The sequence below is a fragment of the Adiantum capillus-veneris genome, chromosome 10 (genome assembly GCF_014529385.1).
Source record: "Adiantum capillus-veneris isolate H3 chromosome 10, ASM1452938v2, whole genome shotgun sequence".
NCBI lineage: Eukaryota > Viridiplantae > Streptophyta > Polypodiopsida > Polypodiales > Pteridaceae > Adiantum > Adiantum capillus-veneris.
The window spans coordinates 10,137,204-10,209,292 of record NC_140940.1 but is presented as its reverse complement, the minus strand read 5'-3'; the positions used below and the strand labels follow the sequence as shown (position 1 = coordinate 10,209,292).

Sequence of the window (72,089 nt, the reverse complement as noted above, 5' to 3'; positions counted from 1 at the left end):
GCAAATACTTGATCCAATCTCTCAAAGCATTTCTCCTCTCTCTAATTTGTGAAGGCTTTGTCTAGCTTGAAAAGATAGCATACAAACTTTGCCCGTTTTTTGCACGGCTACGACGGAATCTAGTTGGGATGTTGCAACTTTAGTCGATTAAGAAGACACTAAACCTTGGTTTTTATTTTCTTTGGTGGAAGAATCTTGGAGCAATCTTGCTTTGGTCATTGTGAGAGAATGAGCAATGTGTAGAAGTAGCATGTGAGGGCAAGAAACATGAGCACCGCGTGGAGGAAGGAGCATGTGAGGGCAAGAAACATGTGTAGCAAGGAAGCGGCATGATACACCAGCTAGTATAAATATAGTCTATGCTTAGTGCGAAATGGGTTGGTAGTAAAGAGGAAATTAAAAACCTTATCAGTAGTAGGTGTGTTAAGTTTTAGAAATTGGGCTTATCTAAACTAACATAATATGGTGGAAGGGGGAGAGTCCTTTACATGTCAAAATTTGCGACATGAAGGGTAAACTCCAAAACTAAGAGAAGCCTCTGTGCACGCGATAAAGGAAGGAGAGAGAGAGAGAGAGAGAGAGAGAGAGAGAGAGAGGCATGAGTACTCTGCATGGTTTGCAAAACTCCACTATGCATCATGTTAGTATCAACCACTATGACTGACAATCCTTGCTATTGCAGACGTTCCCACTGTAGCTGTTAGGTCGGGCCTCAACATTAGTAGGTCGTATATGAGATGCTTGAACGTTATCAAAATTTGCTCGAACTTGGCTTTTCTAGCCTCCCCTATGATATCTGCATATACTGCATCATCAAGACTACGTATCGCGAATAGATGTGTCAACACCAACATTGGGATGGCTACGTCCCTCTCACCCATAGGTGGAACTATGCGTCCTGGCATCAACTCATCAGTCTCTAGCATGAGTATATCAAAGAACTCCATGTCTGTCATCTCTACCTGTGTCTCTAGGGGTCAGACATGCTCTACCTTTGCCTACACAGACTTTGACAACATGATGTGTCTCACTAGAGCATTACCGCTCTATTTCTATCTCTACAAAGTCTACTGGCATGTCTTGTATAGCTAAATACTTTATCTCATGAGCATGGTGGAACTCACCCATGAAGGAGACATGTCTCGTCTCTCACTCAAAGCATTCCAACAACAAAACCGAGACCATGTCATCTCGAACTTGAACCAAGCCACTTTATGGGCTCCTCTAAAAATTACTAATGAACCCCAATGCATCTGGAAAGATTGCTCTCTAAGTAGATTCTGACATCCACAATTTGCTAACTGTTTTATTGAGATCAAGCTCTCTCTCAGTTGAGGGACATATCGCACATGTCGTAGCATGTATGATTCACCACTGGATAATAACAAGCAAGCATCTCCTACACCTGCAATGTCAAACGCCAGACCATCAGCCAAGTGTAGACAACCAAAGCTCCCACTAGAGAAGGTGTTAAACCAGTCTCACGATGTGGTGTGATGTGGAAAATTGCATCTTTGTCTAGAAACCAACGTCGTGGGGAGAAGTTTCACCTCTCAAAGACATGTAATTAGGAGGAACGCTAAAGGCAAATGTGACATCATCTTCACTTGCATATGAAGCCACCACTCTAGTGTGCGTCAAAACCTCATCTACATCTCCCAGAACTCTATGATGTTGTCTCATATGTCTAAAACAACGGTGCCTTATGTGCCCTATGTGACCACCATGCCAAACTGGCAACAAAGTGGAAGATCACTCACCACTACACAATCATGGAAATCATGATCAATTGCATCAAAGTCGATGCTCACGTATGCATAAAATTAACTCCACAATTTGCAAACTACAAGCGCACAATGTGGCACAAACAACTCAATTGAGCATAAAGCGCATAACCATATACGCAAGTAGTGAGCAAATTAGCTCAAAATGGATCCCACAAGAGATTGCCTGCAAAAATCTGCCAAAACTTGTGAAACTTGTGACTGGCAAAGTCTGTAGCCAAACGAGTATATGCAATCCTCACTCTTGGGAGAGTGGGTACAAGAACACTAAACTGTGTCCAAACTGACAAAACTTGTCAAAGTGAGTGAACACTCGATCACTGTCAAAGTGGGAGTCAAACACGACCTCTAAACCATTACAGAGTAAAACTGTAGACACGCATAAAACATGGCAAGAAACTGGAAAAAATTTGGCGGAGCTTTCCTTGAAAACTGAATGAAAACTAAAAAAATCTCACCAACACCGTATAACAAATCCACAAATAGTATACATGCAGTGCCAGAAGCTTGGCAAACTGGCCCACTCTTAACGAGTGGCTCTTATGGACCTGTACCTGTCCAAACATGCTGTAAACTTGTGAACTTGGTACCTACAAGCTATACCTAGCTCAAGCTGTGTTTGCAAATGCATACATAGCATAAGATTGCACAAAACTGTGCTAAAACCACTCTTTGGATTGGCCCACACAATCATACATAGTCTGCATTGCAAGAAAGCACAAACTACGAGTAAAAATTTGTTGAGAAATTGGTGCACCCTATGTCGTCGACCAATAAGTAGGTCAGTTGGAAACCAAGCGCAAAGCACAACCAGTTGCATGTGGTCAAAATCGTCGTTCGAGAGCCACCCTTGTGGGAAAAATTGCTTCAAATGGGCCGTCGGAGCCGCTATCATATTGGTATGTGCTGTCGAAGCTGGAAGCTAGAAAACCGTCAAAGTCAAAACGTCATGGAGACTATGTCAGAGCCGGGCCACTCTGAATGGGGACTAGAGGAGAGATGATGCTACTCTCTCTTGTTTGTCTCCTGTGCTGTGTCTAGGTTGGAAAACCGGGGTACTTGGGAAGTCTGTTGGAGCCAAAACGGCTTCAGAATGAGCACGTGGGAGGGGCGTCACTAGCGAATCTACACGAGAGGAGGGCCAGGCCATCCTCTCCCACTCTCGCTATGTCAAACCCGAGAAAAGAAAGTTGATGTTGCCTTCTACAGTCGAACGAAAGCGCTCACCAAGGTCGTAGCTGTTGATGCCGAGTCGCCAATGCCGATAAGAACGTCGAAGCCAAAAAACCACCCAATCAGTGTCGAAACCGATCTAGATCCAAACTCTAAGAGCTGATGTGTTAGTCGCCCAATCAATGCCGATAAAAAATGCTGAAGTTTGGCCAATGTTGGGTGATGCCCGGGCTTATTCGTCGAAGCTCGCAAACGCTTGTGTATGTATATGTGTGCACCGACTGCATGCACTCTCTCCTCTCTCCGCGACCAAGAGAGTCAAAAATCTCTCTCTCTCATTCACTTCCTTTTTGCTTTCTACTATCGTTGCCGCTCTTCCATCTCTTTCGCTAACAAGTGTGTGAACACACCCTTAAAGAGAATATAAAAAGAATTTCCACTCTGTTTTGTTGTCTGCTTCAAAGTCGACTCTGTGTGTATGTATGTGTACAGAACACACAATTTCCCCTGCTTCAGGCTCTCAAGCTTAGTCTCTGTCTTGCTGCCCCTTGCTCTACAATCTGTAGCTGTCGACTCTCCCCAGTGTGAACGAATGGTGCATAATTTGGTGGTTGAATTCAGTGCCCCTACTTGCTCAATGCTCTTCTTGACTCTCCTCGATTCACCTTCTTCTCAAGCTCGATGTGCTCAATTTCCTGCAGATTAGCGCTGTCGATTTTCAGCCCTCTTCAAGTTCGATTTTTCTACTTGAACGTGTGTACCCTGTGTGTGTGTGTGTGTGTGTGTGTGTGTATACACACATGTGCCTTTGGTTGTCCAAGCCAAAACAAATGCATAGCGTTGCTCGATTTTACGAGCTCTTGAACTCCTTGGTTCAGCTTGATTATGGCAAGCCTTGCTTTTGACTACAATAGTGGTTGCGTTGCCCAATTGCTTGCTTGCCCACAATTTCCCCCTTGCTCTGCCGAGCTCGGCTATTTGATTTCTGCACTGCTCACTCTCTTTGCAAATTTACTCAAGCTCTACCCTGGTTTTGCAAAGCTTCTAAAGTCTCAAGCATCTATAGACCTCGAGTGCTCCATTTCTGCAGAGATGCCAATGAGACCTCTCAAGATTCTATCTCCCGCTTGGGAGGGCTGCACACGCCAGGGCTCCGATCTTGCCGGTTCACTCTGATCCGCCTTGATCCGGTTCCACCTCCAGTCCGGATCTACTCAACGAAGCTACGTCAAGCTTCCATAGCCTCTAAGCTCAAGCCGATCTCTGATGCTATCGTCTCTCGCCAAGAAGCCGTCGCATTCGCCGATCACTATCGTAGCTCTGATACTAGTTGAAGAGTGCTTGTGCACGGTGTCGTTGCCGTGTGTGCGTGCAAGAAGGGGAGAGGGAGAGAGTGGGTGGAGTAGGGCTCAAATGAGCTACTCCTTATTGTTTTATATATGTACACACTATAAGGTGAGAAGTGGGTGGGCGCCCATGGCTTGGACGGTTGGGCAAGGCACAAACGCCTTTAACCCAACACGACATACATCAAATTTTTTAACAATGTTCCATACACCCTTGGAAACAAATACATGCTACATCATGCAAGATCAGAATGGATAGTTGTCTCTATCCAGTTTGCCATCAGCACACAACATCTTGAAACCATCATTGCTCTTAGCCATAGTGAAAAACTAAACCTGACATAGAAAATGTGTTAGGAAATAAGACGTAGCTAAATAGATAATTGAGTAGATTACTTAATGGAGAGAGACAGATTTATATACACGAGATTATAGAGTAGAGAGAGAGAGAGAGAGAGAGAGAGAGAGAGAGAGAGAGAGAGAGAGAGAGAGAGTACACACGATATACGTGGTTCACCCAATGTGGGCTACGTCCACGGGAAAGCAGCCACTCAATGGCTTTAGTACTTCAAAACAAGAAGTAGTTTACAAAGGGATTATACCCTTAATGGAGCTCCCGCCTTGCTTCACTCTCACCACCTCACACTCACCTTGTTGCATCAACTTCACACTATGAAATGTGTGTAGAAATGACCTCCTTTTATAGGCCAAAAGGGCTGCCCTCTCTTATGAGAGACAGCCATGTGTAGCCGCCCTTGTGCGAATAAGTCCAAATCGGACCCTCCAATCCGCCCATGTGTGGCCGTCCTTGAGAAGACAAGTCCGCTTTTGAATTCAGCCACCGGCCATTGACTTCCGACCACCAGCCACCGGCCATTGACTTCCGACCACCGACCACCGGCCATTGACTTCCGACCACCGGCCATTGACTTCCGACCACCGACCATCGGCCATTGACTACCGGCCACCGGCCAACCGACTGGTTGTTTTCCGACCACTTTCCGGCCGCCGTCCGGACATAATATTCCGGCGAAAAAAAAAGTCTCGGGGGCCTCCGCCCTCGAGGCCTTTAAAGTTGCCTCTGATTCTTGTCCGTGAAAATTTTGGTTTTCGGTGAGTGATTTTCCTTCACGCACGATGGCTTCTCCTCATAATGGGGGCCTTACAAATGTGCGCTTTTACCACAGAAAATTACAAGGGTAAATCAGGCTCCATACTTAACAATCTCCCACTTGGAGACTGATCTCCAAACCAAACCTGTGACTGCTTTCCATTCTGGCTTCTTATCCTTGAATGCCGATTGAAGATGAGCAAAAGCTCAACTTCTCCTTGTTGACCACCTTTGTAAACATGTCTGCAGGATTTTCACTTGTATGCACCTTTCCTAGCTTTAGTTGTCCCTCTTCCAAAAGAGTGCGTATGAAGTGATATCTCACCTTAATGTGCTTTGTCCTTGAATGAAAGGCTGAGTTCTTCGCAAGATAGATAGCGCTTTGGCTATCACTGTACAAGACACAATTGTCTTGTTTGAATCCAAGCTCTTCTAAGAATGTGTGAAGCCACATAATTTCTTTGCTTGCCTCCATCATTGCTACATACTCTGCTTCCGTGGTAGAAAGTGAAACCACTTTCTGCAGCTTTGAAGCCCAGCTTACTGCTGTGCCTCCAACCGTGAACACATAGCCAGTAGTGCTCCTTCGAGTATCTTTGTCACCTGCCATATCTGCATCAGCATACCCTTCTAGAAAAATATCAGTTCCTGCAAAATACAAAGCTTTTGTTGTTGTCCCTTTTAGATACCTAAGTATCCACTTCACAGCTTGCCAATGCTCTTTACCTGGGTTGTCCATGAATCTACTCACAACTCCCACTGCATGTGCAATGTCTGGCCTTGTCCAGACCATAGCATACATTAGAGAACCTACCGCTGTAGCATATGGAACTTTAGACATATAGGCTATCTTCTCTTGTGTCTTTGGACACATATCCTTCATTAGTTTAAAATGACCAGCCAAAGGTGTAGAAACTGGTTTTGCATTTTGCATTGCAAACCTTTCTAGTACCTTCTTGATGTAATCTTCTTGAGATAGCTTTATTGTCTTCTTCGTCCTGTCCCTTGATATTTTCATACCAAGTATCCTCTTTGCAGCACCTAAATCTTTCATTGAAAAAGATTTGGACAGTTCCTCTTTTAGGTCTTTGATGTCCTGCATGTTAGCACTTGCAATCAACATGTCATCAACATACAACATTAGGATGATGAATTTCCCATCTCCCAAATTCTCCGTGTAGACGCAGTGATCCGAGTTGCATCTTGTGAATCCATGATCCAACATCCATCGATGAAACTTCAAGTACCATTGTCTTGATGCTTGCTTTAAACCATACAAGCTCTTCTTTAATCTGCAAACCATTTTCTCCTTACCTTTTACTTCATACCCCTTTGGTTGAAGCATGTAGATTTCCTCCTCTAAGTCGCCGTGAGGGAATGCCGTATTTACATCCATTTGCTCGAGATTTAGATCATGAGCAGCCACAAGGCTTAAGACAAGCCTAATTGAGTTCATTTTTACAACAGGAGAAAATATTTCATTGAAGTCAATACCTTTCTTTTTGAGAAAAACCTTTTACCACAAGCTTAGACTTGTACCTTTTCTTCCCACCTTCTTGTTCCTTTAGCTTGTACACCCATTTGTTTTGAAGTGCCCTCTTACCTTTAGGCAACTCAACCAACTCCCATGTTTGGTTGCGATGTAGTGAGTCCATCTCCACTTGCATGCTCTTCGTCCATTCTTCTTTGGATTCATGTTGCATAGCTTCTTCATATGATTCCGGCTCTCCAGAATCTGAGATCAAGAGATGGTTGAAGGAAGGAACAAACCTTTCTGGAGGTCTACTTGCTCTTGTAGATCTTCGGGGAATAGGTTGAGGCTCCTCATTTGGTTGACGTTGTTGCACATTGTCACCGTTTGCAGTCCTTAAGTCTTCACCGTCCTCAAGCTCCATGTACTCATCACCTGTTTCTTTTGTTTGTTTTCTTTCCAAGTAATCTTTGTACATATTTTGTTCGTTAAAAATTACATCCCTACTCCTTAAGATTTTACCATCTTCAGGATTCCATAGGCGATACCCAAAGTCTCCTTCTCCATAGCCAATGAAGAAACACTTTTTGGACTTTGCATCTAACTTTGATCTTAGGCTTCTATCTATGTGCATGAAAGCCTCACACCCAAACACTGTTGAGAAATGCATAATTCACCGGTTTACCTGTCCATGCCTCTTCTAGAACTCCCCCATCCAATGCCGTTGAGGGTGACCGATTGATTAAGTACACATACGTACTTACAGCTTCCGCCCAAAGCTCAAGCGGTAGGCCTGCATGTAGCCACATGCTTCGTGCTCGTTCCATGATTGTCCTGTTCATCCTTTCCAAAATCCCATTTTGTTGAGGTGTCCTTGGGGTTGTCCTTTGCCTCCGAATGCCATTGCTAGCACAAAAGCTTTCAAAAGCTTGGCTGCAATATTCGCCTCCATTGTCAGATCTGAGGCATTTAACCTTGGTACCTGTTTCATTCTCCACAAAGGCTTTCCACCTTTGAAATATGGAAAATACATCGGATTTATTCTTCATGACATAAACCCATGTTTTTCTAGTCGCATCGTCTATGAATGTTACATAGTACAATGAGCCACCAAGTGATGGTGTACTTGCAGGACCCCAAACATCAGAATGAACCAACTCAAGTTTTTTATTTTTTCTTTCATTTCCTGATTTTTGAAATTTTACCCTCTTTTGTTTACCATAAACACAATCTTCACAGAACTCTAAGTCCACTTCTTTCAAACCTGGTAGAAGCTTCTTTGTTTGAAGGATTTGCATTCCTTTGACACTCATATGCCCAAGTCGGTAGTGCCACACCGCACTGTCAACTTCTGTAGTTGCTGCACAAGCTGAAGGTTGCGTGCTAACAGTACACAAGTAAAGTGTACCGACTTTTTCACCCTTGGCAACCACCAAAGATCCCTTTGAGATCTTCCACCGTTTGTTTCCGAATGCAATGTTGTGACCTTCATCGTCCAATTGTCCTGTAGAGATCAAATTTTTGCGAAGAGAAGGAACATGCCTAACATCTTTAAGCTTCCATTCATTTCCGTTAGCAGTTTTGACAGAAACTGTACCTTTGCCGACAATCTCAAAAGCTTCATCATCTCCCAAGTATACATACCCAAAATTACCTTTGGTGTAGTCTTGGAAATGTTTCTTGTGTGGTGTCGCATGGAATGAAGCCCCGGAATCTACTATCCAAGAATTAGACACATTGTCTAATGAGAGAATTAGAGCATCTTGCTCTCCTTTACCTGCCACATTGGCCTCCGATGTTGGCTTGTTGTCTTGAGACTCTGTCTCCTTCTTCTTCTTGGACCAGCAATCCTTCTTGACGTGGCCCTTCTTGCCGCAGTTCCAACATTCAAGAACTGACTTTGTGCGTGACTTGCTCCGCCTTGAGCGATCACGACCCTTTTGGTTTTTGAACCTCTCCTTAAGCCTTCCTCTTGTTTCCACTGATAGTGCAGCACTTGATGATTCTCCTGTGCTTCTCCTTCGCATTTCCTCGCTTAGGAGAACACCCACAACATCATCAAACTTAAGAGTATTTGTGCCAGAGATAGAATTACTTACAACCATCACAAGGCTGTCCCAACTATCCGGTAGAGATGATAGTATAAGGAGAGCTCGCACTTCGTCATCGAAATTGATTTTCAATGATCGAAGTTGACTTATGTTTGTGTTAAAGTCATTTAGGTGTTTTTCAAGTGAACCATTCTCTGCCATCTTTAGATTGAACAAACGCTTCATAAGAAATACCTTATTGGATGCCGATGGTTTCTCGTAGAAGTCGTCAAGTGACTTCATCAAGTCCTCCGTGGTCTTCATCTCCGAAACATTGAAGGCCACCGTTGACGCCAAGCTTAACCGGATTGTTCCCAGTGCCTTTCGATCAAGGACAATCCATGCTTCATCTGCCATTGTTGCGGGCTTCTTCGCAAGACCGCCTAGTGGCAAATAGAGGTCCTTCTAGTAGAGATAGTCTTCAATCTGCATCTTCCAATGTTGGTAGTTTTTTCCGTTGAACTTCTCAATCTTGAGCTTCCCTTCCTCCGCCATAACTCCCACTCAATTCAAGGAATCCTTTCCTTGAGATAATTTAGCTACGAGCAAACCTTGCTCTGATACCAGTTGTTAGGAAATAAGACGTAGCTAAATAGATAATTGAGTAGATTACTTAATGGAGAGAGACATATTTATATACACGAGATTATAGAGTAGAGAGTGAGAGAGAGAGAGTACACACGATATACGTGGTTCACCCAATGTGGGCTACATCCACGAGAAAGCAGCCACTCAATGGCTTTAGTACTTCAAAACAAGAAGTAGTTTACAAAGGGATTATACCCTTAATGGAGCTCCCGCCTTGCTTCACTCTCACCACCTCACACTCACCTTGTTGCATCAACTTCACACTATGAAATGTGTGTAGAAATGGCCTCCTTTTATAGGCCAAAAGGGCTGCCCTCTCTTATGAGAGACAGCCATGTGTAGCCGCCCTTGTGGGAATAAGTCCAAATCGGACCCTCCAATCCGCCCATGTGTGGCCGCCCTTGAGAAGACAAGTCCGCTTTTGAATTTGGCCACCGAACATTGAATTCGGCCACCGGCCACCGGCCATTGACTTCCGACCACCGGCCACCGGCCATTGACTTCCGACCACCGACCATCGGCCATTGACTACCGGCCATCGGCCAACCGACCGGTTGTTTTCCGACCACTTCCCGGCCTCCGTCCGGCCGTAATATTCCGGGCCTTTAAAGTTGCCCCTGATTCTTGTCCGTGAAAATTTTGGTTTCTGGTGAGTGATTTTCCTTCACGCACGATGACTTCTCCTCATAATGGGGGCCTTACAAATGTGCGCTTTTACCACAGAAAATTACAAGGGTAAATCAGGCTCCATACTTAACAAAATGCTCAAATTGAGGATGAAGTAAGCTAGCCCCCGTGTGCACAAGGGGGTGAACCATGCTCCCCCACTACCACTGCATACAATCAAGGGCCTGGTTGTTCAAACCCCATACCTTCTACTTCTCATTTAGAAAGATGCGGTGTAGCATCGGTTGGTGGTCAACAGGCGCATAGTGGTTTTGCTTTGCATCAAGCATTTGACAAGCAATTGAGCTACATCTCAAGTGGACCCAAGCTTTTGTTGCATGCAGAATCCCCTTTGATGTAATCCATAATCCTAGATTTAAAGATTCTTTGATGAGCACAACGTTATTCAAACCCAATTATGAAGGTGGAATCAGTAGCCCAAAAAATTTCCAAGGTTTTTTCAAGTCATAAGCTGATTTGTGGATATAGATCACTTTAGAATCTCCTTCACATCTCAAGCAATAATTCTAGGAAGTTGCTAAGATAAAAGGACAAAAAAGTTTTTGGTTACCAATCTAGTGTTAATAAAAATTGGTACAAAGGAGGTATAAATGGATACGGGAGGATTGCTCTACAGACATAATACCAATATTATACCACTAGGATAATCTATCCATTTGGTATGCATCCTTGACTCATTGAATATCACATTAAAATTTTTGATAATTTTACAAGATTTGAAGTGCCATGGACAATAACCCATCTCACCATTAGCACCATAACCAACAAAGACGCATTTATGTGATTTTGAATCAAGCTTTGAACTAAGCGCTTTTTGGCACATGAGCACATGCCTTGGAACCAAAGACAAGTAAGAGATCATAATGTGGACATATGTACTACCGTCAAAACTGCCTCTACCCAAAAGCCTTGTGTAAATTTCACCATAGAAATCATAGCAAGAACACATTCTTGTATAGTGTGGTTTACCTATTATGCAACACGATTTTGGGATAGTATGTATGGCACATTAAACTGTTGCTTAATTCCTCTCTTTGCTTAGAAGTCAACCATGCTCCTTGAGAGATACTCCCTATCAATATCAATTCTTAAGCCTTTAAGATTTTTTCCCGATTAGTTCTCAAACTAGGATAAGGAACTTCGGGATAGTAGAGAAAACATCATCCTTACTTACACCTTCCTTGTAGAGTACAAATTTCGTACCATTCAAGAGTACCTATTACATGCCTTGGGGGGTTCACTAATACAATAGCATGTGAGTTGAATAGAAGGGGTTTATTTCTCTTATGAAGGTACATAAAATATATATACATAAGGGTATTTTCAATTGAAAAAGTGAAAAATTTGGTACATCATTGGGAGAAATATGGACTTTGCATGGGTCTTATAAGGAATTTTAATTTTTAGGGATTAAGGTTAATGTTGTGTAGGGTTAAGAGGACAAGGGTATTCAAGAAGGTAGTTTCGAGTAGGCTTTTCTAGCATTTTTTTAGATAAATGAGGATGTGGACCTAAGAGGTTATTTTCTCTCTCTAGCTTTTTGAAAGTGAAGGGAGTAAAGGGGTGTGGCCACGTCAACAAAAGCAAAAACGTGGGTTACTAAGAGCCAAAATTTGACTTTTTTTCAAAAAACTCATTTTTACTTATTTTTGACTTAAACCCCCCCCCCCCCCCCCCCCCCCCCCCCCCTCCAAACATATATACATATCCAGAAATCATTTTTTGACCCTTTTGTTACCTGCAAGCTTTGAAAGTCTATTTTTTCAAAATCTTTCTCCAAAAAAAAAACACTTTGCTCTCTCCTCCTCCTCTCTCCCTCTCTCTCCTGCCTCCCTACCCCTACCTTCCTCCTCCTCTCCTCTCTCTCCCTCTTCCCCCCTGTCCCCTTCTCTGCTCACATCTTCCTCCCTCTCCCTCCCCCTCTCTCTTTTCATTCTTTGCTTCCTCACGCAACAACTTCCATGGCGCTTACGGACATCACAAATCGTTCGCTTCCACCATCACGTACTCCGCACACCAAAAGCGTACATATTTGCTTGCCCACGACGTTTGCATCGAAGGCCGCATGTGAGGGTGATCAAAGGTCATCACAAGAACGTTGTGTTGTTGGTGAGACTAATGTTGACGTTTGGGTGGACAACCATTTGTACCCTTACGATCCTATAAGCCGCTTCCATCCATCCTTTAATATGCTTTCGACATTTCTTCAATAGCTATTGCAAGCGGTTGTGTATGGGTGCATGTGCTTCTTTGCATTCATGGATGCATGAATGTCAAGCTCTTTAGCTCAAGATGGTGTCATTACAAGAAAGTATTGCCTCTTCGAAGAGCGAGGTTGAAACTCTTCAACAACAAATGCAGGAAAAGGATGCCCACATTATGAAGCTTGCCAACACCATCACATATTTGAAAAAAACACCCCTTGGTGCAAGGGAGCACAAATGCACGTATGTATTCATCCATTAAAACCCTTGCACCTTCGGGTTGAGTATGCAAATGATGAGTGATAGGTTTCACTAAGGTCTTCACCCTTTCTTGGGGTGAAAATAACATCACACATTACATGGTAAGCCATGTTACTAAGTGAAATTATTACAAGAGATTGTTTTTATTGAATAATGTGCATCGTTTTCTCATGTGAACAACATATCTTGTTTGCGCATGGTGCATTTTTTATGCACAAATATGGTTCGCTTGAGATTTTTAACACTCAAGGCATGGAGAAGTCCCATTATCGAGCAAGGGGGGTGTACTTCAAAAATACTCGACATGGTGATGGAATGGTGCAATCCAATTATTTGGAGGAGATGTTCAACTGGTTTTTTTGCACAACATTTTCTCGTAAGCTCACAATGGAGCGTGCGCAACAATCCAAGATTGCTAGGGAAGTGCGCAAATTGAGTTGTCAAGAGCACAACAACAAGTGACGAATGTCACAAGGCCCCGCCAAGCATGATGCATGGCACCAATAGAGAGTGCGACAAGTGTCAAAGTGGATTCCGCGCGAGTGACTACACGTACATATTTTTTAAATAAAGTTTGCTGTATCCTTTTAAAAAATAATAGTTTTTTGCAAAAATTAGTGTAAACACGGCCCTTTCAAAACGGGCCCTTATAAATATTGGATCCTCTCATAAACCACATATTTTTTAAGCACATGTGAGCTCTTACCATACCCAATGGCACGCACCAAACAAACCTCCAAAGAGCATCCGCATGCGAATTGAAACACCCTCCATTGATGTGAGAAGCCGGCGTGGCTTGAAGGCACAAGAAAACGGCTACGAACACCTGGCCGTTCTAGGCACTAGCCTAGGAGTCATTGAGGGCAGAAGATTCTTCACGTGTACAACAACAAACACCTCCACATAGAGTGAAGGAACGCACCCAGTGCTGGCAAGAAGAGGAGGGCCAACAAACATTAGAGTCTGACAGGGAGGAGCCACCGCGCCACCAATCACAAGAAGGACTATCTAGAGCTTGGGTGGTCCATACAGATACTAAATCAGAGACAGAGCCACCATGGCAATGAGCTCAGATACCGCGCACACACAGAGTCCAAGTAGGGGGAAGACACTGTCCTGTGGCTAGGGAGCTCTCCCCACAACACAAGATTGGGAGGCAAGGAAGGAGGATGACGCGGAAGAGGTGGCAGATCCAATGCCAAAGCATGTAAACATGCACAAATCTAAGTTTTTCAAGAAGCCCAAATGCCACCCACCAACAAATGTGAAAGTGCCCCCTAGACAACCTCAGCGGTGTTGTAAAATAGCATGGGCATTTGCAAAAATACGGCACTACCAAAAGACTACCGAGCTTTTAATTCGACGAGCCCCCTTCGCTCGCACGGTAAAGGAGGTGCTTCAAAGCTATGGAAATCAATATAGGAAGCAAGCAATGGCACTGGTGGCTATTCAAGAAGCTGCAGAGGCCCACATCATTTTGGTGTTGGAAGATACCAACATATGCACCATACATGCAAAGAAAGTGACAATACAGCCAAAGGACATGCAGCTTGCACACCAATTGCGGCGGCAAGACTTCGAGCATTAGCCAAAGTTACACCTCCCTTTTTGTATTACACACCCTTCCTTTTGTACTCAAATGACTTTGCAATGACAAATGATTGAGAGTTTTGTGTTAACTGTCTCCAATTTCATTTGCCTTTTTTGCTTCTTCATGTCTTTAAGTTAAGTGATTTTGTGCATGAACAGTTAAATTTAAACCAAATTTTAACATTTTTTAGTATCTTGGGGGGCATACAAGGCCAAAGAATCCCAAAAAGGGGGAGGCCACAAGGGTGTGCAGATGGCCCAGACAGAAGTCCTGGACAACGCATCTGTGCACCCTTGTGACCACCCCATTTTTGGCAATTTCTAGCCTTGTATGCAGTTACCAGAAAATGTTAATATCTAGTGAAACCAGATGTTTATGCAACATGACAGTATAAATTCCACTTCTCTTCACTCAGATGATTTTTATACTGTCTCCAAAATGATTTGACCTTTTGGTTTCTTTATGTATTAAGTTAAGTTGAAGGGAGTGATCATGTGTATTAAAAGTTAAAATCTAAGGTTAATCTCACCATATTTAGGGTCCTGGAGTGCAAAAAAGGTCAAAAAATGCCAAAAAGGGGGTGGCCACAAGGGCACGCAGATGAGCCATCCCCTTTTTGGCATTTTCTAGCCTTGTATGCCCCCCAAGATACCATAAAATGTTAATATCTAGTGAAACCAGATGTTTATTCAACATGACAGTATAAATTCCACTTCTCTTCACTCGGATGATTTTTATACTGTCCCGAAAATGATTTGACCTTTTGGTTTCTTTATGTATTAAGTTAAGTTGAAGGGAGTGATCATGTGTATTAAAAGTTAAATTAAAGGTTAATCTCACCCTTTTTAGGGTCCTGGAGTGCAAAAAAGGCCAAAAAATACCAAAAAGGGGGTGGCCACAACGGCACGCAAATAAGCCAACTAGGACTCTTGTCTAGGCCATCTGCGCGCCCTTGTGGCCACCCCCTTTTTGGCATTTTCTGGCCTTGTTTGCCCTCTAGGATACCAAAAAATTTTAATATTTAGTGAAAGCATATGTTTATGCAACATGACATTGTAAATTCCACTTCTTTTCACTCAGATTATTTTTATACTGTCCCTAGAATGATTTTCCTTTTTGGGTTTTTAACGTATTAAGCTAAGTTGCATGGAGTGATCATGTGCATCTTTCTTATGCTGAGTTGTTGCTTTAAGCAAAAAGGACACCGCTCATTAAAACACATCACCAATTTCAGTAATTTACAAGATTGAGAGATCACACTGAAAAGAATGTACAAGATAGAGAGGCAATTCAAAATATGTTTTATTATGTTTGAAAAGTTGAATTTACATCATACATCTGAGGACCTCATAATTTTCTTTTCGATTTCCTGGTGCCTCTCTTGCGTGTAAGGCAACTCCCCGGCTAGGAGGGAGTGCGCTATCTCCCGAGGGTCAGTTGAGCCAACGAAAGCGTGTATCCCTATCTGGGCAAGCACTTTGCCACGGAAGCCAGTGCCAAATGTTGTGCATACAAGGGATCTATGCACTAGGAACACACAAAGTTTGAGCAATGGTGGACAAACACAAAACCTTGCTTAGAGCTTTCAACGACCATGTCATGAAATGGCTTTGGGGAGTAGATTCATTATGTACAATGGCAACATCGCCAAGGGGGAGTTGTCCTATGTAATGTGCAAGAACTGAGGTCCAAAGGCCATCTGTCGCCTGCCACCTGTCCTTGCTGCAAACGCATCAACCTCCAGGACGTCTGTCATAAACCAGTCAAGGGTAAGAAAAAAGACAATGAAGGGCATAAAAAACAACATGGAAATTAGGATAGAGTTTACCTCTTACTCCTTGTTTTCCTCCTCCCTATTGCCCTTTCCACGCAAGTCGACACTTGATTTCATTGCACCTACGAGCTTTGGATCATCAAGGGGGGGTTCTACAGTGGAGTAGGCATCCTAGCGGCCACAACCTTGCCTTGAGTGGCTTGTTATTCTTCCTCATCCACGTGAAATTGCTTTGTTGCCAGGACCTCCGCACACACAACTGCAATAGTGCCAGTTACAGAGTCCCCAAGTGGCAAGAGCTTGCTTTCAAGGGCATCTGACGCACTCTCTAAGGGAAATTGGGCGTTGGTGCATAGCACGCTCAAGCATTCATCCATGTGCAGACCAAATGATTTCTCAAAGTCATGCATAAAGACATACTCCTCCCCATCCACTACCACTGAGGAGAAGTGACTAATTTCTACCTCTGGGACAGTCTCATCCGTCAGTGGTGCATCCACTAGAGTGTCACCAGGGCCAACCACCTCCTCAAACCCTCTAGGGTACTCGAGCAGAAGTACCTGTCCTTTCGTTGCAAAATTCATGGGGACACCCTCCTGCTCCTTGGCGTCCTTGATAAAGGACCCAACCTGAAGGTGCGGTAGGCGGAGCTCCTCGAAATCAGGTTCCTTGCTCACAAAGAATATGAATGTTGCCATCCAAGAAAGGTACTCCACCCCAACTTGCCCTTCTTGAGCGCTAACACCCCTTGGGCTTGCTCATCCAAGAAATGGCCTACGTCACCGGAAATTTCTTGGAACTGTCTCAACTACTTGGAGAATGGGCAATCACCTTTGTGTATGGAGCACAAGAGATTGCAAGGCACCCAGATCCTTGCATGTGGGGAGATAGATACAAAATATTTTATGATGTCCTCCTCCATGAACGTTGAAATCTTGGCAAATGCATCCATGTGAAGGGAAATTGTGGCGTCAAGGTCGGGGAGATGAGTAAAGAAGGTGCGAAGGTCCAACTTCCCTTTGTAGTTGGTGTCCTCGAGGAAGAGGGTGAAGCGTGACAAAGGGGTGGATGTGGGTGCAAATGCAGAGGCTGTGGAGGCGATATCTAGCCCGGGGTGCAAGCAGAGAGTGGAGAAGCTCAAGGGTTGCAAAAGTGAAAGGTTTGAATGAGTTATGCAGCCCCCTTTTATAATGGTCCCTTTTTTAAAGAAGACGCTTTTTCCAATTAAAAAAAGGCACGTTCACTAACAATGAACTTTCACCTCAATGTGAAAAATTATATTCAAAGTCTTAAATTTGCCGAAGCAAATCATATTGATTACATAGGGGATTATTTCCAAAACTGCAAGAGTTACAAAGCTATAAGAGTGATAGCATAGTTCCATCCATGACCCAATTCTCCTGGACCTTCAATTTGTCTTCCATTCTCTTCCCAATCTGCAGACATTCATTACAATAAATAGCCAATGATAGTCAAACTATGATGGAGTGAAAATGTGGTGGAAGGATTCTCACCTTTTGACCTTGTAAACAAAATTTCTGTTGTTGAAAGTCCTCAAAACCCATAGTAGCCAAATGTTCTCGCACATTACTGAGAGTCCAATGCTTGTTCACGTGGACAACATCCAAAGCATCGTTGGGCATCCTCACTCCAATGTCAAAACTTGCAATAGCGTCATCTACACTCTGTAAGGGAGTCCACACTTCAAGCTTGCACATCCAACGATCATAGTGAAATTGTATGTACAAGGAGGTGCAAAATTTTAAATACCTAAAGCTCCAACCTTACAATGGTACCTATCCCTATTGTGCATGCCCTCCATCAAACCCCAGTCCTCTTCTAAAAGCCTCCCTAAATCCTCATAATGCACATCTTTACATACAAGCATTGTGGTAGTCTCCACAAATCCAAACTCTTTAAACATAAGCACGAAACAATGAATAGGAAAACACCAAATCAAGCCCACATACCTAGAAGCTTTAGAATATTTGAAAGAGTTTTGGACATCTATTAACATCTTTTGCTTGAAAGATGCTACTGACCACAAATCTGGCTATGGCCACCGCATAACTTAATAAGGAAGATACTTTGATGGGTTCAAGCTTTCCAAACCTTTGTGTAGAAGTAGGCACAATATATGAGTGATAATAGAAGAAAATACTTCTTTGAACCAGTTTGGTTGGGCAAAGATGTGCGAAAATTGTTGCTCCAATATTCGCATGTATAAAATTGAATGTCCCGAAGAGACTATGTAGTGGCTGCTTCTCCACCAATATGGATGGAAATATGACTATAAATGTATGGTAAATCTTAAATATGAATCCATAAAAACATTCCAATGTGATTTCACTCCTAGCTTGATATTGAGAAAACATATTGCAATGTGTTGGAAATCGAGCTGGTTGCTGCAATCGCATCTTGACATTGAGAAAATATATTGCACAATGGCTACAGTCTCCTTATCTTTGTGATTCCTGAAGCCAAGGAGCTTTCCTTTCCAATGATGATCCAAGTTTGCATGATTTTGCACATGGTGATGGCCAATAGCAGATGGGTGCATGTATACCCAAGCATCGTTGGTGAACTCTTGTGGCACCCAATCATCATCTATACCTCTTGTGTTGTGGCATGCAAGTACTGTGACCTCATCCTTTGGCCGCCTTTGCGGAGTAGAGCTGGCCATGGGTGAACAAAGAAAATTAGGAAGAGGAGGAGGACCTTGCTTGTTGCTACAATGTAGGTGGGAGAAAGTGAATGTAGGTGATAGCATAGTTCCATCCATGACCCAATTCTCCTGGACCTTCAATTTGTCTTCCATTCTCTTCCCAATCTGCAGACATTCATTACAATAAATAGCCAATGATAGTCAAACTATGATGGAGTGAAAATGTGGTGGAAGGATTCTCACCTTTTGACCTTGTAAACAAAATTTCTGTTGTTGAAAGTCCTCAAAACCCATAGTAGCCAAATGTTCTCGCACATTACTGAGAGTCCAATGCTTGTTCACGTGGACAACATCCAAAGCATCGTTGGGCATCCTCACTCCAATGTCAAAACTTGCAATAGCGTCATCTACACTCTGTAAGGGAGTCCACACTTCAAGCTTGCACATCCAACGATCATAGTGAAATTGTATGTACAAGGAGGTGCAAAATTTTAAATACCTAAAGCTCCAACCTTACAATGGTACCTATCCCTATTGTGCATGCCCTCCATCAAACCCCAGTCCTCTTCTAAAAGCCTCCCTAAATCCTCATAATGCACATCTTTACATACAAGCATTGTGGTAGTCTCCACAAATCCAAACTCTTTAAACATAAGCACGAAACAATGAATAGGAAAACACCAAATCAAGCCCACATACCTAGAAGCTTTAGAATATTTGAAAGAGTTTTGGACATCTATTAACATCTTTTGCTTGAAAGATGCTACTGACCACAAATCTGGCTATGGCCACCGCATAACTTAATAAGGAAGATACTTTGATGGGTTCAAGCTTTCCAAACCTTTGTGTAGAAGTAGGCACAATATATGAGTGATAATAGAAGAAAATACTTCTTTGAACCAGTTTGGTTGGGCAAAGATGTGCGAAAATTGTTGCTCCAATATTCGCATGTATAAAATTGAATGTCCCGAAGAGACTATGTAGTGGCTGCTTCTCCACCAATATGGATGGAAATATGACTATAAATGTATGGTAAATCTTAAATATGAATCCATAAAAACATTCCAATGTGATTTCACTCCTAGCTTGATATTGAGAAAACATATTGCAATGTGTTGGAAATCGAGCTGGTTGCTGCAATCGCATCTTGACATTGAGAAAATATATTGCACAATGGCTACAGTCTCCTTATCTTTGTGATTCCTGAAGCCAAGGAGCTTTCCTTTCCAATGATGATCCAAGTTTGCATGATTTTGCACATGGTGATGGCCAATAGCAGATGGGTGCATGTATACCCAAGCATCGTTGGTGAACTCTTGTGGCACCCAATCATCATCTATACCTCTTGTGTTGTGGCATGCAAGTACTGTGACCTCATCCTTTGGCCGCCTTTGCGGAGTAGAGCTGGCCATGGGTGAACAAAGAAAATTAGGAAGAGGAGGAGGACCTTGCTTGTTGCTACAATGTAGGTGGGAGAAAGTGAATGACTTTGCTTGATGTGCCAATGGGAGGTGGTAGTGAAGGGAGGGGGGGGGGGGGGGGGGGGGGGGACGTGGCGGCAATCGAGATAGGAGAAGGTGGATAACCCTTGATTGGTGTGGCAATGGGAGGTTGGAGGGGAGGAGAGAGGAGCTTCCTTGCTACAGCAATGGAGATGGTGTAAAGAGAGAGTGTGTTGGAGTAGAGGGTGAGTGTGATGGTTGCAACCAAGGAGGGGTTGGAAAAGGGGTTCTAGAGAGAGAAAATCAATTTTTGACTGAGGAATAATTTTGGGGGGACTTTGGATAGTAAAAAATGATGTTTCAAAAGTTTTTGATTTTTTTTCATCCACAAACAATGAGCATTCCCAAGTGGTATACATGTCTTAACACTTACAATATACATTTCCATATAGTGTAGGCATCAATCCGACAAAACTCTTATATGTTATACATGTTGCAAATTCTAATATCAAGCATCTAGAACATGCCAAGCCCCAAATCTAGACTCTTTTATCATATCTATGCAAGTTTGTATGAGAGCAATGTGCCAGAAGTTTCATTTTGATATCCGAAAATAGAGAATTGACCTACTGACAAAAAATAATCGGTGTAGAATTTCAAAACTTTGATTGCACCCAGCATGTCCAAATATTTTAAAACCCTAGGAATAGGACCTTGAATCACATACATCCGAGTCACACACACACACACACACACACACACACACACACACAGAGAGAGAGAGAGAGAGAGAGAGAGAGAGAGAGAGAGAGAGAGAGAGAGAGAGAGAGAGAGAGAGAGAGAGAGAGAGAGAGAGAGAGAGAGAGAGAGAGAGAGATGATAAAAATTGTGTTTTGAAGCAAGCGATGCATTGCGCAATCCTTCCATTTTTATTGGATAGAACCTCAAGGCCAAGGTACTTGAAGTTATCTAACACTTCAAGTTGCTCATTGTTGTATACAATGCATGGATTTTCGTCATTGAGGGTCTTCACAAGCATAACCTTGGTTTTGGATCCATTCACGATCAGCCGGTTGTGTAGGCAAAAGCGTTTCAAGACACTTATAAGCTTTTGTGCATCTTCTAAAGTATATGCCAAGAGCACTACATTATCAGCATAAAGCAAAAGCATGATCACCACATTTCCAATCTTAACCTCTTCTATGCCTTCTTGCTGCATAAAATCAAGAACCATGCATTCCAATTCATCAATGAGTAGCCCAAAGAGGGTTGGGGAAGGTGGGCATCCTTGTTTGACACCAATGGTGCTTGCAAAAAATTCTAAAATTCCATCTCCCATACGTAGTCGACATATCACTTTTTGTTTGATGAGAAAGACTGCATGCATAAATTCTCTCGGTACTGGAAGGATTTGCATACGTTGAAGAGGGGGAATGGGGGAACACGCCCGGCACCAACACAAGGGCCTCTCTATAGCTCGGGGTATTCACAACACCCTATTGTCTCGGAAAACACCTTCAAAGAAACACTTTACACTAACAGACCACCGCCTGCTCAATTTTCACTGCTCACACACTCCGCAAATCCACCACACAACGCACACCTACTGCCACGGCATGTCTCCACCCTTATATACGCTCACAACCGCTCAATCTCATTCTCTCACACAAAACACCGTCGGTCTAGGGGGGCACACACATCCACACATCCGGCACCTAGGGGAAACATGAAAGCAAAAGAAAGAGAAGGGGGGAAGGGGAAACAACAGCAAGATGAGGCAACAGTGGCTTGATTGCATTTCAAAAGGTATGTACATTGGCTTGCACTGCCATCACTATGGCCATTTTCAAGAAAACGTTACAAAGGGGTTGATCTATCAGAGGACTTCGCTTTGCAGGCTTCAAACGGCACAAAAAAGCCCCTAATTTGATCCAATTTTTACTTTTATAGGGGGGCCCTTTAATTTTGGAATTTACACTTTACTTGGACTATCTGGCATCTCGATTTGGCATTTTTTTGGAAGCGGGAAACCGCTTTACTCCATCTGCTCTCTTCCTCTCTCTTTTGCTCTTTGGGGGGGGGGGGGGGGGGGGGGGGGGGGCATTAGCGATGTCGCTATTGGCCCCTAGGCATTTTTTTAAAATTTTCCCTCATTATTTTTACCCCTTTGGGAATGCCCACTTTGCATTGCTCCTTTGGCTCATTTTTCCGGCTCACACTTGCTTCCTCTGTTTCTCTATTTCCCTAACCTCCTTCACCCTTTTTTTGGTCCGGCCTTACTGTTGCTCTACCTTGGCCTTTGCTTTGCCTGGACGGCCCTTGAAATGGGCTCCTTGCCGCCCTGGGGCTCTCTCTCTCTTTCTATGCTCACTGTCTCGCTGTGGGACCCTCCCCTTGCAGGCTACCTTGCTACTTCCCTTTCAGCCGTGTGGGACACACCCCTCTCATGCAAGGGGGAGGGGGGAATTAGCAATGTCGCTAATGCCTCCTCTCTCCCTTTCCAAAATTTTGCCACGGGAACGACCCCCTCATCGGGGCCTACCACGTCATCAATGGACATCGCCGGCCTCTTTCCTCACGTGGACGTGCGCCACCACGCCGCCCCGCCTGGCCAAAATCTGCCAGACGTAGCGCTGCGCAGAGCCGGAGCTCCGCCCTGTAGGGCCGCGCGCTGTTCCGCCTCAAGGGACACCATAACCACCTTTTCAAGAGAGTCCTCACCCTCTCACACATACCTAATGGAGCTTCATGGGCTAGGCTAAATCTCTCGCCATCCGGACCTTATATCCGCCATGTGAGACTACCCCCTCTACCATGTGGCAGTTGCTGGGGTATTCGCTCTTAGGATGGTATCCAAGGCCCCAAATTTTAGCTTAAAAAACTCCTTTTTTTGCCTTCCTTCTCCCGGTCCCCATATCCTGCTCAATGGTCGGAAGTTTGAGCTGCTAAGCCGCGCTGAATCTTTGCCGTGCCGATCTCGGACCATCGGTCTCGGACCATAAGAATCTCACCACTTTCGGATCCTTTTGAGTGCGCTATCCGAGGCCGCAAGAAAGGCAGAAAACACCTATCAATCTCTTCATTAACACTAGCTCCCAATTTAGTCTTGCTATATCTCGTTGACCCAGAACCCGATTAACGTGCCGTCGATTTTTGCTAGCTCTGCATGATGCACACCACCACCGATAACCTTGGCGAGGCCAAAACGATGCCAGATGGTGCATTCTCCAATGCGGTCAAGTGGGCTCAGAGCCGGCCCCCGAAAAAATTTCAATTGACCATATCTTTCTAACCAGAGCTCCGATTCGCAATCCAAGAAGACATGCATGCTCCGTAACACGAGCGCTACACATGTATCCACTGACACCTTCTTGGGCCACCTGTCCCCAGCTTCCCTATCCGTCGTGGATCTGCTACACACTCTACCTTTAAACTTTAGTATCTTGCACATCGGGGCTCCGTTTGACGGGCTGTCTGGACCGGCTTCTAGAGCACGCTGAACACTACATTCCAGATCACTGACTTGGCATTTCAGACACCTTCATCTACCATCCCATCTCGACCATCCCACAACACTTTTGGCCTAAAAAGCCGCTTTAAACATACTTCTCCGCTACCCTTTGGCTACCCAGGTCCTTGGCACCTTCCCTAGCCTTCTGCACTGCACTTGCCTACTACCTCTGCCTGGCATAGACCATTTCCTAGCTTAGACCAACTTTGGATGCACCATCATTGCCCAACCCCCTCGTCGAACATTTATGTTCGACCAAAAGCATATGTAAAGAACTATAAAACTGGCACACCAAATTGACGATTAAAAGCACTCGCAAAACCATAACTGTATATACAAGCTATGTACAAAAGCTTCATCTCCTTTCTCTCGCACACTGCATGTTTTAGATGGGTTGCCCACCCCCGTTGACTACAATTTGCTGCACCTCAGGCACTAAATCCCTCTCGAAATACAGTTTGAGCCGTGCACCATTCACCTTGTTTCTAAGAAGCTTGCCATTTGCTCTTACCAGCTGATAGGTCCCATTCGAAAAGGCCTTCCGCACTTTATACATATCTGTCCACTTCTTCTTGAACTTCTTTTGGAATGTGAAATCCAGGTAGCTTTCGTACTTCATGACTAGGTCTCCTTCCTCTATCTTCTTGTCCGCCGATAGGTTCTGATTGAACTTGGCAACCCGCTTCTCCCTCTGCTTCACATAGTAGTTTGCCGTATCCTCTCTGTCCATGTGTAAAGCCTCTAAATTGGCTATCCGATCCTGTAGAGCTCCTTATTGAGTGGCATTGACACACCACATACCCTTCAAAGCACCTGACTGCGCATGCACTGGCAACACAGCCTCCTTATCGTAGACTAGCTCAAATGGAGTGAAATTTGTAGCTACTTTATAGGACGTCCTATATGCCCAGAGACACTTCTCTAGATTTGTCTCCCACTCAGCTTCCTGCTTGTATACGTACTTCTTTAACATCTTCCGGTGGATCAATTCCACCAGGGGGAGTTATGGGAGTCAAGTTCCACTAGGAGGAAGTGCAAGAAGTTGAGTACCACCAGAATCAGGAATCAGATAAGTTTGCAGAATCATAATTCAAATCAAAATGACTGTTGCAGAGTTTTAAGTCAAATTGCGGAATTTGGAATTAGAATTGTTGCAAATGTGGAAGTTAGAAAGCAGCCAAATTTCAAATCAAAGTTCTAGCGGATAAGCGCCATAGAGAGTCAAAAGAAGAAGAGAAAGAAATGCAAGGTATGCATGAGTCAGAAGCATGAAGTGGAGGATTGCCCGTGTGCAGTTGATGAGTGTTCAGAGGGAGATTCATGTTCAGAGGGAGATGCATGTAGGAAGTGGTGTATGGTGGATTTGTGTTCAAAACTGCAAAAATTTAGTCGAAGAATGCATAAAGCATCAGTTGATGGGACACAGGTAGCATGGGATAAGTTGGAAGATTCTGAGGATGACTTAGAGAGGGCATATGAGTGGTTGACTAATCATAAAGGAAAGAGGAGGACATCATGTTCCAGCAGAAAGGAGGTGAGTTAATTGCAGGAAGCATGTGAGAGATTGAGGGATGCATATGCGGCTGAGTTCGAAGATGAATTAAGTGATGATGATGATGGATGGGTTGGCTTGGAGACGGACATCCATCATGTGGGGATACCAAATGTGGAGGAGAAGGAGGTGCAAAAGGAGGTTGGCCAAGAGAGCCTAATACTGCCCCTAGATACCCCTACCCTACCACTGGAGTGTGCTCATAGAGTGGAGACGGAATATCCATTGCTGAAATTGATGTCGGTGTTGTCACTTGTCAATGAGATTTATTATTCAAAGGAGAAGCAAATCATACATATTGAAAATCTTGTTCACGGAAATCAAAGACCATTTGAAGAGGCGGATAATGTGAGGAATGGACAGGTGGATAGTCTGATGAACGGAGAGGTGATGGATAGAGAGAGGAATGAAGAAGAAGAGGTGATTGATTTATTTTTGGGTTCAATTGAGAATGTATGTAGGATTACAAATGAAGAGTGAAAGCAGGAAGAAGTTTCAAAAATCATATGTACTCAGGAGGAATTTGCAGCAACAACAATGAACAACTCAGTTTCGGAGGAATTGTCACCACGAAGATCCACTAATGGAAACATGCAGTTATCAAATCTTCTGGAAATTGTATCCCAACAATGTACACAACAGTTTCGATCAGAAAATCAATGGGTGGTATCTCAACAAATGCAAGTGGGAAGTCGAAAAGAAGACCATGTGTAGGATCAACAATATCAGCAGGATAAAAGGCAGCAAGGTAAGGAGGAGCAACATGAGGTCAGGGAACAGAGCCGGGCAGAAACCCTGGTTACCTCTATCCTACCATGGAAGTGTGTCCATGAAGCACATGAGGATTATTCCTTTTTGACTGATCGAAGTGTAGTGCTCATTGGGAATTCACATACATTTGAAGAGGACAATTGTCAGCAGCAAATGGAGGATGTGCATGCTAATGCGGATATCATGGCAGAATTTTGTCATTTCAAGCGGACTTCAAAGCAAATGTCAAAAGAGGATGTCAAAAGAGCCAAGCAACAATTGCAGCAGCAAGGACCAGAAGATGACAGCAGTATAATGGAGGAGATTGAGGATGATGATATTCATATTGGAAGTTGGAGGTGGCATTCTATATTGCAGCAGTTTCATATAGATGGATATGAAGAGATATTGAGGGAAAATTTTCAGTTGTTGATAAAGCAAGTCAAATTTTGGAAGATGCCGAATGTGATTCAGACTCAAATTCAAATTTCAATTCAGATTTAGTCTTAATTTTGGATTTGGATTCAACTGCACTTTTGGATGCAAAGACCAATTCATATGCAAATTTTAATGGAAGCCGTGGAAAGCTTGATGAAGAGGTATGACAATTAGTGTCACAAGGAGGATGACATCGATACTCAGTGGGGATTAACAACATCATTTTCTTCATGGATTGGACAAAATCAGAACAAATATGTAGGAGTTGATAGGGCACTATTGTATAAGGGACATGAACAGGAGTATCCCAAGTGTTAGATTTTGGTTCAGATTCATATTCTGAGTGAGATTCAGATTCAAATTTAGATTCATATTGGAATTCAGATTCAGGCGAAAATGCAGACGCAAATTTAGATATTAAAAGTTCTTGAAATTTCACAGTGGATGTTGCGGAAGGCTAAAGATATTGCAGCAAATGATGAAGTCATCTTTGGAAATGCAGATGGAGCTGAATTTTATCATGGCGATTGTCAAGCCATTTGTCAATTTGGGAGTCAAGCAGATGATGTAAATGTGGAAGTAGAGGATGTTCAGCAGAATGCAGATTTAATGTCAAAGTATGTTCAACCTGTAAAGGGATCTGGAATTCAGAATTCGAATGGCGGACTGGATATTGGAATTCAGACTGTGGGATTGGAAGTCCAGAAAGAGGAAATTCAAAGGAATGGAATTGGGCAAAAGGGTCAAGGGGACTCATTAGTGGGGGTACTCACTTTAAGGCTAAAAACTCGCTTAGTGCTGATGTGACTCATTTAAGGACGAATATTTTTTGGGCGAATCTTGCATGGTGTGCCCGAATCGAGGTGAAAATTCATCATTATAAGATTAAGGTGGTGAGAGGTGTTGGAGATCACATCCAAGTGTGCGAACGTCGCAGTTCATTGACTGTTAAGGAGAAGACGGGCAAAATGTTTTTTGAAAATGTTAAGGGAAAGCTGATGGCGGGGATGACAGGTCTCTTAGTAGCTGATTTGGATGCGGATGCCTTGAAGCAAGAAGTGCTAGAATACGCGCAGGAGATGTGGAATACAACAACTAGGCTTTGGAGGGAACATATGGAAGTGTCGACGGACCACTTCAAGAATTGGTTTCAACAAGCTGAAAAGGAGAGCATTAGGAGGGAGAATGAGGCATTGAAGATGGAGAATGAGAGGCTGGTTGCAGAGATGGAGGAGTTGAAGAATAAAAGCAAGGGAATTGAATTAAGTGCATGGGGTATGAGTAAGTGGAAGGCGGAGTTGAGCAGTGGCTTTTTTGAACCAGATCAGAATTTGGTAGGTGGAGTGGAATCGAAAGTGGAAAAGCAGGCGAAATCGGAAGTGGAAATCAAACGGGGAATCAGATGTGGAAAAGAAAGCGGATCCGAGTTTTGTGGCAGAAAAGGCTGTGGAGACAGATGTAGAAGGAGTTGCTGGGGAGCAGATCACTTGATCAAGGGATTGTGGGTCCAGGTTAGCCTATGGATCTAGCCACCGGACTGCGCCAGGTGTTAAGCCTAGGGAATTTTGGATGTTTTACCTTAGTGGAATTCGGAATATCAACTTTTGTATTTTTGGGATTCCAAGGGGTGTTCTTGGGAAAGGGCGTTGCCCATTAGTATTCTCCAACTATGTAATTGTCGATCAATATCTTCTTGGGAATGTGAAGGCAGAAGTTATGGAGGATTTAGTTTGTTGTCAATTTTTGTGTTCTGTTCTAGTTCCAGTTTCATTCTAATTTTTGTGCTTTGTCTATTCTGAATGTCTATGCCTTAAACACTCTTCTTTGTACATCACCCTTCTAATCACTCCATTGTGCCCATAGTTCATGAGATCCTCACCTATCAGTGTGAACTTGTGGGCCTATCTCTTTTGCAACTTGGACAAACTCTCCAAAAATTGCCCTGTACTAAAAAACCCTTCAATCTCCTTTAGAGTCTCCCTACTTGCTTAAGTGACTCGGGCCACATATAGACCTGCAACATGCACTTGCACTTTGCTACTTGCTAACTGATCCGCCTCTTGGTTCTTCTCTCTTCTCACATGCTTGAACTAGACCTCCTCAAAAGACTTTAGCATCTTCTTGATGGAAAAGAACCAATGCTTCAAAGAATTGCATTTTACCTGCCATTGGCCTAACAGTTGCTTGATGACTAGCAACGCATCTCCCTTCAGTACCAACCTTGAAATGCCAAACTCTATACACTGCTTTAGACCCAAATGCAGAGTGAGATACTCCGCCTCATTATTGGTGTGGACATTCTCTAGATCATACGCCTTCAAAAATATAGCTTTGCCGTGTGGATCGTGTATCACCACACCTCCTCATACTTTCTGTACTACCCTTGGATACGCTCCGTCAAACTACATTGTAAAAGCATCCTCCAAGTCAGATTTCTCCTTAGCTTCATGTCGTACCACTCTTGGATAGGACGACAAATCGACAGCCTTGTTGACAAGAATGTCCGCCAAGTGAGACCGACTCGTGTGATCTACCTTGAACTCGAACTCGAACTCTTGCAGCTCCAACACCCACTTCATAATCCTCCTTCCTAGCTTCAAATGTGGCACTACCTCTGGCAATAGATTATTAGCTGTCAACACAAAAAACTTGTGCACAATTAGATGCACCTTGAATTTCTTGCAAGCGAAGACCAGAGCCAGCACCCATTGCTCTGCCTCGGTGTAGGTAACCTCTCCTGGGCTAATCACCCTGCTCTTGAAGTATATCGGCTTGTTGCTTCTTCCTACCTTTTGCAATAGAATCACTCCAATAGCAATTGTGCCCACTGTCATAGAAACATAGAAGTCATCCTCTCGATTGGGAGGACATACCGCTGGCAACTGACACAAAATCTCCTTGACCCTATCAAAGGCCTCTTGAGCTTCTCCATCCCACTCATAACCATGCGCTTGTTGAGCCCTCTTTTGAAGAGGATGCACATATTGTGATAGCATCTAGAAGAAACGTGATAGATACTTTAGATTATGAACAAACGAAGCCAAACCTTGAGCATCTGATGGTGGCTCCATCAGCACCAACGTCTTCACCTTCTCAATATCAGCCTCTATACCGTTTTGCGACACCACATGACCTAACAGCTGCGCTTGAGGCTGTGCTAGCTTGCACTTCTTGGGGTTTAGCTGACCTCCTTTTTCATCAATCCATTGAAAGCATAACTGCAGCTTCGATAGGTGCTCCAATCTTGAACTGTAGCATTTATATCATCCATAAAGACCTTGATAAATCGGCCCAAGTATGGACTAAATACCCTGTTCATCCAATCTTGGAGGTGGCATATGCATTCACCAATCCAAATGGCATCCTGCGGGTAAGCGAAACAACCCCCTGGAGATATGAACGTGGTCTTCAACTGGTCTTAAAGTACAATCCCTAAGGATCTCGTCTTGAAACGGCAATGGATAGTGATTCCTATTGGTTGCAGCATTCAGGGGCTTGTAGTTGACACACACTCTCCATTTCCCATTCTTCTTAGGGGTTATGACCACTGGAGAGACCCACTCTGACTCTTTCACAAGGAATACGATGCCAGCATCCAGCAGCTTATTGATCTCCTACAAAAGGGCCTGCTTTTGGATTTCCTCTAGTCTTCTTAGCTTCTGTGCTTTAGGCCTATGCCCCTCCTTAAGAACAATCTTGTGCTCAACCCCTTTTGTACCTCGCAAATGCTTGTACTCCGTCGCAAATAGATTTGGATAGGACTCACACAGTTGAACGTAACCTTCCTTTTCACCTTTGGTTAAATCTTCACTCAACATGCTTGGAACCTCCTCTATGCTTAAACCATGAGCTTGAGGCTTCATACCTTCTTCTTTAGGTGGGGAATTGTCTATGGTGACCCCGAATAAGTCTGCATCTATCTTCAGCATGTCATTCTTGCTCTCCTCTTCCTCTATGCTAGTATAGCCTTCATCATAGCCCATCTCTGTCTCGTATGTTAGGAAATAAGGCGTAGCTAAATAGATTTTTGAGTAGATTACTTAATGGAGAGAGATAGATTTCACACACAAGAGATTATAGAGTAGAGAGAGAGAGAGAGAGAGAGAGAGAGAGAGAGAGAGAGAGACAGTACACACGATATACGTGGTTCACCCAATGTGGGCTACGTCCACGGGAAAGCAGCCACTCAATGGCTTTAGCACTTCAAAAGAAGAAGTAGTTTACAAAGGGATTAAACCCTTAATATAGCTCCCGCCTTGCTTCACTCTCACCACCTCACACTCACCTTGTTGCATCAACTTCACACTATGAAATGTGTGTAGAAATGGCCTCCTTTTATAGGCCAAAAGGGCTGCCCTCTCTTATGAGAGACAGCCATGTGTAGCCGCCGTTGTGCGAATAAGTCCAAATCGGACCCTCCAATCCGTCCATGTGTGGCCGCTCTTGAGAAGACAAGTCCGCTTTTGAATTCGGCCACTGGCCACCGGCCATTGACTTTCGACCATCGGCCACCAGCCATTGACTTCCGACCACTGGCCATCGGCCATTGACTACCGGCCACCGGCCAACCGACCGGTTGTTTTCCGACCACTTTCCGACCGCCGTCCGGCCATAATATTCCGACGGAAAAAAAAGTCTCGGGGGCCTCCACCCCCGAGGCCTCTAAAGTTGCCCTTGATTCTTGTTTGTGAAAATTTTGGTTTCCGGTGAGTGATTTTCCTTCACGCATGATGGCTTCTCCTCATAATGGGGGCCTTACAAATGTGCGCTTTTACCACAGAAAATTACAAGGGTAAATAAGGCTCCATACTTAACATCGTACTCGTAGCTCGTCATGTCACCCTCATCTCTAACTGCCATAGGAAGAAAATTGCTCTCCTTGGTCTTCAAATCAAGCACAATTTGTCTGTCTTTTTCTTTGTCAGGCAAGGTGAACACTTTGCTCTCCCAATCTTGCTTAGCTCCTATTGCCAAAAGCCATGGCCTACGCAAAATGATTGGATAAGCATTATCTCCTGCCTTCATCACAAAGAAGTCTATCAGGCACTCTATGCCCATCACCTTGACCTTCACATCCTGAGCCACACCCAAACATTTGGCCTTAGTATGGTTGCCCATCATCATGTGCACATTCGATTTGACTACTGCCTTGACCCCTGTCTCTTTCATGGCTGCATCTGTCATAACACAAACGTGCACTCCACCGTCTATCTAGGCTTGGACCTGCATCCTCTGTTCTATAATTGCATCCACAAGCGGAAGAATATCAGTGGGGCTACCTACCCTCAAAGCCATGTTTTGCACTGCTTGCACATTTTCGTTAGCTCTCGGCAGCCTGGTGCTGACACTTGTGGACCACTGCCTTCTTAACTTTGGATTTAAAGCTAACAACTGACCAAAAGTAATGTTTTCTTTTTGATTTGGAACATCACTTACTAGATTGTACTCGGGACAGCCACACCCTAGTTGGAAATCCGCTTGCTTGATTTTGCAACACCTCCTTCTTTTGCTAGGCTTGGGCTGCTCTCTACCTTCATACACCTTCTCTTTGCCTTTCCGAGCTCTGGTTTCCTGCTCTTTTTCTGTCTCTCTCTCAGCTCTTGCTCTCTTATTAGCCAAAACTTTGACATCCTGCTTATCCACCCCGACAATGTTCACTCTTGGGACCTTAGTCCGTTTGGAGGAGCTGGTTGCACAGGATTCTCCATCGCTTGCTCTCTTGGACCATTGAATTGACCTTGACCTTGACCTCTACCAAAAAGCGGGTAGATGCCTCCTCTTTCTCTCTGTGGTTGAGGACAATCGGGTGCATAGTGCCCCTCTTCCATGCAATTGTAACACCTACCTGGCAGCGTCCTTGCCTTGCCCCTTGCTCCTCTTGGCTGTCCTCTATCCATCACACTGAGCCACAAATCTTGCATTTGCTCAGAAAATCTTGCACCGTGGGCACCCAATTTTGCGGTACAACAGCTACACCTTGATTTCCATGATTTTCTTCTTGTACAACCTCTCTCGGACTCTGCGGTTGAAGATGGGCCATCATCTCATAGCCTGACACACCCTGCTCTATCTTCTTCTTTATCTTTCTGCTCTTTGATCGCGCGATCGCTACCGCACCATTGTAATTCTTTGGGCTCTTGAAATTGACTTTTTCTCTCACCTTGGGGTGCAGACAGGCCATAAACTTGTCTAGCTTGAAGTAGTCTCCATTAGCCAACTGCATGGTTGTCGCTAGCTCTGCTCAACGCTCTTTGAAATGACCCAAAAACAGATTGAACTCTTCGCTTACATCTTGCTTAAGCACCTTCAGCCTCGCATCCTTCTCTACTGGGGATGCCTCCTTGCAAAATTCATGAAGAAACCTTGCCTGTAGAGCCGGCCATGCTCACTTCGGCTCGCCTTCCAACGCTTCGTACCATGCTTTAGCTTTACCACGCATCACTAAAGGAAAAGTCTGCATTTTGCTATCCTCGTTTGACATACGCAACGATAGCATATACAGATCGAAATCCGACATCCACTCATTAGGGCTCTCTTCACTTGTGACAATCAATCCATAGCTTCTAGTTGCCATGACTTCCAACGCAAAAAAATGCTTCTTTTCGATTAGCTGGGAGCAATCAACGTGCTCCTCCATGGGGGCACTAGAAAATGGAGAGGGGGAACACGCCCGACACCAACACAAGGGCCTCTCTATAGCTCAAGGTATCCACATCACCCCTATCCTCTCGAAAAACGCCTTCAAAGAAACACTTTACACTAACAGACCATTGCCTGCTCATTTTCACTACTCACACACTCCGCAAATCCACCACACAACGCACACCTACTGCCACGGCCTGTCTCCACCCTTATACACGTTCACAGCCGCTCAATCTCACTCTCTCACACAAAACACCATCGCACACACATCCACACATCCGGCATCGAGGAGAAACATGAAAGCAGAAGAAAGAGAAGGGGGGAAGGGGAAACAACATCAAGATGAGGCAATAGTGGCTTGATTGCATTTCAAAAGGCATGTACACTGGCTTGCACTGCCATCACTATGGCCATTTTCAAGAAAAAGTTACAAAGGGGTTGATCTATCAGAGGACTCCACTTTGCAAGCTTCAAACGGCACAAAAAAAGCCCCTAATTTGATCCAATTTTGACTTTTAGAGGGGGGCCCTTTAATTTTGGAATTTACACTTTAATTGGACAATCTCGCATCTCGATTTGGCATTTTTTTGGAAGGGGGAAACTGCTTTACTCCATCTGCTCTCTTCCTCTCTCTTTTGCTCTTTGGGGGGGGGGGCATTAGCGATGTCGCTATTGCCCCCTAGGAAATTTTCATTTTTTATTTTTTCCCTCATTATTTTTACCCCTTTGGGAATGCCCACTTTGCATTGCTCCTTTGGCTCATTTTTCCGACTCACACCTTCTTCCTCTCTTTCTCTATTTCCCTTATCTCCTTCACCCTTTTTTTGGTCCGGCCTTACCATTGCTCTGCCTTGGCCTTTGCTTTGCCCGGACGGCCCTTGAAATGGGCTCCTTTCCACCCTCAGGCTCTCTCTCTCTCTTTCTATGCTCACTGTCTCGCTGCAGGACCCTCCCCTTGCAGGCTACCTTGCTACTTCCCTTTCAGCCCTATGGGACACACCCCTCTCATGCAAGGGGGAGGGGCGCATTAGCGATGTTGCTAATGCCTCCTCTCTCCCTTTCCAAAATTTTGCCGTGGGAACGACCCCCTCATCGGGGCCTGCCACATCATCAATGGATATCGTCGGCCTCTTTCCTCACACGGGCGCGCGCCACCGTGCCGTCCCTCCTGGCCAGACTCTACTAGATGCAGCACGGCGCAGAGCCGGAGCTCCACCCTGCAGGGACGCACGCCTCAAGGCACACCATAACCACCTTTTCAAGAGAGTCCTCACCCTCTCACACATACCTAATGAAGCTTCACGGGCTAGGCTTAATCTCCCGCTGTGAGCGGGATGAAAACACACACAGCGCCTCTATAACGACCCGACACACACTCTTGGGAAGATACACACACACACACACACACTATGGGGCACCACTCGGCGTACACAACACACCTGGCCGAGACAGGGAACACACCTCTGGAGTGAGAGGAGAGAGACTATCCACTTGCCCACTCCACACAGACACACACACACACACACACACACACACACACACACACACACACACACACAAAAACTCAGCTCAAAAGAGGAGAACTTCTGATGTTTAGATACAAATGAGCTTGGGCCAACACCAATGGGGCAAACAGCTCACACAATATGGGTAAAAGATACCATATACAATCACAAATCGGAGAAGAAGCTTCACTTACCGGAGAAGATTACACAGAAAAACAACAGAAAAAGAGTGAGGAATTTGGCAAAATGGACAGCGCCATCGCGTCCGGAACGGCCCAAAACCCCAGTCTACAATGTCAAAGTGCTCAAATCCGACCTCGGATGAGCAGTTTACGGCCAAAACAGGCTCCAAAATGAGCAAAAACACACCTGCGGCTGTTCCTCCTCTCTTCTCCACGTTTTTTCTGGTCTTCTCTCAGTTTTTTCAGTGCCCACACTTAGCTTTTTTAGTTGGGCACTCTTGGCCTTTTAGATGACCTCAAACGGACCCCGAACAGGCCAAAAACTTACCTCGCAGTGCATAGTTGTCACCTTTTTGCATCATCCGCACACCTGGCACTCAACTTTTTTTCAATAATGCATCTCTCCACCACGTGAAGTGGCCCCAAAAAGTGGTCCTAATGATGACCTTTCTGCGTAACTCTCACAAGAAAACACCCACGTTGTGTCCGTCCTCATCTGCGTGCAAATATTGACCTCGTTCGCCCTCCTGACGCCACTAGATGCCATCTGACGCACCTGCTGACCGCATGTCGTCGGCCCGCGGATAGCTTCCTCGAGAAGTTTTACACGCTATAAACTCCTCATTATTGTAGAAAAACACAGTGGTACTGGTAATAGTGAAAATCGATGCACTATGTACACCCTGTCCTACTTGTACACATGTGGGCCCCACATAACCACCTGGCTAAGGAAAATGGGCAATCCTTTATTTGATGCACCATGCATGTATATGTACATATGCGCAATCCCTTGCTCCAAAAAACTCTTGACACCGCCATCCGGACCTTGTACCCCCCATATGGGACTACCCCCTTTGCCATGTGGCAGTTGCTGGGGCATTCCCTCTTAGGAAGGCATCCAAGGCCCAAAATTTTAGCTTAAAAAACTCCCTTTTTTGCCTTCCTTCTCCCGGTCCCCATATCCTGCTCAATGGTCGGAAGTTCGAGCCGCTAAGCCTTTTGCTGAACCTTTGTCGTGCCAGTCTTGGACCATAAGAATCTTGCCACTTTCGGATCCTTTCGAGTGCGCTATCCGAGGCTGCAAAAAAGGCAGAAAACACCTGTCAATCTCTTCATTTACACTAGCGCCCAATTTAGTCCTACTATATCTTGCTGACCCAGAACCCGATTAACGTGCCGTCGATTTGTCCTAGCTCCGCATGATGCACACTACCAGCGAGAACATTGCCGAGGCCAAAACGATGTCAAATGGCGCATCCTCCAATGCGGTCAACTTTTCAACTGACCATATCTTGCTAACTAGAGCTCCGATTTGCAATCCGCGAAGACAAGCATTCTTCGTAACTCGAGCTCTACACATGTATCCACTGACACCTGTCTGGGCCACCTGTCCCCAGCTACCCTGTCCATCGGGGATTTGCTACACAGTCCGCCTTTAAACTTCAGTATCTTGCACACCGAGGCTCTGTTTGACGGGCCGTCTGGATCGGCTTCTAGAGCACGCTGCACACTACATTCTAGAGCACTGACTTGGGCATTTTAGACACCTTTATCTACCATCCCATCCGGACCATCCCGCAACACTTTTGGCCTAAAGACACACTTTAGACATACTTCTCCGCTACCCTTTGGCTGCCCAGGTCCTTGGCACCTGCCCTAGCCTTCTGCATTGCACTTGCATATTGCCTCTGCCTGGCATAGACCATTTCCTAGCTTAGATCGACTTTGGCTGCACCAACGTCTCCAAAGATTTCCTCGCGGTACCATGTCAAAAGCTTTCTTGAAATCTACAAAGCAACAATAATTTTATTTTCCTTTCAATCGAGACGCTTCCATAAGAACTTGAGGAGTGACAAGGTGATCAATAGTGCTATGATGATTTCAAAAACCTGCTTGACCAAGCACAGGTTTTCCATTCTTTTCAGCCCATTCACTTGACTTCATCTCCATGATACATCCAAATAACTTTGCCATCAAAGAACCAACCATTATAGTGCGATAGTTGTTCACATTGTTTACATATCCTCCTTTGTGAAAAAGTTTGATCCAATTTGTACTCCAATCATGAGGCATGCCGTGCTGAAGTTCAAGGTTAAACCTATCACGTATCCAGTATCGTGTTTTTTCGCTTGTCCAATTAATATTTTCAGCCTTGACACCTTGAAGGTCCCCTGCGCAAGTTTCTCAAGAGCGCGACATACATATTTAATGGTAAAGAAGGGAGGCATAAACGGAAGGGAGCTACAACACTCCATCTTATCAACATTGGGTTGCTCATAGAGGTTCTTGCAATGCGTATACATATCCTCAAGAGTCAAGTCACGAAAGCTCTCAACACGCTTGCCTTTTAGATTTTGCCAAAACTTGCCACATGCATGTGCTTTCTCTTGTGCTAAAATATGTTGTTTTTTGACTTCCCACCTTCTCCTCTTTTTTTGAACAAGGGCTTTGTATGTGTGTGAAAGTTCCAAGTAAACTTCCTTATCTTTGCTTACATCCAAACTTAGCAAGTGGTTTCGGGCTTGACTACATTCCATGTCAAACCATTTCTTCTTGGTGCTACCCTTCTTAGACCTTTTGCAAGACATGTGTTTCACCAAAAAGCATTCCTTCGCACAAGAGAAAATTACTTCTTTGAAAACTTTCCACTTGCATTCTAATGTTGGGCTCTCTTGATGCTCTATCATGCTTAACATTTGGTCCAACATATTAGCATATATAAGTGCTTGTTTGAAGTCTAGACATAGGTGAATGATTCACATCATAATTGGAGGCTACAGGTTCGGGTCTTTTACCACACTTGAGGTCAATACATAACTTCCTATGATCCAATTCCGGATTCCATTCACCAAGTGTAAAGCTTTGTATGCATTCTAGAGTGGCTTCCAAAAACAACATATAGTCAATCACACTATCACCATTGTGCTTTCTACATGTAAAGTCGTTGGTGCCTTGCCATAAAGACACACCATTTGCAATGAGCATTCTGGTATTATTGCACATATGTGGAAGTGACTTTCTATAGTGGTCCAATTCTTTTGCATCATTAAAACTTTGATTATACATTTATGAGTCATCCATTCTTCTTGAGACATGCGGCATGTCGACTTGTTGTGTTTTGTGTTGTAACGTATTTGCGCAAGCATTCATGTCTCCAAAGATAATGACTTCACCCTGGTCTTTGTAATGAGAAATGTCTTCCTCTAGTTCAACAAAGGGCTGCTCTCTATCCATATCCAAGCGAGCATAAAAGTTGGAGTCATAGTGAGGAATGTAACAACCAGCCACAAACATGAGTTGACCATTTGATGGGCTGATTTTTAGCCACAAGTAGCATTTATACTTATCTTCTTTGACAATGGAAACATCTTTCAAACCCTTTAATCATACATGCTACACCTCCTTGACCTCTACGCTGCTTTGCATTTTTTGCCCACATCAAAGAATGCACATCATATTTGTCAAATCCAAGAATTTGTTAAGCATCATGCTCCCATGTTTTGACAAGAAGTATCACATAGGAGTCATTGGTAAGGTCATCAATGCCAATTCCCGCATTCCATGGATAGCCATTACAATTCCAAAAGCTTATTCACAAGCGTGAGTTGGTCTCATAGATCATGATTCCCTATTGGTATCTGTTGGGTGGACTTGCATCCTCCTCAAGTGACTTTTCTTCTTGAGATGACACCTCAACATTCCTGCTTCTTTCCTCATATGCTTTGTGATGTGCATTTTGTTGCATAAGAGTGCAATACTCATATACATTACAACCCGTTCCTTTGAGATAGATCCAACTATTTTCAAGGATGACCTTTCTCTTTACCTCATCAGCCATGGTACATACAATATGTCTTTCTTCCGAGCAAGGGACATCTTGTGGAGCACAAGTACAACAATCATGCATCTACTTATTCTCTATTATACACAAATTATATTGTATATTGAGTTAGTGAGGGGTCTTAGTAAGGGGATGGGCAGCTGACCATGTTTAACCACCCACCCATAGTGGCCTATATTTCAATAATCACACAAAATAAAAATCCCTCCCCTCAAACAATGAATGAACTAGAAACATGCTATCCTAAAAAATATTGCATTAAGGAGGCCAAGTATCACCCATATCCTCTACAAGTTGTCAGTGTCCCTTCATCGCCTTTTGATTTGCTGCAACACTTTCCCTGCTCCTTTTGTTTATCCTCATTTTTCGTCAAGCTTGTATAGGATAGAAGCTCCACCTTCTTCTTCTCCTTTAAAGATGTTTGGCATACATAAAAAATTGCATCACGTCTATACAATGAGATAGAGAGATTTTCTGTATGCTTTATGTTATACATTACTTTGGAATCTTCATACCACAATTGTGAGTGCGCCCAAAGTTGAAAGTACTCCGTACGTAAGATCTCTTTCATGAGTTTCCTCTTAGATAAGTGAAAGACACCTTTAGCTTAATCAATTGAAAGGTGTGATATGCCCCTCAAAGGAAAATAAAAATCTCCCCCCAATAGAGCACGTGAACCCACTTTAATCAAAGTAGATACAGCATGCGAACTCACTTTAAGCAAAGTTAGCAAACCCTTCGTAACTTCAGAATAAAATTTGAAATGTCTTTTTTGATTGCCTTTGAGATGCCTTCCCTAGTGATGACTGTGTTTCTTGAGAAATTTTGCCAAAAAAGAAAAAGCTAGCAAGTGTTTTTTGACCAAATCCAAGATGATGTTGCTTTCAATAAATGTGCACCAAAACCATTTCTTTGAGCACAGACCGCTTGCTGCTAGAAGCTATGCACTGTTGTGAATGTGCAAGATCTATAGAATGCTATTTGTGGCCATGAATTGTGTGCACTACCTATGCTAAGTTTGTATGTGTTACCCAGGAGGTTGAGGCTGACACACGGGCCACCAATCTATTCCACCCACAATGGAAGATGCCTTATGAGACCTGATTTCCAAGACTCCCTTGACTTGCATTACTCCTGTTGAGCCCCATTGTTCACTACAACTACCCCAATTTGGCTTTGATTTTGCTTTTAGTGATGCTCTTAAGCATCACGATGTGTTGTCCCTTGGTGAGTAGATGGTGTCGGTTGTCTCTTGCACTACGAATGGGCTTCAATGCTTGCATCACTGCTACCAACTACCTTGCCCTAAACTTTTTCCACTTGCTCACTAGCTATTGATTTCTAGGGAACACTAGGGACTTGACGTATGCTCAAAATACCCTTACTGTGTGTAAGAAATGATATGTGAGAGAATAGCCAGCCAAAGTAGGACACCTCTAAAGTGAAGTCTAGCATGGATGCCTTTTGGATCCCTAAGCTACACATGAATTTGAGACCTTGAATTAGCGCTTTCTCCACAAACCAATTTTAGCTTAAAATTTAAAGACAAAGCAAGAAATTACTCAGGTAAGGTTAACAAAATATTGCAAAAGAAAGTGAAAAAACTAACTTAAAACTAATTGAAGTGCTCAATTAAGGAGATTATGAGGAATACTTAATGATAAGATTGGGTAAGGGATTATGAGGATGCTTAAGTGATTAATGAAAGTCTGCACACACACTTTCCAATGCAATGATGGATTTACCAAGGATGGTACATGCCTTCACTTGATTAACCAAGCATAGATTGAAAGGAATAACTACATTAACTAGAGGCATAATATAGTTAAGGAGTAGACTAACCCTTATAGCTTTGATACCACTTGATTGATTTAGCATGGATTAGTGAGTGTAGCATTCAGAAATGTGTGGGTGTATAGTGAAAGACATGAGAGGCACAATCTATACTTTGAAGTAAGCCCTGATTATGCATTAAACAAAGCCGCTTATATAGGAATTCATAGAGGGTGATATCATGGGTACATCAATGAAACAATGTGCATATCTGTAGGTAGTATTGTCGATAGGTCTCTCTAGTACTATTGGCAACCTTGTTTCAAATTATGGTCACTCCAAAGTGGGCAAAGTACTTGATAAAATATCGATCAAACAAGACGTTTGATTGATATCTCGGTGGATAGTATTTTCGATGTGTCTGTCCAGTACTATTGGCAACCTTGTTTCAAATTATGGTCACTCCAAAGTGGGCAAAGTACTTGGTAGAATATCGATCAAACAAGACGTTTCCAAAAAATATGGGTAGATTCCAATTAAGAGCATTGACATTGAAGTTTTGAAATATACCTCGATAGGATAACAACTCTATAGGTGGGATAAGGATCAACAAATTTTCTTATGTGCAATTGAAGAGGAATATATTCATTAATTAGAACATGAAAAGGGGGAAAGGTAAATAACAATCCATAAGGCTTAGTAGAAAAAAGTGCCAAGGTTGGGGCATGAGACAACCAAGCATTAGGAAATTTTGGAGGTCATTTGGAGGGCGTTCTATGAAAAATAGAATTTTGAATTTCTCTCTCTAGAAATTAGGTGTGGTAAAAGCAAATGTAAAGTTGGAATAACCATTCGAAAAGTGTACTTACAAGTAGATTCTTGCCACAGTGTCATAACGACCGTGTGATTGAAGAATAAATCGTTTTGAGTTGCATTTAGTGAACGTCCTAGAATTGGAGGGATTTTGATGTACATGGAATGGATGACTAAAGGAAATAGGACGTATCCTTCCAAATCTGCTCTCTCCTTACTCTCTCACTGTTTGTGCGCCGACCTTAAAGAAATCCTCCTTTTCTTTCCCTTTCTTCTTCCACCCCCACAAATGTATTCCTTAAAAGACCCTTCTATCATCTACACATTGACCTGGATCCCCAATATATGCCATTGTGTAAGCGAGGCAAAACTAACATCAAAGTGACACCGATCATGATAGAGAGACTCAGAGTAGAGGGAGAAAAACACTTAGATATTTGGACAAAAGGCTCACTCTATCCATTGAATCCCATGACAAATGCTTTCCCAGCATTTTCAAATCCCACTAACTTATTGAGCTTTGTAGTAATGGAGAGAATGGATTGCTTGGCTACTGTAAAGCTCTAAACAACAAATCAGAAACTTATGAAGACATGGTGAAGCACCAAGCAAATGAGATTCAAAGACTTTCAAACTTGCATCATGAGAAGACTGTAATGCAGCGCACACAAGAATCACAGGTCTTGCGAACAAAGGTACGGTCATTACAAAATAATGAGACAATGTTAGGCACTCATGTGCGAAAGAAGAAACTACGGAATCTTGAAACGTTGAAGGTAGGCTCTGGCAACCTTAAGAAAAGAACACAAGCATTGAGGTGAACATTGTAAACTGTCTAATTAATTTAAATCAATGTAAGTGTTTATTTATGTTAGCTATGCTTTCTTTGTAGAGATTCCATCTATCCAAACAAAGAAAACATAGACCCGAAGGCCAATGTAGGAAAGCACTTAAAGCCATTGATAACTAGTGGTCTTGCAAAGGATATCATGCATGACAAAAAGTTTAAGGTTTTGCAACGAGATGTCGTTGACAATTTCATTTTAAAGAATGCAGTGCCTGCCAAACATATACAGGGTACATTGGACTCCCTTGGAGTTAGTAAAAGAGGTTACTCAATTATTCAATAGTCTATCTCTTCCATGTTTGTGAAAAAGGGAATAAAGTCTAAGCTTTTCCCAACAACTTCAAGTGTTTAGAAGGAAAGACTACAGCTCAATAATGAACAGATAGACTTCATTGGTGTAAAGTGTGAGCTTTGTCCTAAGGTGTGAGTCAAGGAGAGGAGAGTGGATTTATCCCACATACTGTGGAGCAAGGCTGTAGAGCTACTTAAAGCTCATTTCTTGAATCAATAAACAATAACTCATTTTGCACTACATGCTTGTCTATGGTGAGCTTGTGCTAAGCTAAGTCAATACTCAAGATTGTGTTTATGAGTCCAAGCTAATCCTATCTTGGAACCTAATTCACTTGAGCGATAAGCTTGCTTACACACACTCACACACTTGCACCATGTTTCTCTTTCATCCACCATAGCTAGCACGATCCAAATCCTAACATTTGGTATTAGAGCTTTGGTGTGCTAGCTAGGATTTTCATTATGCATTAGTGTGTGTTAATCATTAGCATCTCCATTAGATCGATTTGCACTTCATTATCATGGCCCATTAACATTCTTCATGATTAGTTGCATCTCACTAATTAGGCCTTAATCTAGTTATGTGTGGGCATGTCCTTGGCACACCCAAGAGGCCACTACCCTCCATGGCTAGATAGGTTTGATTAGGGAGAAGATTAGCATCCAATTTTTTGCGTTCCTAAGCAACTTTTGTGTCAATTTTCTAGTGTTTTGCACCTTCAATTAATCTTTCCGATCTTGCACTTATCAAGCTTCAATCATCCCATCTTGAAGCCTTCCTTGCAAGCTTCGCATAGAGCTTTCAAGCTTTGCAATTTGAGCTCAGAAGCATCTCAAACTCCATCTTCAAGGTTGCCTATATTTAGGTGTGTGTGTGTGGAAAGCCTGCTAAGCTTTTCTTAAGAGTTAAATTTTCGGAGATCTTCACAAAGAAGCACTTTGGCTTGGTGGTTAGCTCAAATTGGAAAGGCTTTTCTTGCCTTGTGGGGTCCGAGGCTCAAATTGGATTTGCCTAACTTGGGCGAGTTGGGCGGATGTGAAAGTGTAATTCAAACGGTTTTTGGCACTTGGCGGGTCCGCTGGAGAATGTTCCCATGCAAGCTTTTTTTTGGCGCTGACGGATCTGCCCGCGCCTGCCCGCGCCCCGGCACCCCTGCCCGACTGCCCGCGCCTGCCCGGCTGTGCCCACGCTTGCCTGACTGCCCTGACCTCCAAGCGCTCAATCGATTTCTAAAAGACTTTCAGGTCCGCCCCTACGGGGCCCCTCTTCCCACGGTGCTGCCTCAAAAGCCTTTGAGCTCACCCTAGGTCCCGCACTGCTCCCGGCCACAAAAGCCCCGAAAGACCTTCTCCCTCAAGGGGGCAGTCCCATAGCCTGCTGCCAAGCACTCCAAAAGCCTCTTTTAAACCCCCCTTCCCGCACTGCTCCTGCCCTCCAAGGAAAGCCTCCAAAAGCCTCCAAGGCCCCTAGAGTGTGTTCTCACTGCATAGCACCAAATGCTCGTCCAAGCATAAAGTCAAAGAATTCAAACTATTAAGGCTTCATCAAGATTCTCCAAAGCACTCAAAAGAGCTTGAACACCCACTTCAACAGCTTCAAAGAGGGAGTTCTTTCGAGCATCAAAAGCAAAGAATCATTTCCCCCTATCTGTGAAGAGGGGCTTCACTGACAGTGAAGAGGAGCTTCACATTGAAGGGAAAATAAAATAAAATCCAAAGTACAAATTCAAATCTTGCAGCCAAGCACAACACTTTCTTGCAATGTTTGTAATAGTATTTGTCTACATGGATGACATTATGTGCTTTTGTGATGGGATAGAAATTGGCATTGGAGAGTCTCCAAATCGCTAAAATCTCTCCATGAGTGAAGAATCTGTGACAAATTGTATGAGAAATTCCGCATGCTTGGGCTCTCGGAGTATAACCAAGATGGAAGAGAGCATTAATTTTTGCATAAACCTTTTCAAAGGATATTTTCGCATATTGTTGCATGTCATTATGACGCATGGAATAAAGCCTGATTGTACCACAAAAAAGGGGACAGAAGTACTCGTTCGAGGGGAGGATACAAAGTCAGGCCATGAAGCAGTTGAAAGAAACAGTAGAAGCAACGAAGGCAAGAGACTTGAGAGAGGATCAACTCACATAGTAGAAGACAAAAAGGACGAAGACGAAGGTAGCGTTTGGGAAGACCCATTTTGAAGATGCAGACTCTCTACTTGTAGGGGAGGACTTTTTCCTGTGTGGATACAAGCTTATCATCCTGTGTGGACATCACCATCCTTTGTGGATCTTTCTTGTGTGGATTTTACCATCCTGTGTGGACTTTACTTTCCTGTGTGGATATCACCATCCTGTGTGGATTTTGTTAGCCTGTGTGGATCATGCATCTTCAGTATCTTGTCTTAGTCCAAACCTCAAGGGGAGGATTGTAAAGTGTGAGCTTTGTCCTAAGGTGTGAGCCAAGGAGAGGAGAGTGGATTTATCCCAGATACTGTGGAGCAAGCCTGTAGAGCTACTTAAAGCTCATTTCTTGAATCAATAAACAACAACTCATTTTGCACTACATGCTTGTCTATGGTGAGCTTTGTGCTAAGCTAAGTCAATACTCAAGATTGTGTTTATGAGTCCAAGCTAATCCTATCTTGGAACCAAATTCACTTTAGTGATAAGCTTGCTTACATACACTCACACACTTGCACCATGTTTCTCTTTCATCCACCATAGCTAGCACGATCCAAATCCTAACAATTGGATGTCCATTTCATATTCAAGATATTTATAGCTCACAGGGAACTACTGTCACTTATGATGAGTACAACAATATCTTCATGGACCTCACTTTGCTGCAAACTAGAATGGTAGAGTTCTACAATATCACATTCGAAGAGACAGGTGGTGTTCTACATTTTGTTTTGAAGCTAGATGAGTGTGAGATTCTTAAAGAGAAGAAGCTAGAGCGAGTAACAATCACATTAATGAATAGGGCCCTTTCCAAATGTCCCACTGATGACCCTTCATACTTCAGTGTTCAATCAGAAAGAAACATATGGTGGCTTGGTGCATTTCAAGTAATCCAGTTATCTCCAACTTTGCACCTCTAGCAAGCCCTCTATTGTACCTAAATTTTAGATTTAATTTTTGTATCTCATAAGGATTGATCTTGTAGGTAAAGAAAGAAGACCATGAAATTTTATTTTGGGTGTTCCATCAAACCCCTATTCTAGATATCATTGATAGGCAAATGAATCGAGGCGAGGTATTGGCTGTAGATGGGAGAGGAGACTTTCAAGTTCAATGGCATCTTGCAGGTGACCTCAAAACACTAAAGTGTATGTATAATTGTGGAACGGGTTCCATAGAAAATTCTCCATGCTTGTATAGCATGGAGCCTGCAAAAGTGATGGACCCAAAGTGGTGACGAAAGGCTCCTACTTGTCACAATCAAGACTCTAATTTCTGAGTAGTTTTGAATATACCACTTGTTAATGTCCAAATTTGTACAAGCATGCTCTCTGCTGAATTGTGGAGAAGTTGGTATATCTGTACATTGGGTTTGCTTGGAAAATAAAAAAGTCATCTGAACGACAAGTCGCTCTAGAGGCTTTGGAACTAGTTTTTTCAGATATTGGTCTACATGGGGGCAATGTGAAAATACAGCGGGATGAAAAAAGGTCAACCAATGAGAAAGATGTACCCTACAAACCATCCATAGGTGGGGTCAAGGCATGCCATTTTCTATCTAAACCTCAAGGTATGAAAGATGTGAAGCTAACAAAGTGAGGGAGAGTATATCACTCTACCTACATTAGCAAAGCTGAGTATATGCACTGGAAAAAACTTCATTTAGCAGTGAAAGACCAAGAGCCAACAACTCGCAATGCAAAGGGTGATGTGTGGCGTTCCATTGACATATTATTTCAAATGTGTGAGAATGATGATTGGTCGCAGGATAATCTCAGCAAGTTTAAACAGAACCTTCAGCTACTACTGAAAAAATCCTTCAAGACACCATGGACTGACACTCAAATCACTCATTACATGGTAAATTCAAAGCGCCTCATATAGTCTTAGTACTAAGTTTGTGTTTAAATTTCTAAATAAATTTCTTCTTTTGTAGCACATTATTTTAATCATTTGCCATACTTCATCGAAAAGTATGGGAATCCAGGTATATGAAACACCCAGGGCCTTGAGAAGTCTCATTACATGGTTAGAAATGTGTACTTCAGACACACACAACATGGAGGCTCTCGAAATAAGGCAAACAGTCTAAAGGAGTTATTTCAGTGATTTTATCGCAGAACCATTCATCGCATGCACAAAATCAAGTATTGGCCTCTTCAGCACAAAAATACATGCAATCAAACATTTTCAAATTTAAAAAAGAAAGAGAAAAGACGCATTCAACAACTCAAGTGCTCTTGAAAGTCAAATCAAGTGGAGAGAGACAATGCAATATGCCAATCATCAGTAGAACAAGAGAGTTAGAGTTTAGATGATCGATGTACCACAAATGCATATAGAATCAAATTCAATATGTACCACAACTATTTCAACATTTTGATGATTTGCAAATGTCATTTGTAACCTCACCCTTGTATCTGATCATTAAATGTTTGCCATACTCTAAGAGTTCAGTAGGGTTTTCTTTCCCTTAAGATAATGCCATTGCTGTGTATGTGTAGTATTATGCTGCACGGCCCCCAGTATATCCTGACGAGTAACCAAAACATTCTCTCCCAAAAAGCTTGTCGACGAGGATTATTTTGTCAGCATTTTGTGGCAGCATTGGACCACCTAAGGAGCGAGATAATGTCTTGAAAGCATAGGTTGCAATATTCCCCTCTTGTGACATTCCGTTGTGGAAGATTAGGATGGGTGCCTCACATAAACTAGGAAGATATTGTCCTAGAGCTGCATCCCTACCATGGAACTGTCTTCTTTGACGACAAAGAAAGTTATCCTTTTCAGCAATCCATGACTGTAAACAAAAAAAAGTGTGTGTGTGTGTGTGTGTGTGTGTGTGTGTGTGTGTGTGTGTGTGTGTGTGTGTGTGTGTGTGTGTGTGTGTGTGTGTGTGAGAGAGAGAGAGAGAGAGAGAGAGAGAGAGAGAGAGAGAGAGAGAGAGAGAGAGAGATGGGGGGGGTAGGAATTTATACCATGAAACTCTCATCTTGCAAAAAAAGCTCATCCTTCCATAGGTTAAATGATCCAGTTGACTATTGCGCTGGTCGCTTAAACCAATCCTCCATATCCTGTTTACTAGTTGATGGCTTAAGATTATTTCGAATAGCTTGAAATGTGGCTTCATCAGGAAGGCTTTCTTTATACTTTTTTGCCTTTTCAAAGCAGAGTTTAAGGCAATCCAGTGGGTTACTGGAGATCTCCATTTCCTCGTCATCACTATTGTCATCTGAAACAAATCCATTCTTCTCCTCCTGATACTTGGAGATAGTGGCCAGTGCAAAGTCCTCCCGCAAACAAAAAATACTTTGTATATCATGAAGGAAAATGTATGACCTATCTCCAAATTTAAACTCCGACACTCCTGGTAGCATTAAGGTGGCTTGCCGCTCATTGAAACCTGACACATCTAGAGGTAGCTTGATATCTGAGGTTTTCACTGAGAGAAGATTGCTTCGTTTCACCTCTTTTGCTTCTTCTTCAAGATTGATGGACTCCTCTATCTCTGTCACTTCAATATATTCCTCATTCTTTTCCTCTTTTTCATCTGCTGGTAAATCTTGTTCCTCCATGACCTCTAATAAGACTTGTAAATAATCCATTTAAAAATATTAGAAATCCAAAGGATTCTTGAATCAGCTTGCACTCCCGATCATGTAAGCTGCACCAATGGGGCGTGTACATAAGAGGCAGTTGATTATACTTCTTGTAAGACTGTCTTTTAGGATCACAGCCTTTTAAATGGAGTACCAACATTTTACCAACATTAACCCTGCCCTCTTGAGTGTGAAGGTCAAACTTCTCTCGTTCCAACTTCAAGTGTTCACTTTGTTCAACTATAAACACATCAAGATTAAATGGAGCATTAAAAATCCAGGAGACCAAATCAAACTTATCACCAGCCCCAGAAGAAACTGCAAAATCTAAAAGCCTTTCATCAATCATTGTAGGGTCTTCATAAATAACAGTCTCTTTTTTCTTTTGGATTGTTGCAATACATTGGGCACTCTGCAAAGTAGGTGCTGAAAAATCCACTTCTCTCTTAAGTGAGTTGGGTACATTAAATTTTGGAGTAGAAGGGGACTCCATTTCTACAAATGGGTCAGTATCAGGCTCCTCCAAACTACTGGCAGGCTCTGCAGTAGTTATATCAATGGGTTCTGTGAAGACTACCTTCCTCTTCATTGATTTTTTTAACAGCTCCGGCAGTCTTCTTGGAAGGTTTTCTTGGCCAACAATACGCTCGGGATCTATTTTCTGCCTCTTCCTCCTATGTGATCTTAAACCTGCCATTTATTTCATACTCACAAATATAAGTTTTAATGAGTATATATAAAAAGAAGAGCACCAAATGGTCATATAAGTTTTGAACAAACTATAACTAGGTATCTCACAATTGTTACCAACTAATCATATAGTCAAAAAAAAAGATGATTACTATGAATTAAATGCAAAACTAGGTTATATATGTGAGGAGTAAAAGCCATACAAGTGGATCACGGTGCGAAGAATACATAAAAAAATATCCACACAGCTATAGGCGTGCCGTGATCCACTTATTGGGCTTTCATAAAATAGAATAGCTACTAATACATCAAAGCAATTGTACTTAAAAAAAAAAACGTTTGTACAAAATCAAAAGAGGATCACGGCGTGTGGAGTATGTAAACTGACATTAAAAACACAGCTGGCGCGTCGTGATCCACTTAGCAGGCTTTCATGCATTGAAATACCTACAATATTATTATTAAAAAAATCCCTTTGAAAATATTAGAAGAGGATCACGGCGCGCGGAGTATGTAAACGAATCTCCATAACGTAATTGGTGTGCCGTGATCCAATTATGGTATTTGAATGGTGAAATGATCTTTTACATTTTGAAGCACACTCACAAAACACAACTAAACTAAGGACATAGTGAAACTGAAGAGATTGACTTTACCTTTGCCAGGACTAGACATTGTTGTTGGAGTACAGGTTTTGGAATGGGAATGTAGTTTTGAGTCTTCAAGCTTCTGATTTTTGCACCTTGAAGGAGGTAGAGAGGCCATCTTAGGTGTCTCTTTCCCACTTCCTCACTTTCTCTCTCTGTCTCTTAAGCCCTTATCTCCATCTCTTTCGAGGTCTGTAATTAGCTTGACCACACCAGTTAATCTCTCTCTCTCTCTCTCTCTCTCTCCCCTCCCCTTTTCATGCAATAATAGATATTATCGTTGTCGTTTTTAACGATGCGAGCCGCATATATTGAACGAGTGTTACAAGGACATGCATTTAATGGGCGGTACGACCAAAAAAGTGATTTTTAACAACCCACAAATACGTGTACATTTATAGTAACAAATGTACACTTGATTTCATAATAAGAGAGAGAGAGAGATATAGAGTGAAATACAAAGAGAGAGAGGGAGAGAGAGAAAAAGCCTGCATAGACAACCTTTGCGAGAAGGAGAGGGAGATAGCTAACGGAAAAGATGACCTCTACGAGAGATAGAGAGAGACAGAGAGACACCTATAGCCGAGACATCCTCTGCAACCAAGGCGCAAGGCTCCTACACGCGTTTTCTTCCTTTTGAATACCACCTAGAGAGGTATTTCCATAGTGATTTTTAAAGATGAAGAGTGAAAAAGAGATAAGAGAGAGAGAGAGAGAGAGAGAGAGAGAGAGAGAGAGAGAGAGAGAGAGAGAGAGAGCGAGAGTTTCTGATTGTCTGTTAGGTTTGGAAGATAAAGACAGAGAGAGATCGAGGGAGAGAGTGTGAGAGATAGTATTTTTGAAGCTTTGCTTGGTTTGAAAGAAGAAGAGACAGAGAAAGAGAAAGAGAAAGAGAGGGATGTCACAAAATGGATCACAACGCGTGATAGAGTGTTCTCTTTGCTTGCTTTTGTGTCCGCGCATCGTGATCCATACAGAGAGAGAGAGAGAGAGAGAGAGAGAGAGAGAGAGAGAGAGAGAGAGAGAGAGAGAGAGAGAGAGAGAGAGAGAGAGAGAGAGAGAGAGAGAGAGAGAGATAGGGGAGATAAAGAGAGATAGAGATAGTATTCTACATCTCAAGAGTATTCTACATCTCAAGATTACTACTTTAGACTCAATTTAATAATCATTAAAATTGGGGCTTGTTGCCTAAAAGGCTTGAAGTAAATTTCTAATTTTCCTTCTTTAACTTGTGGATCATGACATGCAATAGGCTATTAGCCCATGTCAAATCTGGGCCCGCGTGCTGTGATCCCAGAGAGAGAGAGAGAGAGAGAGAGAGATTGATTATCATCCTTGGAGGTCAAATATGACCTATGGGACCAAATACACAAATTTCAATGGTAGCTCCATCATATAACTGGTACAACTCAATTGGTGGGTGTGAAGACTCGATGTGGGAGTACTAGCTTTTAAGGGAGTCATACAAACGGGCACATGAGCCACGTATCCTAAGATGGGAAGGAGGGGGAAAAAATGACAGAATAAGGGGGGAAAATCCTAAGGGGGAATAATCCTAAGTGGTTATTGTTGCTGGTAGCAACGGGGTCTTCTTGGGAGTTTGAAAATCCTGAATGAGAGCTCGCCCATCTCGATAGACTGCCCACTTTCCTTGTTTACGAGCCTCATGTATTTTCTTGAGCTCGCTTGCTTTGAGTTTGAGTTGGTTTGTAGTTAACTCCTCGGCAATCCAAAATTCATTCCCTTGAGGAGGCGGGATTGGCGTAAAAGCCTCAACTGCTCTTCTTTATCCTTGAAGGTAAGTGTGCATTGCCCAGGTGGCAAGTGTCTATTTGTGTCGTTGAGCCAAGAGACTATGTTGGGCTCAATAGTGATTGGCTGCAGGATGTCATTTAGCTTGATAATCGCTTCTTCGAGAGTGTCCTCAGTGGTGCACCATGGTGATGGGAGCCCTCCGATCCTTACTTTAAGACCAAGGGATTCTCGTAGCTGGTGTTATTGGAGGGCGGCCTTTAACTCTGTGCCGAGAGAGAGAGAGAGAGAGAGAGAGAGAGAGAGAGAGAGAGAGAGAGAGAGAGAGAGAGAGAGAGAGAGAGAGAGAGAGAGAGAGAGAGAGAGAGAGAGAGAGAGAGAGAGAGAGAGAGAGAGAGAGAGAGAGAGAGAGAGAGAGAGAGAGAGAGAGTGATCCTCTGTATTTTTCTCTTCCAGGGAAAGGACCAGTGCTTGCAAAGAAAGCATGTGGAAGGTCTGCTAGTAAGAAGGTCTTCTAGTAAGAAGAAAACTTGAGGTAAACCAATGAAGATATTGAAGGGCCCAAGAATGAAGAATATTTAAAGAAACATGGGTTTATTTAGGGAGATCAGAAAAGCTCAGAAATGTATTGAGCTTGTCCCTAAACTTCCTTTTCAAAGAGCAGTAAGACAAATATGTGAGGAAGCATGTGCTGGTACAATGAGGTGGAAGGCAGTTGCCCTGCTATGTCTTCAAGAAGCAACATAAGATTTTCTTTTGGAGTATTTTAATGATATTACCATTGTTGCTGCTCATGCTCACCGTGTGATAATAATGGACAAGGACACTGAGACTCTTAATAGAGTGCGTTGGAGATACGATAAGCTCCTTATCCCTAATGAGTTTATTGATCCCAAAATGAAAGATATAATGCTAATACCACCAGGCCGCCGAGTTCAAGGGGTTAAGATTCATGAGGTTACTCATGAGGTGAACACCAGAGCCAGAGCTGATAAAGAAGAAAGACGTCACTCTAAAGCAGAGAAGTTAAAGAGTATACATTCTGCTGTTGCTGATGAAGAGGCCTGGAGGAGAAATTATGGGCAAGTTAGCACAGAGCTTAATGAAAGAAACAATGATGTTTTACATTCCATGATAGAGGGACTCTTAGCAAGCATTCCCCTTGCTGATGGTAGTAGGCAATTAGCAGTGAACTCTGTTGATATTGGGATATTGAAAGATCCAAATGCACAAATTACCGACTCTATTGTTTATGTATGCCTAAAGTAAGTGCTCATCTCTACCTTTAATATCTTTCTTTGTTGGTACTTGGCCTCTAATTAAATCCTTGTTTGTGGTTGTAGCTTAATAAAGAGCCAGCTCCCTCAAGAAACCCAAAATGAAATTTATATTTTAGATCCACAAATATATGTGCCACTCCGAATAAAGAACACCCCTCATGGCACATTGGAGAGATGGTTTTTCCACTGTCCAATGCTCCAGGTGACAACACTGGTGTTGCCATACAAATCAAATAATCATTGGAGCCTTGTATGCATAGAATTGGACAAACAAGCGGTATGGACTATCAACTCCATACAAGCAACACATTCAGAGATAAGAGTGTAAGGGTTGATAAAACCTTTAGTGTTTATTTGGGGTATGGTTGATGACTTGAATATTGTTAATAATAAATAACCTTCATTGTTCACAGATGTGTAAAAAGACTACTTCATGTCTATAATAAACTCGTGGAAATCATGAACTGTACAAGTCCACCTTTAAAGTTGTCAAAGTGCCTAATCTTTCCTCATCGAAGACCAAACCCTGAGTGGTCAACTGAGTGAAAATGATATTGAACTCATTAATGTGACTAAAATAGTGCCCTCTTCCTTCATACAAAGGTCAAACAGCTTCTTCATCAAGAAAACCTTATTAGTGGCACTTTTGTTCTCATAACTGGAACACAACTTATCCCATACATCTCTAGCAGTCCTTTCTCCAACTGTAATAAAGTACACAGATCCAGCCAAATGCAAACGGAGGGTAGATTTGGCCTTAGCATCAAGTTTCTCCCACTCAACATCTATATAATCGCCCTCTGGGCGCTCCATGATAGGATCCAATTGGCCTTTTTGTATAAGAACATCTTGAATCTGCTTTTTCCAGATAGAAAAATTTGTCCCATCAAATTTCTGGATATTTTAAATATCCTTTTCACCACTAGATGACATGGTTGCAAGCTAAAGATAAGATGGTGATAAACACTGGTAATTTTGGAAAAATTTTGGCAGAGTTTCCCCAGGAAAACTGAAAGCATCTCAATCCAAAACTGTCACAAGAGATCAATAAGGCATAAAAAGTAATGCTCTCAGAGCATAAGATAGGCACATCAACCACTAACTGTGCATAAAAAGTCAAAAACTGACCCAACACTGCCAACATGGCGTCAAATGCACCTAGCCCTCTCTATACATGTCCTATGGCGAGGCCACGAAAAAAGGGGTACTCCAACAACCTGTATCATCGAAAGGATCTCAACATTTGAGAATCCCCCAACTCAAGAAAACCTCACGCTATTGACCCTCACAAAAGGTTATGCAGATAAGAAACCAGCCCAGTCTTAGAAAGGGCCTTTGAATCGAGTCTCAAAAACGGTCGGTACTGCTAAAAGCAAGCAAAATCGACACCACAAAAGGTACATATGGCAGTTTCCACAACTCAACGTACATCCACTATCAACAATATTGCAAGGTGCAGTATACACGCTCAAACATGCGCCAAACAAAATGTGCAAGCAGTAAACAAATCCCTGTGGGGAGTAAAACCGCTCAAAACAGCGCTAGATCTTTGCCAAAGAGAAAGAAAACTAAGAGACATTGAGGAATTGAAAGTTGGCTCGGGAGGAATTAAGAAAAGAGTGCAAGCCATCAAGTGAGTTCATCTATCCTTCTTAGGTTTATATTCATAAACTCTCATACTCTTACTGCTAACACGCTTGCGCAGATCTTTGCTTCACCCTGACAAGGAAGTGGAGTATAGCACAACCACATTCTCGGCCCATTACGGGCTCATATTGAATCGCAAAAATGTAGTTGGCCTCTTGGATGATAAGCGTATGGTAAGATTGTTGCTAAACAACTTCACATCCTTTTAAAGGAGAACAAATTCCGTGCATGGAACGTTCAATCAATTTTGGATGAAGCTGGTATATCCAATAAAGGATATGCTTCCATTTTCAAGTATGTAGCATCACTTGCAGTGTTGTTCCACTAGAAAAGGGTTTTGATTCTTAACTCCTCTTACTCCGGTCTGTGCAAAGACAGGTCAAAAGTTCCGCATCAAGCACACGCTTCTTCCAAACCCTTTATCTATTCAAAAAACAAGACAGGAAGTCAATGAGGAGGTGCTTCAAAACCTAGCAAGTCCTTTCCACATTGAATCGACATACCAGATCACCAAAAGGAGAAGAAAGGGTCTATGACAATTATAACAATATTTTCTGTGATATCATCGCTTCAGTCATACATTGTGCAGTTGTTCGATGTCACTGCTGAAGAGTGCAACGGTGTCCTGAAGTTTGTCATCAAGCTAGATGAGTGCAAGCTTGTAAAGGAGACAAAGGTTGAGCGAGTCACAATCACACTTATGAATACAGCTCTGGATGCAAGCATTGGACCAGATGATCCTCAAAACTTTAGTGTGCAATATGATTACAACATTTTCCTTCTTGTGACGTTCAAGGTTTGTAGAAGTTATGTTTAAGATAATTTATCATTATGTTTTAGTTGAATTCTTTTTAATGTGCATTGTAAAAAGTTCAAAACTATCCTTTCAAGTGCCCACTAGAACTTTGATATATTGAATTGGGTTTTTCATCAAACAAACATACCAGAAACAATAAGCAAATAGAGAAATGGAAAGAAATTGGATGTGGAGGGCATGGGATCCTACAAATTTTGAGTGGCACATGACTGGAGACCTCAAAACCTTGAAATGCATGTACAAATTTTCCAAATGAGCAACAAGCAAAAGCCCTTGCTTGTATTTCATGGGAGGGGTTCATATCCTTGACAAACAAATTTGGAGGAGAGCTCCGGATAGGCATCTGCGCAACCCTAACTAGAGTACATATATGCACAATGCATGCACTTTGCAGAATAATAGAAAAACTAATGTTTCTCTACATCTATTTTTCCTGGACCACTCGACCTCTTCCTGCAAAGCAAAGGGCAATCTCACAGCCTTAGGGACGGCCTTCTTAGAAATGGGTTTGCACAGAGGACATGTTAAGATAGAGCAAGATGAGAAGAGATCAAAAAATGGCTGGGATGTTACAAAGAAGATTTCCATTGGTGGTGTGAAAGCCACTTCCTTTCAGTGCCCACAACTAGACGACAACGCAAAAGCCAAAGTGCACAAGAAAGACAAGCATTAAGATACAATAGGTGGAAAATTATGCACAATCCTATAGTTGACCATGCAGACAATGGTGCAGCAAGGACTCACAAAGCGAAGGTATGGAAAACTTTGGACGCAATATTCAGGTTCTACGAATTGAATTGAATTCATGGACTGATGGCGACTATACAAATTTCCAAGAAGCCGTGGAGACCTACCACAAAACATTCATAAGTGCGTGGACAAATGAACATATTACTCACTACATGGTACTGTAATTTGTTTGAAGACATGATAATATTTTGAAATGAGAATACTCATCCTTATAAGGGTTTGTGTGCAACACATTATCTGTAACCACATGTCTTGGTTTGCAAGGCAATATGGCGGCTTGGGTGTTTGGTCTACACAAGGCATGGAAAAACCCCACTACCAAGCTCGTACTGATTATTTTAGTCACACTCGACATGGAGGTGGTGCAAACAAAGAAAATAGCTTAGAGAAGCTACACCAATGGACGTATCAAAAACTAATGCACAGGTCACATGCAAGGAACAAGTCAAACAAAGTCAAATTGGCCATGCGGTGAGATTAGCCAAAAAACGGCGAAGAAAGGAGATATGGGAGTTATCATCTGCGGCTAAGCAACATGCTGATTGGTGGCTACAAAAACAAAGCGTCAGAAGGGTTTGGACAACACCGTTGCAAGCTATGGCATAACTCTCAGTCATAGCAAGATCCAAACAACAAACTTAAAGTATCTAGAAGAATTGATGTAATTTCAACTTTTCATATTGTGAATGATGGTTGCAACAAAAAAAATACATTGCAAGACATTGTTACATAATCAATCTAACTTTGATGCATAAAACAATACATTCTATTTATTTCTAGTCATCTGAAAATGATACAAAATATTTTGGCCTCTTGCCCTTAGATGAAGGACCCTGTTCCTCATGTCTTGGTCTCTTTGAATGACGCGTTTCGTCATCAGCATCCGTCGCAAGCACGTTGAGGTCAAGCAATTGAGTCTCCTCAATTGCCTCAACCTACGGGGCCTCTTCTATAAGTTGAATGATTGGCTACTTTTGTTTCAACAAATCATGTTTTCCATATTGTGGCAATTGGCGTGGGTCTGTGATTCCACAAGCTAGACCATATGCAAGATGTGTCAAAAAGTAGCAACTACACATGCTATACATGTCAGGCCCTACACAAAATTGAGACTGCTGCTTGCTTGTCTAGCATCACCTTGTCTGTGTTCCATCTCATGGCCGCACCTCCTAGATATCTTGAGAGTGTTTTAAATACAAAAAGGGGAAATTCAGCCTTGTCTTCAAAGAAGCTAGAATGGAAGGCAGAGGAAATAAGCGTTCAAAATTCTCCAAGTATTGACCAAGAGAGGAATTCTTTTCCAAGTCTCCTTTACCTTGTCCACAGGGACGAGGAATGAACTTATCATCATAGACTACGAGCTACGAGAAACAAAAGCCAAGTGTTGGTATATACACATGAAACTCTCATACAAGGAAGCAAAAAAATATTTATACAAGAGTATACCTTCTGATTTTTGTCTTCTTCGAGTAATGCAGCATTCCATAAGTCAAGTGTACTCTCATTTGTAGAGGATGAAGACGGCGTCAATGTCATTGATGGAGCACTTCTACCCATCTCTGTGATTCCAAGCCTTTCCTATACTTCCCTAAACTCTGACTCCATTGGAAGTGTCGCAGCATATGCGGCTGCATCCTTGTATATCATTGCTAGTGCCTCTGTTGGTTCGATAAACTCACCCGTTGTTACATGAGCATCCATGACAGACTACTGTCATCGGTAGGGTTGATTATATTGCCATCCTCTTGTAGATTTTGAGCGACTATAGCAAGGAAATAGTCCTCTCTCAAGTCAAATAGTTCCATGATGTCATTGAGCATTATATAATGATGATCACCGATGGGGACGGTAGGAAGCACATTTGTTGGGTAATCTCCCCTTGGGAGTTGAACACCTTCTGAAACACACAAAGCATCACTAGGTGGTTGCACCAACTTGTGACCAGTGACTGAACGGTGACTGCTCTCGGTTTCCTCTGTTGTGTCCTGGTGATCGTCCAGATTAACATTCAAAAAGAGTATGAACCCAACATAGTATTCTGCAACTCGTCACTTTTGATTATGTACGGGACATTTGATGTCATTCCTGCAAGACTGCAGTGGCAACTTGAGACTGCTTCTGTAGAAAATATCTTTCGTTAAACGATCAGAGATGTTGTTCTCAATTGACCAAGCTAACAATGACACCCTACATTTCCTCGGTCCAACTTTCGACGTAGCACTTCTTGTATGGGAACAAATTTTGTACTTTTGTTTTGGCCCTCACGAGATAGGTGTTTTTCAAAATAGTGGGAGGGAGCGTACAGATCAAATTATCAACTTCGGTCTTTGGTATGTTAAATTATTTTTGCAAAGGTATTTATTTAATTTTGGCTTATAGAGATCCTCATCAATTAATTTTCTCAATTCGCAGCATGCTGGTTTTGAACCTTGCATGGAATCTACAATTTGAGGTAGCCATTTTGGACGCATAGCTGTCAGTCATGCTTATCTCGGAGGACACTTCCCTGATTGAAGTCGTTGATTGGTTTCAATGAGTAAACATTGACACGGCGAAAGTTTTACTTTTAGCTTACAACAAAAGTAAGTATTTTTTATATCACTAGTCTTCAATATTTTGTATACTACAAATAGCAAACTAATTTCTTTTTCTATGCAATCAGTTCACATTGGAGCCTTCTAGGCTTAAACATTGAGCGCAAGTATTGCTACCTTGCAAACTCTGCGCATGGTTTACATGGGAATGCTCGAAGTTACATAGTTACTTGTTTCTTGATTCTGCAATTTCGATGCAACATATGGTCACCATATGCTATGTATTGCAGCCATGTTTAGAAGCTTGTTGCTGCATGGGAAGCATTGACCCAAGATAGTGTTTGGGAAGATATACTAATGTTGAGTTGCAAGGTTTTAAAGAAAGACGATGCGCATTCTTGTGGATAGAGAGCTCTTGCAAATGTGGAGCTTCTTCTGGAATGCATTAATGTTGAGGAGTGTAGAAGTGTAAGTGCAATGTTTCGCTTTTGTAATCCTTGCACACATGATTTATTTCAATTACATATTAAAGCTATGGAATTCATTTGCAGGCAAGGAACCTGGCAGATTATTCAAGCTTGCATGTGGAGGCATTCAAGACGATGATCATCGAGAATATAATCAATCTTGTGGAGACTCATCCTGAAGGAGTTTTCTATGCATTTGTCGTGCCACCGCCACGACCACATCCTTGGCCTCCACCTCAAAGGTATGAAGCAACACCCACCAACGATAGACCAAGCACCCGGATCTGCCTCTCCTCTTGTTTCTGGCCACTCGACCTCTAATATTTTTGTTATACCCAATTTTATTGAGGAAGACGAGGCCACTGCACAATCTTTTCCTCAACCCCAAGCCCATGACCCAACCCCCAGACCGTCTCATGAGCCTTTACATCCTAATCATGATAATCAAGCCAGGGGGAGCTCTCCTCAATTGTAAATGAGAGCTACTAAGATTTAATTGGACATTATCACAATGTACATTATTAAACACAATGTAAAGACAACTTGAGTCGATTTTGAAAAGATAATCGTTCTCAGACTTTGTTTGCAAGAAACTTCTTAACAATGCATTTTCACACGAATGTAGATTGCAATCTTGTTGTCAACAACTTTCTATAATATTTGAAGTACAGAGCAATGTGATATATTGTGTGAGCCACCTTCTTCAATCAAGAGTTGCATTGCTCTAGAAACAGTCGGCCATCCTTTATCTCTGCGCACAATGTCTTCTTCTCTTTTCTCTAAGGCACCTGCACGATAGTTAATTGAACAGTTAGACTAGAACAATATTTTGTGATGATAACAACAAGGAAATAATTAATGCAACATTAATGTTTACATAGAAAACATACTACCTTTTACATGTTGACTGGAAAAGAAATTTTGGAGGCAAGCTGAGGTCAACCCGATTCTCCGAATCCTCATGCACTTGTTGTAGTGTCACATTGTCGCAAATGCTAAGACCAATTAGCAGATTAGGTCCACACCATACTTCAAGCATTCTCAAAGGATTGTTAAGGTCATCCATCAAATCTTGGTCCAAAGCTACCAAATGACCATTCACTCGATGCCACCTTATGTAGTGGAAGGAAGCTATGAAATTTTGAGAAGCTATCATGCACTTACACACAATAGACTTCTTATTTACCTTGCATAAGATTCCATCAAAATCATGGACATCCCAAGATTCATCTAGAAAATCGAGGCATTTCTCTGTCTTGCAGAGTAGCATAGTTCTTGTCTTCCTAATCTCTTCATCATGGAAAAAGTCGATGAACACATATATGGGCATGAAGATTGAAACACGTACCAGCCGATTAGCAATATTTGATCTTAAGCACTTTTGTATTTCCTGATGGATCTTTTGTCTAAAACACTTAGAGGTTTCAGATGAAGGGACTAGACACTCTGGACTGTCCTTCGAAGGAACCGGGAGATATTCTAGAGTACCAAACCCAAGCGTAGAACGCGGAGCATTATAAAAGTGGTCAAAGAAAAAAAAACCCCTTTTAGTCAACACTCTTTGTGCGCTGGTTTTATAGAGTAGCTCTCCCACAGTTGCATGAAATACATCAAAAATGCCAATAATGCAATCCATCGGCTGCCAGTCTTCTTTCTCGGAAGGATAAATATCTGCAACTGGCAGGTTAAACACACAATATACGAGTGACAAGTAAAATCTATTGTGGATGTAAGAAAACTTATAATTTGTTCAGTTTGTTGGAAATTTTGTTGACGTTGTTTGTAGACGCAACTCTGAGTGCATATAGTTAGTTGAGCGCAAATGAATGAGAATGAGCGGGAATACTATGAAAAAGGTACGCACAACTGCATTGAGTGTGAGTTATGGTACATTTGTCCTATATTCGGTCTTGACAAGAAAGATTCGAACAAATCACAACATATATTATTGTTAAGGTTTTTTATGCAACTAAAAACTGTTTTTTGAAAATGCTGAAATTTGAGATAAAAACAAGGAAAATTCGAGCTACCGTTACTGTAGCCTGCCATCCATTGGTCGCGTTGCATTCTCTCTCTAGCATTAAAAGGACCAAATTTGAGTCCAAACTTTCTCTAATGCAAATGCTTCTAACTAGGGGAGTATGAACTAGATGATCCCACTAACTGTTGACACTACATGCAAACCTGTCATCCAAAGGATCTTGACAAATTTGTTGTTGAACATAAAAAAAAACGCCCATAGAAGGTTGGAAACCTTCAGAGGGACATGTTGCAAACCTGTCCCACAACTGATGCTGACAAGATCACAAGAGATCGTAAAACTATCCCACAACTTGCACTACATAAAAACTCACAAACAGGAAAAGGAATGACAAGAGATCGTAAACATGTCTTGCATTAAAAGGACCAAAAAGTCACAAAACAGCAAACAAACAACCAAATTTGTAGGGCCACATCACCATCGGGGAAGGAGAAAACATGGAGATATGAGAATTCCACACTCCAACAAAACCCCCTCAAACTATTGTCATTGTTGGCTAAGCATCTGGCACCACATGCAGGTAGCCCTGTCGACAACTCCAAGAAAGACGTACATTGTGCAAAAGGCACAAAAAATCTACCAATTCATCTCCTCAAAGAAAAACACGACCATAGAAACCTTCTCCAAAAGTGTTGAAGAAGATCTTACTGATGTCCAAACACTTCTCTCTAAAGAAGAAGCTGGAATGAATAGATCCCCCTCTGGGTCCAACAACCGCATGCTTGCTCCCCTTGTGAGAAGGCATGCCAACATGACTCCATCTGGGAACACCAAAGCAATCCATTGCTACTAAATATCCTTTAGCCTCCATCATGTTCCCCTCAATGAAGAGAGGTTGGGATAAACAAGGGTAAAGATGGGGAAGTCGTAGACGAGGATCCACAGCCTCCACATACTCAAATTTGCCACAAATTAGAGAAAAACAAAAAAAAGCAAGCTTCTTCTCTCTCAATCAAGTCTAATACGGCACTGGATCAGCCATATCGGAGCATACAAGTGAAGGAGTATGAGCGGAAGTGCGACGCGAGAGAGAGTGCAAGAAGAAGAGCACGACGATATGGTGAACTCGCTCTACTGTAATGTGTAGAGCATAGTGAGTTCTTATTAGGTTTTTACAAAAGAATATGTGTACATACCTGGCGGCCCGCCCACTCACCTGGGCGACCACATTGGGCTTTATACCCCAACAACCTCCCACTTAAAGTCCAATGTGGTACTTTAAGTGTGAGAGAAGCTACTATACAAGCTAATATACAAGAGATGTAGAGAAGTGATGTACTACCCTACACCTAACTGCTTGCGAAAATGCGCAAAGCTCTCTGAGGGAAGTCCTTTTGTAAGTAGATCAGCAGGATTTTCTGTGGTGTGAACTTTGACAAAGCTGAAGTTGCTTATCCTCGAGCATTTCCCTGATGAAATGATACTTCACATCCACATGCTTTGTCTTTGAGTGATAAACTGGATTCCGAGCCAATTGTATAGCACTTTGGCTATCACAATATAACATAGGCATCTCTTCTCTGATTCCCAAATCTGTTACTAGTCGATTAAGCCAAATTGATTCTTTGCATGCCTCTGATGCTGCAACAAATTCAGCCTCTGTAGTAGACTGAGTAACACAATCTTGTAATCTAGAACGCCATGATACTGCTCCACCAGCCAATGTAAAGACAAACCCTGACGTAGACCTTCGGTTGTCTAAGTCACCTGCATAATCTGAGTCTGTAAAACCCTTTACACTTAGCTCCTGACTCCCATAGCATATACGCATACTCTTTGTAGCTTTCAGGTATCTCAATATTCCTTTCACTGCCTCCCAATGTTTCTTGCCTGGGTTTGACATGTATCGACTTACTACTCCCACTGCAAATGTAATGTCTGGGCGAGTAGCAATCATTGCATACATCAAACTACCCACTACAGACGCATATGGAATCTTATCCATTTCAGTTTGTTCTTCCTCAGACACAAGACAATCTTGTTTGCTAAGTTTCACATATGGTGGCAATGGAACACTCAATGCCTTTCCCTTCTCCATATTGAAATGTTGCAAAACCTTGTCAATATACTCTGTTTGAGACAACCAAATCAACTTCTTTGATCTGTCTCTTTCAATGCGCATACCAAGTATATGACTTGCCTCACCCATGTCTTTCATGTCAAACGATTTTGCCATCTTTGACTTCAAAGCTGAAATTTCTTCCAAGTGCTTGCCAGCAATCAACATGTCATCCACATACAAAATAAGGATCAGCCAACTGCCATCCTTAGCCTTCTTTGTATATAGACAGTGATCGAACTCACTACGTTTGTAGCCTTGAGAAAGCATAAACTTGTGGAACTTATGGTACCATGCCCTCGGTGATTGTTTTAAGCCATAAAGACTCTTTAACAAGTGGCATACCCAATCTTCCTTGACTTTCTCAACAAACCCTTCTGGCTGCTGCATGTAAATTTCCACATCTAAATCACCATGCAAGAACGCTGTCTTGACATCCATTTGGTGCAACACCAAATCTAATATGGCAACCAATGCAAGAAAGCATCTCAATGTAGTCATCTTGACCACGGGAGAGAAGACTTCATCAAACTCAATGCCTTGTTCTTGCTTAAAGCCCTTGGCAACAAGCCTTGCTTTGTACTTTGGCTGACTATCATGAGCGGTGATCTTATACCTATAAACCCATTTACAAGGTAGAGCCTTTTTGCCTTGTGGTAATTTAACTAGCTTCCATGTCTGGTTTTTATGCAGAGCTGTCATCTCTGACTGCATGGCCAATTTCCAATTCCCGGAGTCCTTCATTTGCACTACTTCCTTGTAACATGATACAGCTTCAACCCAAAACCCATTTGGTAGCTGTGCATTAGACAACATACTTCTGACCTTCTCTTGTATGGTCCTATTCATTCTCTCATCAACACCATTTTGAGGAGGATTGTAAGGAGTAGTAAGTTCACGTTTTATACCTTTTGACTCACAAAAATCCTGAAAGGCCTTTGAAACATACTCTCCACCATTGTCAGTGCGTAAGCATTTAAGCTTCTTGCCACTCTGATTCTCCACAAGTGTCACAAACGTTTTGAAAACACTAAACGCTTCATCCTTGTGCTTGAGAAAGTAAACCCATACTTTCCTTGAGTGATCATCTATAAATATCATAAAGTAAGAAGCTCCCCCTAGAGATAGGTTAGGCATAGGTCCACACAAATCACTATGAACAAGTGCCAACTGTGTATCTCTTCTACTACTTCTATGCTTATGTGGCTGCTGTGTTTGCTTACCATATAGACAATGTTCACAGAATTCAAAATCATTAAATGAAAAGCCAGGCAAATAACCAGAACGAGACAAGATTTCCATTCCCTTCTTGGACATATGTCCTAAGCGGCTATGCCACAAAGAAACGTTCGGCTGCTCGGTTACATTGATTACATTTTTAGAGACATTTGATACATAAATCATGTAAAGTCCTCCAGACTTTACTCCATGTGCTACTGTCATAGAACCCTTGGATATCTTCCACATGTTCTGTCCAAAAGTGGTGACGTAGCCATCATCATCAAGTAAACCTGTGCTGATCAAGCTCTTTGTAATTGCGGGAACATGTCTCACATTCTTCAGCGTGAAAGAAGAGCCATTCTGAAACTTCAATTGAACATCTCCAACACCTAAGATCTCACATGTCTGCCCATTGCCTAGCCGAACATGATCTTTAGTGGTCACATAAGAGGTAAACCACTCCTTGTTTGGAGACACATGAAGTGATGCCCTTGAGTCTATAATCCAGTCACTCAGTGCATTTCCATCAGATGTTGTAAGAAGAGCTGAGTCCATTGTATTCTTCAAAAAATAGATGTCTCCTGACACTAGACTGTCATCCTCTGCAACAGTGTTTGTCACATTTATTTCTTGAATCTTCACTGAGGACTGGTTCTTCTCACCATGGTCTTCAGCTTTCTCTTTGCATTTTTCTGCTTTCCATTCTCTGCAGTCTCTTTTCATGTGACCCTTCTTGCCACAATGGTAGCATTCTATGTCACTCTTGCCTTTAGCACTGCGGGACTTGCTACGAGACTGATTCCTCTTTCCACCTTTGTACTTTTCTTTGGTCCTTCCCCTGACAACTATGTTGGAATTAGGGTTGCAGAGAAACACACACAGCTTGGAGAAGACAAAGGAAGCTCAAGGCACACAATAGAGAGTGTATTACTTAGTGTGCAATGGAAATATGGATAGCCCTAGAGTGATGGGCGTATATATAATGCACGGGGGAAAAAACCTCCTAAAGAGGGAAAAAATGCCCCGGCGGTCCTAGTGTGTTCACACACATCACTACCACATGTATATGGTAACAAATCCCCCCTGGAGTGATGCGGTGAACGAGAGGTGGCACATGAGTAAAGGAAAGTGCCATGCCCTGAGGACAGGATCAATCCACAAAGGGGAGTAAGCCCAAAGCTTTGCGGAAAGCTTCAAGCTTCTCATGAGACAATGCCTTTGTGAAAAGATCTGCAAGGTTGTCCTGTGTTGGCACATAAGCCAAGCTGATCTGTCCTGCTGAGAGCCTCTCCCTGACATAGTGGTAATGCACCTCAATGTGCTTTGTGCGAGCATGAAAAACTGGGTTCCTCGCAACTGCCAATGCGCTCTGACTGTCAGTGTAGATAGTGTTGGCAGTGTCCTGTCCAACACCCAAATCAGCCATAAGGCGTCTGAGCCATACACACTCAACCGTAGCTGTGAAGACTGCCCTGTACTCAGCCTCACAACTCGAAGTGGCCACAGTAGGTTTCTTCTTGCTCAACCATGATATACATGAACTACCAAGCATGAAACAAAAACCACTTGTGGACACTCTCGTGTCAAACAACCAGCCCAATCTGAGTCCGAAAAAGCATGTAAGTCTGGCGGCAATGATCCCCCCTTGGGATAAAACAAGCCAAGATGTAAAGTGCCACTAAGGTAGCGGAAAATCCTCTTGACAGCCTGCCAATGCTTAGACCCTGGGCTATGAATAAATCTGCTGACCTGTGAGACTGCAAACTGAATATCTGGCCTCGTGTTGCATACATAAATGAGGCAGCCAACAGCAGTTTGGTAAAGAGTGACATCAGCAGGATCGCCAGCATCATGTAGACTCAACTTCAAACCTGTTTCCATGGGAGTGGCAATAGGTTTGCAATCCTCAAGTCCAAACTTACATAGCAATGTCTCTATGTAACTTTTCTGACACAAGGCAATACCACCATCACACTGCTTAAACTGTATGCCCAAATAATGATGCAACAACCCCAAATCTTTCATCTTGAAAGCAGCATTCAAATCAACTAAAAAATTCAGCAACATGTCTCTCATTTGGTCTAGTGATCAGCAAATCATCAACATAAAGAACCACGATGAGAAATACATCACCCTCACGCTTTACATACAATGTGCTTTTTGTTGGACTGTTACGAAAGCCTTGTTTGACCAAATGAGTGTCAACTTTCTCATACCAAGCACGACGAGATTGCTTCAACCCATACAAAGCCTTGTTACATTTGCACACTTTGTCCTCTTGTCCTTTTATGACAAAACCACGAGGCTGAGTTACATAAACTTCCTCAAATATGTCACCATTCAAGAAAGCAGTAACAATGTCTGATTGATGTACATCCCAACCAAAATGAGCTGCCAATGCACATAGAAAATGCACAGTAGTCATACGACAAGTGGGAGCAAAAGTCTCTTCATAATCTATGCCTTTTTGCTGTGCATAACCCTTTGCAACAAGTCGAGCCTTATGGCGATCAATCTCACCATCCAGCTTGCGTTTCAACTTGTAAACCCACTTTGTACCAATGGCCTTTTTGCCAGGAGGAAAATCACATAAAGTCCATGTGTCATTTTCTATAAGTGCATCATATTCTGATTGCATGGAAGCCATCCAATTTTCTGAATTCTGTGCTTCATCAAAAGTCAAAGGCTCCTCAACATCATGTAAGGTAGACACAGCCAAAGCATAACAATCTGATGCATAAGATGCATGGCGAGACCCTGAACAAGTACGACTAGAAAAAGGTGCATCCAATTTACTGTCACGCAAAGTGTGCACCAGCCATTTTGGCATACCTCTAGCCTGCTCATTTTCAGCCCTTTCCTCAACAAGTACATCATGTACATCTGCATCAGTAATAGGCTGATCTAAAACATTTTCAAAAACCCCCATAGGCTGTACATTTGCCTCATTGGAACTTACATTCGTATTTCCACCACTGAAAAGAGGCAACAAAGTGTCATAAATGTCCTGTGAGCTTACATTACTATCTCTAGTACATGACAACAAGGGCCGAACAGAATCTTCCACAAACACTACATCCCGAGAAACCAGAATACATTTTGTTTGCGGATGATACAACCTGTAACCTTTGCTTTTAGCACTATAACCAACAAAAATACATTTGACAGCCTTATCATCCAATTTTCTGCGTTGCACTTGTGGCACCAAAGCATATGCCAAACAACCAAAAACACGCATGTGCTCAATAGAAGGCTTTCTATCATGCCATGCTTCATATGGAGTAATAGACTGCAAAGCTTTCGTAGGACACCTGTTAAGTACATAAGTGGCACACATAATGGCCTCAAGCCAAAAAGAATGCGGCAAAGCTTGACTTTTGACCATACATCGTGCCATTTCCGTCAGTGACCTATTTTTCCTCTCAGCAACACCATTTTGCTGAGGTGTATAAGGCACTGTACATTGGTGTTTTATCCCACGACTAGCCAGAAATTCATTAAATTCATGAGACATATACTCCCCCCCTCGATCGGAACGGAGGGTGCCCATAGTACATTTCGAGACATTTTCAGCCATAGCCAAAAATTGTTTGAAGCACATAAAAACTTCGGACTTCTCTGTAAGCGGAAATACCCATGCATGCCTGGAGTAATCATCAATGAAAGTCACGAAGTACAGGTAATTGCCCAAGGACGGAGTTTGCATGGGCTCACAAACATCACTATGCACAAGCTGCAACCTGCATGTGGCCCGAACTGAACCATCCTTTGGAAACTTAGAACGCTACATCTTACCCAAAATACAGCCTTCACAAACATGTTTGATAGGTGCTTCAAGAGGCGGCAAAGAAGCAACCATATCAGATTTCTGCAAATGTAGTAAACTGGCAAAATTCAGATGACCAAAACGTGCATGCCAAAGTTTTGCATCTGAAATAGCCCTTGAATCTGCAACAGCATTTGCAAAATTTTGTCCACACTTGTCATACAAAGTGAGCTTATACAGCCCATGGCACAGAAGCCCAGATGCAACAATTTCATCACCAAAACTGAGATCATGAACTGTACATCTGTCATCCACAAATTTGACTACAAGTCCAAGTCTAGCAAGTGCGGATACAGATAAGAGATTCTTTTTTATCCCAGGTACATAAAGTGCATCAACAAGTGTGAAGGAACTGCCATTAGCAGCAGTGAGCACAATCTTTCCAACTCCATGAACTGGATAAGAGGCGTTGTTGGCACAAGTGACTGAATTCCCATGAGGGACAGACTCGAGAGAGATAAACAATTCACGATGTGAGGTAATGTGCTTTGTAGCACCACTGTCGAAATACCACACATGTGAATCTGCAGCAACTGACAAGCATGCATCATGGACAACAGGATTGTAAGTGCACTCTGCGCTAAAAGCCCATTCTGCATCAACATTAGCAACACAGTCTCCTTTCACAGAAGACTCAACAATGGCTGCATTTGTAGTGGAACCAGCATTTGCAGTGGAACCACCCTCTTTCTTCTTAGCCTCTTTGGCCTTCAACTTAGGACACGACTTGATCAAGTGATCATTGGCTTTACAATAATGGCAACGCATCTTCTTTTTGCCCTTATCACCAGAATTTCCAGATGAAGTACTGCCAGCAGAAGCATTAGGAACATAATTTTTGCCACTCGTAGCAGAACCATAAGAAGTGGCTGCATTACTGTTACCACCCTTTCTTTGAGAAGCAATAAAGGCCTGTTCAACTGCACACTGCCTAGTCCTGCTTTTTCTAGAAAGTGACTCTTGCAACAGCAATGTGCATAATGCATCAAACTTGACAACTTCAGGATTTCCTTGGGTCATCAGTCTCCAAGTACTAGCAAATGTCTGGTAGGAATCTGGTAAGGCATCAAGAACCCTCTGCACAAGGGAACTGTTTGAAATGACTTCACCTGCAGAAATAAGCTGCTCATTGATATCCTTGACACTAGCAAGGAAAGTGTCCATATCATCTTCCTCATTCATAATCTTCGACTCCAGCTCTTTACGCAGCAAAGCAATTTCAGCCTCATTGCGGCTTGCATAAAGACCTGCTAAAATATCCCAAGCCTGTTTTGCAGATTTTGCTGAACGGATGTGAGGAACAATGGTGCGCTTCACAGACAAGGCAATCAATGCATGAGCCTGTGCATCTTTAACATCCCAACGAGCTTGTTCTGCCGTAGGCAAAACAACTCTAACAGCAGCAATCGTTGTAGCAAGACCTGCAACATCCTCAACATCGCCTACATCCTCAGAACCAGGACGTACATCAATGCCCTGCACAATGTTCCACACACCCTTTGACACAAGAACATGTTGCATCATATAAGCCCACATAGGGTAGTCGTCCCCATCCAACCTGTCCTCGGCAGCAAACATCGTGAACACATCTGTGTTGTTGTTGTCAGCCATGGTAAATGCTGCACCTGATGTGAAAACTACCCGAAAATAGGAGAAACGGAGCAGGAACAACCTGTGCTATATAGCACAAACTGTAGAAGACTATAAGGTACCTGTTATGCAGAAATTGACATTGACAAAAATTCTGCACAAAATGACGAAATAGCCTGTGCAGTACTGCCTATAGTGGAAACGGAGGCCGAAATGAGCCCAAATCAAAATTCTGAGCAGACCAAGCTCTTTGAGCCTTCCCAAAATTTTTGTCGACCTGCGAACGCTCGCCAAAGCTAACTGAAATCGGAGAAAGTGAGTAGGCGTGTACAGGAACAGCTGGCGACTAAGCCCGGGAGGACGTGACCTGCTCTGATACCAATTGTTGGAATTAGGGTTGCAGAGAAACACACACAGCTTGGAGAAGACAAAGGAAGCTCAAGGCACACAATAGAGAGTGTATTACTTAGTGTGCAATGGAAAGATGGATAGCCCTAGAGTGATGGGCGTATATATAATGCACGGGGGAAAAAACCTCCTAAAGAGGGAAAAAATGCCCCGACGGTCCTAGTGTGTTCACACACATCACTACCACATGTATATGGTAACAAACTAAGGCTGTTACTTTGCCTTTGTCCATTGTCTTTCTATTGGTTTCTTCAGTAAGCAGACTTCCTTCTACACCTGCTATGTTCAAACCATTTGGAGGTGCAGAATTACTCAAAGCTGTGAGAAAAGTGTCCCAAATTTCTGGCAATGTGATCAACAGGAACATAGCTCTAACAGGTTCATCAAACTTGACACCTTGAGCTGACAACTGACTATAGATTGTGTTGAATTCATTCAGGTGATTGGACATAGGTGTCCCTTCTTTCATCTTCAAGTCAACAAGCTTCTTAAGCCAGTATACCTGTGAAGCTGCACTCTGCTTCTCATAAAGATCACTCAGCTTTAACCATGCTTGATAAGCCGACATCTCGTCTGCTACATTGAAGTAAACGCTTTCTACCAAAGTCAGCATAATGGTAGAAAGTGCCAATTCATCCATTTCGCTCCATTCATCTTCGTCCATATCTTCTGGTTTTATCCCCTTGAGCTTTATAGGTTTTATCTGCTTCTTTTGTACCAACACGTGCCAAATCTGCTTCTTCCACAATGGGAAATTGGTTCCATCCAACTTCTTGATATTGTAAAGAGCAGTGTCCTGTAATCCAGCCATATCTACGCTTCACAATAGTTTACTCTGAACCAATATCAACCTGTCAAATGAACCAAGAAAGCTTCAGATTCTGCATAAATTTTGGCAGAGTCTCCTTTGTAAAATGGCTCTGGTGTACTAAAAAACAAACCAAAAAACAGCTCAAAAAACCACTGTCTCTCTAACACTGTAAGCTGTGGGTAAACTTGTCCTGCACATGTACTGTCTCTCACTGTCTTGTCACTGTCCTGTAAGCATAGACTGCGACAATGCCTCAACGGCAATAAAGCAACGATGAAATCCCAACTGTCTAACTCACAGTCAATACATCCTAGCTGCCTATCTAAGGGTGCTCGATGGATCGCTCCAAGACCTGTATCACCGAAAGGATCTCAACATTCGAGAATCCCCCAGCTCAATAAAACCTCAGTCGACCCTCAACAAAGGCTGTAGTAAATCTGACAGTACATAGACTTCCCACAAAGTCATACATCCACAAATTTCTCACTATATGCTGTAACCGTTGCGGTGGTTGTTTGCTGCGTGACTCACAGCTAGCAAACCCTCAACAGACATACATCATCTCTGACAATACATCCCATGTGACATCCCATGTGGAAGTACCTGCAATGTCAGGATGAAATCTGGAATATCAAGCAGCAAACACAAGCTACCTAATGAACTAGTGAATGTCGCCTACAGTCTGTGTGTAGATGCGCCCGTGTCGTATGTGACACGCCTCTAAGAACTGTGAGCCATCCTTCAATGTGTAGACAACCACAAATCAACACTCTAGGAGTGTCGATATCCTCAGCACCTGCAGTCGTAGGCCGAAAACCCCAATTTGCAGAGTCGGATCTGCACCCGCTGAGACCACGTAGTCGAAAATGGCCTGCGCAGAACTTTGTCGAAGCCGAACGGTGGCCGAGATGACCTCAGAATGAAATTGGAATCCAATATGAGCTGGTGACTCTAGCCTCCTGCAGTGCTGCCCCTAGCCTCGATCTGAGCTCTGATACAAGTTGAAGGAGTACGAGCGGAAGTGCGACGCGAGAGAGTGCGAGAAGAAGAGCACAACGATACGGTGAACTCGCTCTACTGTAATGTGTAGAGCATAGTGAGTTCTTATTAGGTTTTTACAAAAGAATATGTGTACATACCTGGTGGCCCGTCCACTCACCTGGGCGACCACATTGGGCTTTATACCCCAACAACAAGGAGGTCGTGACACCTAGGGCTTTGATACCATGTCAAAAGGGACAACATAAGTGCAATGAAGACAAGAACTAGCTCATGATCTGGTGGACACCTCGACTCCGATCTAGAACACTTGCAATGCCACATACATGAACAAGGCACCTGTGGAGAAGAGTGATTACTAAGGAAGAGAGAGAGGACATCTGAGAGAGAGAGAGAGAGAGAGAGAGAGAGAGAGAGAGAGAGAGAGAGAGA

At 42.7% G+C, this 72,089-nt stretch overlaps 1 protein-coding gene and 1 pseudogene across 1 annotated transcript; both read left to right on the top strand.

Moving 5' to 3' along the window:
* Positions 1–12,967: 12,967 nt before the first annotated feature.
* Positions 12,968–14,303, top strand: LOC147448436 (uncharacterized; annotated as a pseudogene).
* Positions 14,304–25,487: 11,184 nt separating this feature from the next.
* On the top strand, positions 25,488–27,009 carry LOC147448435 (uncharacterized). The gene is made up of 2 exons (XM_086522373.1): positions 25,488–26,441; positions 26,941–27,009. The coding sequence occupies exons 1-2, from the start codon at positions 26,175–26,177 to the stop codon at positions 27,007–27,009; spliced, it is 336 nt and encodes a 111-aa protein (XP_086378499.1). The 5' UTR covers positions 25,488–26,174.
* The last annotated feature ends 45,080 nt before the right edge of the window (positions 27,010–72,089 follow it).

Coding starts and splice junctions, on each gene's coding strand:
- LOC147448435 (XM_086522373.1), top strand. CDS start 26,175: ATGGAGGATGTGCATGCTAATGCGGATATCATGGCAGAATTTTGTCAT. Junction 26,442..26,940: donor TTCAGTTGTTGATAAAGCAA/GTCAAATTTTGG, acceptor TTGGAAATGCAG/ATGGAGCTGAATTTTATCAT.